Source organism: Vicugna pacos, chromosome 5 (genome assembly GCF_048564905.1).
Source record: "Vicugna pacos chromosome 5, VicPac4, whole genome shotgun sequence".
Classification (NCBI taxonomy): Eukaryota; Metazoa; Chordata; class Mammalia; order Artiodactyla; family Camelidae; genus Vicugna; species Vicugna pacos.
The window spans coordinates 28,506,036-28,578,124 of NC_132991.1; the positions used below are offsets into that span (position 1 = coordinate 28,506,036).

Sequence of the window (72,089 nt, forward strand, 5' to 3'; positions counted from 1 at the left end):
CTTAACCATGCTGTGATTCAGCTTCCTCCTTCCTAGAATATGTGTTACTTAATCTTACTTCTTTTTGGACACATTTGAAAATATAATGAAAAACCCCTCTTCGTCCTTGATAAATACACATGAAATTTACAAACAATTTCAATATAATAACTTCAAACTTAAAATGGGTTTTGTTTAGAACTCTTAGGACACGTGATCTTTAGACTCGCTCAGCTTGGAACTTTACGATTCCATGAACTTTCTCTTTCGTAATGCTGAGGGACTTGTATTTCCCTGACCGTTCCTCCAGCACCAGCTCTCCCAGAGCCTCCCGCGTGGGAGTTGTGGATATACTGAAACATGATGCCTGTTGCCCTACTGGCCATACTTTTATAGTCCCTGGCTTCTTTTAGGCAGGGGAACTCTTTAAGAACCAGGATAGATTTTAGTTTTCTCACAACCATCTAGGAGTGACTGACAAGCACCACCTTCTGGGGAAAATGTGTAGCAAATGTCAGAGTAGATCCCTGACACAGCTGGGTCCCTAAGGCCAAATACTCTCCCTGCCTTCAGCCTCAGTCTTACCTATTTCTTGAGCAATCTCATTTCCCCTTATTCTAACCAAGGATGAATCTATCTTTGGTTTTGGAGCCTTGAAAATGATTTAAGTCTGAAAATTAATTCTGTTGAGTGAAAGAGTCCCACTTTTCAATAGAAATCTCACAGTAGAAAAATTCAGATCATTTTAAAGACACTGGGCTATAATTTATATTAGAAGCTTTATGTTATGTGACTTAAATATGACTTGTCATTAAAATGTTGGTGAAGTAAAGTACTTACTCAGAATGAATGGGGAAAGTATTAAGAAAAGAACCCATGCTCTTGGTAGATATAACAGTGATGAATTAACTAAAATAATGTTCCATTCTAGCCCCATGCCAAATCAAGCATCAAAAGATTATTTGGTTTAAAAGATTTATTTTAAACATGCAAAATATATTTTTGGTAAATAGTTAAGCTTGCTTTTTCATGTGCGTGGTAACTTTTTATACATGCTTTGAACTTAATTGTAAAATGTAAAAATTTTTAAATAATAGTATTGCCAGAAAATTGAACTATTCATTAATATCTTTATTCTAACTCATAAAACTTAATTTTTAAATTATTTTTATAGAACCCCTTTTCATCTCAAAATTTTTTCTCTGTCCACTGGGGACAGATCAATGCTGATATGAAACCACCTGCCTTACAGGAATTGCTAAAGGGGTTCTATAAAGGTTTGTTCCACTACTAAGTTGAAAAACTCCTTAGCCTATTTACATTTTTGGGGGGGGTTGTTTTTAATCTAGAGAAGCAAGAATGATTATGTTTCCTGAGAAACGACCCTTTGCTTCACAAAAAAGTCAATTCTTTAAAACTCATTTGTGATGCAACTTAGAAGACTTCTGAGAGTTGAGTCAGCTAGTGGAATATTCCTTCCCAGAGCTGGGTTGGCTTTCCAGGGAGATAAATGGAGTACAATAAAGTTTACAGTGGAAGAGTTGCAGAAATGGAGTCTTGGAAATACAGACTCTTAACACATTATTGTATTTCTCCTGGCATTGTTAATGAAAAAGTAGGCACTGATTGTTAACCCTCACACAAAACTTCTATGTCCTGTACCTAAAAGTTCTCCATCTGCCAACTGCTTTGCTCCTCCCAAGGGGCTATTAGTCATTTCATAGAATTATATTTATTTTTTAACTTACTTTCCAGATGGACATATGCATCATTTCATTAAAGCCAAATGTGGTTTATGAAATTCGAGAGTAATAATTAATCATGCCAGTGAAAGCTGTTGAATGAGGCAGATTGAGGGCATTTTCAGAAACATCAATAATAAAAGTAGAAGCGGCTACCATTTGGGGGGTACTTACTTTATTCCAAGTACTTTTTAATGTATGAATGTATCTGAAATATAATCTTGCACAGTAAATATTATTATTCCCACTTTGTAAATCCATCTCAGGGAGAGATGATACACTGAGAGCTATGAGTGGTAGAATCTGAATCCAAGTCTGCCTGGTCCAGAGTTTGTGTACTTTCCTTTCTGCAACCCTGCCTCTTGGAGTTAAGGGTTCAAACCTGACCATCTTGCAGGCTTCCTAAATTGCATAGGTTCTCTACGACTGGTAACTGCAAAATAAAGAATTATTAAAATTCTACATAGTTCATCCATGGACAATATTTTGTCTTTAAATGACATGCTTGCTGGTAGACGACAAATACTCCTTAATCAGTACTATTTGTCAAACATCTCAGATTTTTTTTTTTTAGCTGAAAAACCAGAAACATAAACACATACCAAGATATAGCCCTTCATATCCTTAGGAGTCCATTTAGAACTGATTTTTTTTTAAGCACAAAGACAGAGAATCCTAAGTGCAGCTAAACTGACAGGGTATCAGGCAGAGACAGTGAAAAGAACAAAGTAGAAACTGATAAATAATCGAAGACACAGAACTGGTTCAAGATCATGAAAGCAATGATAAAGATACTCCAAACCATTTGAGAGAAAGGAAGAAGCCTCACATAGAGGGGAAAGAGACTCCAGCAGAAAGAAATCCCCAGCACACTTCTGTCATCATGCGTCTGGGAAAAGCGTTCATCATCACCTCAGGGCAAATGGTGGAGGTTATATTGTTTTAAAATAGGGACCCGGCCAAAGAGAAAGAAGTCTGTATCCTGCCAACAACCAGTGCCCAGAGAAGGAACAGATGTAAACACAGAAAACTGTTCAAATTTGCCAGTGGAGCCTAGCAGCCCATCAGCCAGCAGTCAAAGTCTAGAAAGTAACCAGAAATGCCTTCATATAAACAAAGAGAATTGGGAAAGAGATGGGAAACTAACATCCATATTTTGAAATCACTGAAAAAGGAGAGGATGTGCTACACTTTGACACAGACCAAAGACACTCATGTCAAAGGTGCAATGTGGGGAGTGAGGCTGAGAGGGGCCAGGTGCAGTGCCCCTTCTCTGAAGTATTTGAGGCTGGGACCAAACAGACCCGAAGGGGAGGGCTGGTGAAATTAATGGGCACCGATGCCAGAATTGTTCATACACTTCAGCACAAACAATGAGGAGATTTTACAGAAATACATCCCTGGGAATGGCTTGTAAAACCTCAGCGTGTCTGTTTCTGGGGTAAGAACCCAGAATGTTCACAAACTAGAAAACAAAATGCACTGTTGTTGCGAGATTCATGTTGTAACAGTGCAGGTTTTGGTTTCCAAGTTCACTGCTCAAAGACTGCCTTTTTCTTCCTGCTAAGGTATTTTGCTTTGGTTCTATCTACATAGATAGAACTGGAATCTTGTTGGAATTGCCAGGATTCCTACAGAGCCTTGGTTAACCGAGAAAAAGATTAACAAGTTTTTTTTTTAATTCACCATTTAAAATGCAACAGAAGAATTCTGTAATAAAGTTAAACGGCAGCATTAAAGAGCACTTGAAAAAGATATTATAAAAATATAACTAATAAAACAGGGCCTCTTGGTGACCTATCTCAGTATGTGTCATACACAAAGGAAACATCCAGAAAGGGATTGAAAAGCAATTTAAAATGAAGTCTTGTGAAGAGGCAGCAAGAGGTCTGCCATTCACAAGGCATAACAAAACTTCTTAAAATTTTTCTTTCCCAGGAGTTCATGTAGCAAAATTGATGCCCTAAGTAGATTTCTATACACACGGCCAGACTTTCTGTCCCCTAACTGAGCCAACGTTGGCTCCTCTCTCTCCAGCTCAACTCTGCCTCCTCCCACCATACATATCCTCTCTCATACGTGGACACCCAGGACCAAGAAGAGCAATTACTCTTTGTAATGAGACCATACATGTCTTCTAACGGAAATCAGTTTAGCCCTCTCAGCTGTGTCGGTTATACATTTGTCCTTCGTCCCAGATTAGAACAGCAGAAGGCCAAGAACCAACATGACCTCTTCCTTTGGGGGAAGGACAGTATGAATAGTCATTTATTAGCGATTTTTTTTGTCTTTTGTCATACAAAGATTTAAAAGAACCCAATGCTTACAAAGGTCTTGATACCTTTTCTTTCCAGTCCTCTTTAACTTCCCAATTACTACTTAACGTAGCCTTCATTGTTATTTACCCTGAATCTTTGAGTCAAACCTTTAGAAAACAGATATACTTGATCCACATAGATTCAATTTCCTGGCTTTTCTTATGATAGAAAATTATTATGTGCACTTTCCAAAAGCACTGTCTCATGGGAACTTTAGGTATAGTAAGGGATAATGGCAGAGCCTTTAATCAGAGTCCAGATTTTCTGGTTTTCAATTCAATGATGGTTCTATTTAGAGTTAGCTGAGAAGAGGTGTTTGTGATGTAGAGGGATGGATAATAAAATCAGGAACTCCTGAAAGGGGAGGCCTGAGGGAAAAAGATAAGTGTGTCTTGTCAGACTTGCTAGCCTCATCCCCTTTTCTGGTCCTTCCCTCCTCTGTTCTGTACCTAGGGAGGCTCCCTCCATAAGCTGAATTTCTCAGGCTCTCGTGCCTGCTGGTTAATGACAGATGAACGTTGTTGGTAGAAGGTTGGAGGACAGAAGGAAGACAGAACCACAGTATGCCTCCTTCTATAACACTTATTTCATTCGGGCAACAAGTTTTCTGGTGGTCAAATTTGGCCAGAACTAACAGGAAGCCATTTATCATTTTTATTTACCCAACTTTGGGTGAATATGTGCACATTTTGCTGAATTTGACTATGGAATGCTGTCCCCAATCCTACTGAGGGCGTTGACATAATCTATAATGCACACATCATATTGCTTTTTGAAACTTTGAAAAATTGTGAGTTCTGAAATTTATCTGCCCCAAGGAGTTTCAGAGAAGGGAGTACAAACAGGCAATTTGCAATATTTGTGTGATCTTTAATTCAAACAAAAGTTAGGTATGTAATTGGACATTAAATTTGACTTTTCCTGTTGTCTTGGCTTTTCAGAGAGAAAAATGCAATCCCGCCCAAAGAATATGCTAGACCACCCATGCAGGGCACACTTGGAGGTTATGATACTTATTCTGCCAAGATTAGCTCATCCTCCACTTCTATAGAAGATAAGACAAAGTTTTCACTTGTGGGCTAGAGAGATTGATAACATGATTTCTTTAAAGGGAGAGCTGTTCGTGTGCTGGACTTCATCCTTCTCCACTCATGGAGGACATGAGGGGCACTTCCCCCTCCCCTCAATCCAAATGAAGGGCTTCAGGAGAAACCCTGAGAGAACCTGACCTATGAATGCCTAGAAGATGTGAAGACTGAAATCTGACTCATCCCCAAAGAGTGTCAATGCACAGGGCTATACGTGGAGTTCGTCCTGTTCGATAGCAGAGAAAGGAATAGGTTTGAGTTAAGACAAGTCTATGCTTCCACAGTTTGGACGGGCAAAAATAATTGTGCTTGCAGCCCAGATGCCAACATTTAGAAGGGTGTCCTTGAGAGGGACTCTGCAGGGAGGGGTGAAGAGACCTACGGAGAGAGACGGACTACTCGAAGCTTGAGGGCTGCCAGCAGGTGGGAGGAGGAGTCATAAAAATACCTAGGTATTTTGGGGTATCTCTGGCTATCATTGCATCCAGACACCTCCAGTGAAATTTTGCAGTCACATAAAAATGATTGTACACATAAGTCTTTTCTGATTCTACACATTTTAACTAGCCTTAGAAAATAGGAGATAAAACATTGTAGTAGTCTTATCAAAAGAGAGGGCTGGATACACCTTTCTTTTGTACTGCATGTTTCTGAGCTTGTAGGAGTCCCAAACAAGGGAGAAATTTAAAATTGAATGAGAGTACAAAGCGACGTTGCCCTGGGTTAGGCATTTTAACACTGGAAGTAAGAAGAGACTACTTGTTTCAAGGCAGGCACGTGAATAAGTGACAGCAAGCAGCATCCGACAGGGCCCGTCTAGGCAGTGTTTGTGGAGGCTGCTTACAGCTCTGCACTGAGGACTGTGAGCTGTGACCAGCATGAGTGGGAAGATGCACACGGCCGTCTTGAGGGAGTCTGAGACAGGACCTCACACGGTAGGCACTCAGTAAATTCTCATTAAGTGAGGAGAATGAGAGCAATGGAGCAAATCTACATATTTCATGTTCTAAAGGATTCTTTGCACGTCTAACTGCAAGCTTCTGCTAGAGAGGAAGACTGCCTTCAATACATCAATTGGATGTCAGAATAACCACCACTACCAACAGTGTGACATGCCTGAAAGTAGAGCAGGCCCTGGCTAGCAAAGCCCATGCCTCCCTGGACCAGATTCTCCAGAGGAGTTATCATGGAAGAATGACTACTAACTCCCTGGCTGTGATTTACCTATACGACTGGCCTAGTGGTTAGACAGGGTCTTGAAGATGAGGCAGCCAGGTGGGTTCTTACACCTAAAGCAAAAGCAGGTGGGCTGAGGTACCCTAGGCCCTCTTCTTTTACGGCCCCCACCAGCTTGCTTTTGGGGGCCTGGAAGCATCTCTCAAGACTTTTCTCCGATTTACACATTGACAGACCAGATCCTTTGCATTGCTGAAAACACCTGAAGGGATGATTTCCCTCTCTCGAATCCACCCTGTACCCTGTCATGCGATTTATCTTCCTAAATACAGCATTATCTGTATTTCTTCTAGCTTAAAAAAAATATTCAGTAGCTGTTAATTGCTTTGCAAACAGAATCCCAATTCCTTAGTTATTCAGAAATCTCTACAAACAACATCAGTTCAACCTACTTTTCTGGTCTGAACTTCTGCTCCAGCCATCCTGCCCAGGTGTAGTCAAGCCACACTCCCTGCTATTTCTTATGCCTCTTCTTTCTTCCCTTGGATCACGATATTCCTGCTACCAGGACAAGTGTGCTGCCGCCTTCTGCCTGTTCTTCCAGCCATCATTTGAAGCCTGTCTCAAATACTGCCTCCTTTGTGAAGCTTTTCACACCCAACCCAGTGGCATCCACAAGTCAGAAGTCAGCTTTCCCTTGGTTGGTGTCATGTTTCTTATAGAATTTATTATATATTGTCTTTTATTTTAATAGGAAAATGGCCAAGCTCCCTACAAAATATTTGCTTCTTAAGGGCATAAACCATGTTTTATTTTTCTTTATACAGTTTATTGCACTTGATGAAACAGGGTTTGTACATAAGGCAGTAAATAAATAATTTAAGAGTGAATTAATGTTTAGGGTGACGAAAAGATTTTAGAATTAGATAGAGGTAGTGACTGCACAATATGTGAATGCACTAAATGACACAGTTGTTTCCTTTTAAATGTTTAATTTTATGCTACTTGAATTTCACCTCAATAAAATTTATGAAAGAATGAATGAATGAATGATTGAATTAATTCCTTTCTAGCATTTAGCTGCCAAATTGGAACCATTTCTCTCTGACTTCTTCCACTTTGCAGAAGAGAGAAACATGAGCGTGTAATTGTATTTTCTTATCAGCGGCATGAATATGCTCCAGAACTAACTTCTCCCAGTTTCTCTCTCTGCTAGTTGGATTATCTTTGCAGAGTGGTGGCTTCAGTGATGCCAGTAAATGAAAGGCATTTTTCTCTACATTCCCCCATTTCCACGCTGATTGGATCAAGCCTCATTAGCCTCCCGCCAGACTATTTGAGGGAGAAGTTCACCATCTAACACAAAAAACAGGAGAACAGATTTGAAGGTATCTGCATTTCTCCTTAGTTTGAAAGAAAGTTAATTCAAGAATTCATAGACAAGGTATTTTTTTTTAAAGCCAGTGCAAATTACTGTCAATTACAAATTCTCCTCGATAGAAATGCATTCTCAGAGTATGTTATCTTTTACCACAGAAGACGACATTTAAAAAATGACATTTAATATTTAATGTAGCTTGAACAAAAGATTTTCAGTGGCAGCATCATTTTACCTCCAGTGACACTCCAGGCACCATGAATGATCCCCTTTGAATGCTGATAAACCCATAGTTTCCACCTCTAGTTTCCCTTCTCCAATAACCTCTGCAAAATGTCACCAGATTTACCTTTCTCACACTCCCAAATCCAGAAACATTACTAGCTACTCATTACTGACCCACCAAAGCTCTAACTCCTTAGATCAGTGGTGGTTGACCTTGGCTGCACATTAGAATCTCCTGGTGAATTTTTAAGCGTGCTGATGCCTGGCTCATCTGTACTAGAGGCGCTAGGCAGTGAGGCCCAGGTACAGGTAGGTTTTTAAGGCTCCCCAGGTGATTCTAATGTACAATCAGCATTGAGAAACACCATCTTGAATGCTCTTTCACAAGCTCTGTACAGAAACCAGCAGGGGCAGAGATGTGGGCTGTATGGTAAGACACGGGTAAGAAAGAAAGAGAAGATGTTGTGCAACCAAAGGAGAGAAGTGAGCCGCTGAGATGTTGCTCGCAGATGCCCTGGTATGAGGAAGACAGAGTCTTTCCTCTGAGAACAAATAAAAAAGGATCCCCACAACCAGCCTGGGAGTGAGTTAGTCTTGATCTCTGGTTCTGGGAGAAATGTCAGCGATGCAGCCTTTCTGGGTTCCCAGTGTGCCCCCGCAGGCCACTGTTTCCATTCTGTGCCTCTATGTGCCAACCCTGCCCTTTCCTAGGGGACTGGATCCCTGAGAGCTACAATAGGAAAAGCCAGGCTTTACTGGCTGGTCGTCTTCCCCACTGCAGAAAGATAAACAGGGCGGGTGACAGTGTTTTCTCTACCGCAGTTACTCAGTAGGCTCTTTCCTCCCTGGGGCAGAATTTGATATAATTTGTGTCACACAAGCTACCTGCCAGGATTTGTCCCAGAGTGAAACTGAGAGCTTTGAAGGACAAAAATAATACTGCTGTGCTTGGGCAGAGGTATTCCGTGCCCCCTAACTCCTTCTAGGAGGTATTCATGTCTAGGTTTTGCTACAAGATCGAGAGTGGGCTATATCGAAGCACTTTATGACTGTGCTTTTGAAAATGTTTCCCTCTAGTCATCATTATGAGGTAATGTATTAGGTAATGTCTTGAAAAATGGCCAGAGGGCTAAAGTGTCAGCTTTACAGCTCACATACCTGAAAATAACAATGTTGGTTTATTATTTTTATACCACAATATCTTTGGAATGCCTCATAAACAGAGACTAATAGTGACAACTCTGTCTCTACTAAACACAACCCTAGCAACACATGATGCTAAGAAAAGCCAAGGCCAGTAACTGAGCACTTTCGAGAAGAATTTCTCTTCCTGTTATCCCATCCAGGGTACATTGCTGGCCTCTTTTGTCTCAGCCATCATGGCCAACTTCAGTTACCCACAATTTGCTAAAATCCATAAATAATTCTTCAGTCATACTTTTTTTTTTTAAAGAATTTCAACCTCTGTTCTCATCTTATCTCCTATTAGAATTTCCAGTAAGCAACAGAAATATGACTTGTTATACTTAGCCCTAAAGACAAAAAGACTGGCTTAAAATATGAGAGTGCTGGCAAAGAAATGACCAAATCATTTTGAAACTACATATATATTTTAAATTCTTTTCTTTCTTTTTATTGAAACTTTTATATATCTGATCCAATGTTAATTGCTTTCTTGTTTTTGAATTTAAAAAGTTATTAACAAATGAAAAGACAACATAATGTCTGCACAATCTGAATTTTAAAAGTATTAATTTGGATTGGTCCTACACAGAAATTACTGTAGTAAGCATTACCTTCATAAACAAAGTTTGGCCACTTCTCCCAAATAATGCCTTTCAGATTTTTAAAACCACACAATATTGATCAATAAAATATAAATTAAGCATATATTATGTACAAAGCAATAATCTACGTGTTCAAAAACATATAAAGTAGTATCTCTGGATTCTAGGAGATTTATATCTAATTGAGGAGATATATTTACTCTCCTATGAAATTTCAATGGACCCTCAATAAAACTGCAAAAGTTCTTATACTACACTAATCAAATTATTCATTCCATGAATGTCCATCTGCTAGAGGTTAGGGACTAGGTTATATTCTTTTTTTAATACCCAGTGCCTTATATAAGTAGCTAATTTGCATGAGGTAATATATGTTGAATCCATTCATAGAATGTGTGTAGATATCACACATATGTGCATATACATATATGGATATATATAATACATAGATACTGATACAGAATTATTTAATTAATTGATTATTTATGTGGAATTTGGTGTGTTTGTAAAATCAGAAGTGAATAACAGAAGTAGTATAGCATTTCCATCATGCCAATGGGGATAAAACAGGGCCCTGCCCAGTTTGTCCTGTGATGTTACAGTGCAAGTCATAAACTACAAAATATGTAAGAGGGAATTGGTTTGTTCTGTATTTCAGCTGAATCCCTGGCATAATAATGTTCTTTATTGCATTTTCCGGGACACACTTTCAAAGATTTTATCCATGAAGCAGATTTTGACATTGCTGCTTTTTACTGAGGTCCTGAAAAGACTGTAATGCAAAGAAAGGTAACTTCCATCCAAATATGTATCTCTGTTTTACACAGAAATGTACAATAAAACATGTAATATATATATATATCTTTTATTATCTGAATTATAAATTGTGAGGTCAAAAGACTGAAAAAGAGGTTTCAATTTATTTTTTCCAGCATGCTTAAAGGCAAATGTCCCTGAAAATTTGCACATCATGAGAATGGAATGTGCTCAGAAATCAGCTGAAAGTTTAAAAAGTGAGAGCTTTGCAGCTGTGTCTATGGGCTCGGGCTCAGTGACAGAGGACAGGTCCCCTTCTGGTCATCCTGAAAGTTCTGATGAGCTCCCTGGGGAGGCACAGACAATACTCCCCATCCTGACAAAGCCCCGCGTAGGCTTGGGGCCAAACGGATACAGGTGTACAGTAGTAATAAGATCTTACATTTGCACAGCACAATATAATCTGCTTCTCACTACAATCATTTGAATTAGGCAGAAAGATCATTTTCCCCAGATTATAGACAAGGAAACCAAAATTTGGCAAGAGTTAGTGGTATGAGACAACAGAAAAATCTATGTATATTGGTCTCTGCCCCTGTTCCCAGCACAGAGCTCCTCTAACCCTTGTAGTTTCCTAAGTGATAAGAGCACTGGAAACATCTTTTGTTTTAATGTTTGGTCTTTGACCTGGTTCCCAACACCAAGCTCTTAAATCTCTTGGAATTTCCTGGGTGATAGGATTGTCTTCTGTTCTAATGAGGTGACTCTGGGTAGGCTCCTGGATGACTCCCAGATGGGGGCTGGTCACCAAGCCATGATTAGAAGCTTGAAATCTGAAGTCCCATCCCTGATCCTCCTGTAGGGAGAAGGGCTGGAAATGGAGTTAATGATTGATTGTGCCTATGTGATGAAGCCTCCTTAAAACTCCCAGAAGTATGAGGTTTGGAGTTTGGGGGCTGGTAAACAAGTGGAGGTTGTGGGAGAGTGGTGCATCGGGAGAAGGCATGGAAGTTCTGTGCCCCTTTTCATATACTTTGCCCTATGCATCTCTTCCATCTGGATGTTCATCTGTATCCTTTATCATCCTTTTAGAATAAACTGGTAAACAGTAGATAACCTGTTTTTCTGAGTTCTATGAACCACTTTAGTAAATTAATTGAATCCATGGAAAGGGTCATGGGAACCTCAGATTTATAGCCAGTTGGTCAGAAGCACAGATAACAATCTGGACTTGCGATTGACAGCCTTGTAGGACTAAGCTCTTAACCTGTGGGATCTGATGCTCTTTCCAGGTAGACAGTGTCTGAATTAAGTTGTTGGACACCCAGCTGGGGTCACAGAATTGCTTAATGTGGGAAAACCTCTCACACATCTGGTGTCAGAGGTGTGATGAGGGTAGTAGTTGTGTGAGAGTAAGGGAGAAACACAGGAAGAGGACTGAGGTTTTCCTACTCAAGTGGCTTGCCAGGTCCCACAGCAGAAAGGGGTGAAACTGGAAACAGAACCTGTAGATTCTATCAAATCTCCTATAGAGGTAAGAGAATCTACATGTTTCCAGTTTTACTATTTCCTGACTAAGCGGCCTTCTACAACTTTCTCAAGGTCTCTGAACTTGAGCAGCCTTGTCAATAAAATAGAATAAAAATCTCTCACATTGGTGCTCTGAGGGTGAAATAATGTGTGAAAAAAGTTCCAACAGCAAAGTATTATTCAAAGTTCAAGCATACTTACTGTTTTACTCCTCTACAAACAGTAACTACAGATTTCCAGAAGCATCTAGTTTAGAGACACCTGATGACAGGATGCCTCAATTCTGGGTAAGATTATACAGATGTCAGAGGCTGGGTGGTGCTGGGATCAGCCACAGGTTGGGTCTACTCCAGAGCAGACTTAGGACAACCTTGGAGGTGTCACACACATCCAGTCCTGCCCTGCACCTTGATCCCTCATCCTAAAATTAATGTGGCTCCTTGAATGATTCTACTTACAGCAACACATCCAAGTGCTAGAACCAGAAGCCATGGTGGAACATGGATGAGCAAAGATGTTGGTCAACATGGATCTGAGTCTGAATCTCTGACCTACTGTTCACCAGTCCTTGGACAAGTTTATCAAGGTTTTAAAATCTCAGCTTCTCACCCTTAAAATGGGAATTTTAATAATGTTTTTGAGGGCTGGAGTAAGTTTTAGATGGCACAGCATATGTAGAAGTGCTTTATGTGGTATGTGATTGATACTGTGTCCAGTGAAGGGTAGATTCCATTCTCTTTTCCTCTGTTAGCATTTCCATGGTATTTCCATGAACAGAAATTTCTACCATAAGGCTATTTGTGAAGTTTTTCTTCAAATTGCTGATTGGTTTTGTTGTGGTTGTTAATTAAAATAGCTGAAGGTTTTTTTTTTTTTTTCTTGAATCTTGGTCTGGATCTGTGCCATGCTGAAGTCCAGAAAGTTGAATTTTTGGTTTAATTCCAACATTATTCTGCCAAGTTATTATTTTTTTTGTAGAAAACAAATTGTTTTAATAATGTATGAGGTTTATAATGCACGTGTCTCACAGTTTGCAAGAAACAGAGCAAAACACCCCTAAGTGATAAAATGTGTTTAATGTAGGTCAACTAATTATACTTCTCAACCTTGGAATATACGAAATTTGATGGTTGGCTCCAGTCAGTACCTTGGCTGTGATTTACTCTGAAGTCCTGAAGGTTGGAACTCATGATAATGGCACATGAGCTCTGGCATGACTAATTCACATGTAATTTTAGATAGGTCTTGAGTCAAAAAGTTCTCTCTGAAGTTTAATTACCACAGGTCATAAATGCACGGAGAGATTCACTCTGGTGCTCGAATTTCCCACTACTGCGGGGCTGGGCAGCACTCGCGCTCACTCACAGCCACCGGGGAACCTCATGGTGTCATGTAAGTGTCACTCTCAGCCCCTCTTCTCAAGAACAGCAGCATATGTTGTGAAAGAAAGGCTCATTTGTTTATGAAGGTGGCCTGTAGGTCAGTGGCCTGATGGGCAATTCCATAAATGGACAGGTTGTCACAATGAAATGTAAATAATAGTAAAATAAAATAAACCTCATCAGTGTGGTTCCAAGGAAATCAATGCCAGGCCAAGTTAAGACTGCCACATGAACAAGAAAAGTTTTATTTAAAAATACAGGAAACTACTATGACTTCAGGATAAGGAAGGAGTCTTAAGACAAAAATGCACAAACCATAAAGGAGAATATTGCCAACTTTTACTCCATTAAAGTTTAAAATGTCTGCATAACAAAAGGTACCAACAAACAAAGTCAGAAGACAAGCCACAGACTGGGATATGATGTCTGCATACAACTGCCAAAAGATGAGTACCTGGATTAAATAAAGTAGTGCTATAGATGAATAAGACAAATTAATAGCCTAGTAGAAAAATGAGGAAAAGATATGAATCACAGAAGAGGAAAAGTTTTTGCCCAATAAACGCATGAAAAGATGTTCAGTGTGACCAATAATTAGGGAAATGCAAATATAAACAGATTTGGTGAAATTTTAAAAGTTCAGCAAGTGCTGGGATGGATCTGGTGAAATGGAAAGTCTCATGTTACTGAAGGGGAGTGCCAATTGGTAGAGGTACTTTGGGGAAGAAATATTTGGCATTATCTCCTAAGGTTGATGATATGCCTCCTCCTTGGCACAGCAATTCTATTCAAGAACAGAGCTTCCTGGGGGGTAGGCATAGCTCAGTGGTAGAATGAATGCTTAGCAATGTACAAGGTCCTGGGTTTAATCCCCAGCACCCCTATTAAAAAAAACAAAACAAAAGAAAAAAGAACAGAGTTTCCTGCAGTTGGTGCCCAGTGTGCTCATCATGGGTCACACAGATGCTGAGATATTGATTCTGGAGGCTTGGAGACAGGTGGGAAGGAAAGGGCCTGCAGTGGCCTGAAGCCCCAGACTGGTTTTCTCTGGACACTCAACGAGGTGCCTCATCTGTTTCCTTAAGTGTGCCATACCTGTACTTTCATTTTCTATGCAAGGAAAAAAATGGAGCAACACTGCCCAGAAACATGTGCCTTCAATTTCACAAGGAGATATTCATAAGCGCTATAAATATGTGACTACAGCCTTGCTTATGCTATGTTAAAAAACATGGTTACAGCATTGTTTATGATCACAAAGACTTGGAAACCACTCGAATATCCCATTCAAAGCTTGCTAACTCAGAAACGCCTTTCCTGAAGAAACTTTCTAAAGTTGCATGTCCTCTTCTGTTACCCTCCATCCCTTTACTTTGCTTTTCATTCACTTCATAGATATTCTCAAAAGTGACATTCTGTTATACGTTTATTTGTTTCTTGTTTATCTCCACCACTAGATGTCAATTCCATGAGGCAGGAAACTATTTTATTCACTTCTATATCCTAAAAAAAAAGCATGAAGTATGAAGCCCAGGAGATACTCAAAATTTTTTTCAATATTGAATGAACATCCACTTTTCAGTTTAACTGCATATACTTATGAAACAGAATACTACACAACAATTAACATGTATGAATTAGGGTTCTATGTACCAACACAGAAATTTTCTTAAAAACATAACGTGCAAAAAAGCAGGTTGAAAATATGTATCATGATATAATTTTTATAAAAAGTGAAAACATGCCAAATATGCCTATGAATTAATAATGTATATTCTATATGTATAATAGTATAAAATGACACACCAAATTCAGGAATTACTGGAGTTACTACATGGAACACAGCAGGGAAAAAAGAAAAGAAAGTGATACACAAGGCTTCAACTGTCTGTAATGTTTTATTTCTTTTAAAAAATGACACAAGTATGGCAGATGTGTTAGTACTCAATGGATTTACTTATTGGATATACAGGGATTTTTTTTAAAAAATTGGGGGTAAGTAGATAATTAGGTTTATTTATTTTTACTTATTTATTTTAATGGAGGTACTGGGGATTGAACTCAGGACCTCATGCATGCTAAGCAGCAGCTCTACCACTGAGCTATATCCTCCCTTCAGATATACAGGTTTTTAAAATATATATATATATATATTTAGTATATTCTTGTATGTTTGAAAAACTCTATCATGTATATTTAATGAAAAAATACTACTCACTTGGTAAACAATTCACTTTGTGCTATAGTAAGGCAAACATTTGGAAGTGGCAAACTGGAGCTCCTGGGACGTTTGCCTCTTCTGCAGCATGGATCAAAGCCTTCTTCCCATCAAACTTTCCTAAGTTTTAGTTAAGGGGCAAACTGGGGAAGTGGGCTCTCCCTCTACCATTGGAGCAGCTCAGACAGTTTCCGCCTCCCCAAAGATGTCTTATAGGGCTTCTATAATGTGTGCTTTGTTCCACTTTCTGGCCCAGTCTCTGCATCCTGGAAGTCGAACAGAGTTTCCTCCTCTGACTGCTGGGATGTGCTGGGGCATGGCAGTAGCAAGGACTGTCATTCAAACGGGGCTGCAGCTGCTGTGATTCTGGCACTGGAGGATGTGCACTTCAGCATCACGTCCCACTCTCTGATGCTAAACAGCCCTTTTTGGTCTTTTAATAGATTTTGGGGGGAGGAGGAAGTGGAGGCTGAGGTTAGCTTGTTCACTGTGTGCCTGTCTCAGCCAGACTGGCATCTGGCACCAAGCCTACCGTTTAGTCAGATGGTATTGTTTTCTGTTACACACACGCACACACAGAGCATGAGCTCAAGCCATTCAAGCCATATGTCTCTGTGCCTGAAAGTGACATTGCACTGGCCAAAATTATATTTAACCACATTCTGAGGTATAAGCTCAAAATATATGTTCATTGGCATCTATAATGTCAAATGAGGTTCAGTTTTTTCAAGATGTCAGTAGGATGGAGAGAGAAGATGAGACTCCCTTCAGATGATGTCTACTACCTTTAGTGAAAAGAACTTGCAAATTGTGGTGAGAGGTTCAGTTCAACCAATTCTCATACAAAGAGGATTTGGAACCTTTCGGACTCTCGGTGGACCATTAATGCAAACTTCCCAAATCTCCCTGGCCCCAACGCCTAAATATAGCTAGGATGAGCATTAAACTCAGCCCTCTTCTTCCACCCTTACGTGACTGTTCTGGATGAAAAACTCCCCAGAACGCATTAAGATCTGCCCTCTCACTCTCTATAGAAACTCCAGAAATTTCAGAACTATTAGGGCAGGGTCTGACAACCTGGAACATAGCAACACCCATTTCTTTACAGACTGACCATCACCGTCTTCACACTACCACGACAAGGTTTAGAAGTGCTGAAACCACACAGCCAAAAAGCCTAAAACAGTCACTCTCTGACCTTTATTGAAAAGGTGTGCTGACCCCTTGGTAATAAAATCCCGTGGTCAAGAGGACTGATTAGGTTGCATGTTATGGTCAAGAAATAGCAGGTCAAAAAGATGTTTCCATTCAGTTTATACCAGATGAGCAGCAAAACTGGGGGCCAAGTATGCTCCTCATTTATTTATTTTTTAAATATTACAAAAATCAAAGAAGTACTCCCTCATAGCATAGTCCCTTTCTTGATTAGAAATTGTTCCCTGCTGTCCTATGATAACTTCCCTTAACATTTACAATGAAATAATGCAGGACTTTAGTTTCTCTGTAACTCAGCCTCTTTGCTCAAGCTGTGGTGGCTTCCCAGACTTGTCACCCCACACCTGATGGCTGGAGGCCAAGATGACCATGACACTGGCGTAGCCCAGTCTGGGCAGGCTGATGACACACAGCTAGTTAAATGCCCTTTCAAGGGCAACACTAACAAGCTTCCCCAAATAACAGGTCATTTATTCATCACCAGTTTGTGATTATCACTGTCTCTTTTGTCTTAGAAGAACACTCAGGCAGATTCTCACTGGACACAGAAGGCAAATAAATACACTTCTTTATGTGTCTATGCAGATCTATGAGTTCTAAAACCACTTGACTGATCCAAGCTATAAGAAAATGATTATTTCAAAGAACTCTCCATTCATGACTTACTGTAGCTAATGATGTTTTTTTCCAGACAGCTTGTAACTACTGATATTATATGCAACATGATGTATTTGGCAAAGTAACTAACCCAAGAAAAATCTGCTCTGGGTGATCTGCTTTGTGGTGACTGGACTGAGAGCAGGAGACTGGAAGTCATGTAACTCAGGGCAAGTCACTCAACCTCTTCAAATTTCAGTTTAGCTCTGGAAATGGGGAGTTTGGACTGAATACAAGACAGTCATCTTCCTAGTCTACAAAGCACTTTCACAAGTGTTATCCTATGTTGTCATCATATGGTTTTTAGGTAAGTCATGAATCTCCACCATACTGAGATGCCACTGAAGATTCTGGAACCGACTTGGCAGCCCTGCAATCATCTAGAAGTAGGTCAAAGTGCAATTCTTGTTTCCCATCTTGCTCAATGAAGGCGTTGTTCCAGCATTAGAATATTTTAAGGGTTTGCATTATCTTTGTTTTTCATTATTGACCTATGCCCTCTGCTAACTCATCCCCTTGGTGCATTCCTTCTAGGCAACTGGCCTCAGTTAGTTGCTGCCATTGGCCGAAGATTAGAGCAAAGCTAAGAAATCCTAGCAGACACAGTAAAAATACCTCCTGCCTTGGTGCCCCAGGCTTAGCTGAATGACAGCCCGATTCTGAGAATTACGAAATGGCCAGAAGGAGGCTCCTGCGGCGGCGTGCACGCATTGTAGGTGCTTTCCTCCCCTTCCACTCAGTTAAACTTGGGGGAAGCATTTCACTTGTCTGAGCTCCTCCCTTTCCCAGGCAGCTCTGTTAATCCTGGTGGAGTCTCAGTGGTACAAACCTCAGATATATATATTTTTTATATTTTTATATATGTAAAAATATAAATAATATATATATGCCCTTAGTGCATACTCCTTTGTCCCACTGAACTGCACTTACAAAACACAAATTCAAAGTAAAATCATTAAGAATTTCAAGATGGCAACTACAGAGCATTAGCCCCCAAGCATGGGATTCTTCTGAACCAGGAGCTCCATGCAACTGTATTGACTAAATGCCCATGAAGCTGGTCTTCATGTCTGCATGAATCTGCCTCAGCCATCCTGCAACCACAAAGGAAACATGGCCAAGTTTGAAAAGAAAGACAAAAGCACTTGGGTTCTTCTCACCATATGATCCAATGATCCCATTCCTGGGCATATATCTGGAGGGAACTCTAATTCAAAAAGATACGTGCATCCCAATGTTCATAGCAGCACTATATATTTATACAATAGCCAAGACATGGAAACAACCTAAATGTCCATTGACAGATGACTAGATAAAGAAGTTGTGGTATATTGTACAATGGAATACTACTCAGTGATTAAAAAGAATGAAATAATGCCATTTACAGCATTATTGCAGAGAAAGAAAAATATCATATGATATCACTCATATGTGGAATCTAAAAAAAAAGAAAAAAGAGGACACTAATGAACTCATCTATAAAACAGAAACAGATTCACAGACATAGTAAACAATTTTATGACCACTAAGGGAAAGGGGGTAGGAAGGGATTCATTTGGGAGTTTGCGATTTGCAAATGTTAACCACTGTACAGAAAAATATATTAAAAAACACAAATTTCTTCTGTTTAGCAAAGGGAACTGTATTCAATATCTTGTAATAACCTTTAATGAAAAAGAATATGAAAACAAATATATGTATGTATATGCATGACTGGGACATTGTGCTGTACACCAGAAACTGACAATTGTACTTCAATTAAAAAAAAAAAAAGCTCATGAGTCCTTGACATTATTAAGCTACTAAATTAATCAACCTTGGAAACTGCCTATATTCAAGAATTTTTGTTATAGGAGGTGATAAACCCTGTGTTTTAGAGGCCACTTTTACTTGGGTCTTTCATTAGTCACAATTGAAAGTACTCTAACTGATAGGAAAGATCACACATTGATGAATAAGGGACTAGAACGGGGTAGTTAAGCTAGAGGAGTTTTGTTCTGATATTCAAATCTAGAGACACTCCCCTAGAGAATGCTATTTCTGCTTTTCCCCAAGCACTCTGAGGATATGAGCGGGCCAGTGTGTTCTTTGGAACCGAGCACAATGATGCCCTCACTTACTTTCCACCCCCTCACACTCCTCCACTCTCAGAAGGCTTAACAAGTTCAAGCAGGACAGATATTGGAAACTATGATACAGAATAAACACAACACCCACATTGATTTTAGGTACACAAGAATTGAGATGATGGAACAAGGTCACTGTGAGCTTCAGAGATAGTTTGAGGCAAAATAATAAAATAGATGAAGCTTGTTTGGGACTCGCCTGCTCTGTAACAGAATTTTCCATCCTTCAGAGACCCTCCCCAATGTAAATATCTTGAGTTCTAGGTCATTCCTGCTTAAGGTGCTAACTAATAAATTTAAGGTTATGTTTCACATAAAGGTTTGATTGACTAGCCCCTCAAGTTCCTTCAAACTTTGAGATTTTATGATTCTTCACTGGCTGCTCTGTGTCTCTCCTACATAGAGATCCTGGGACTGTAAACCTTTGGGGATCTCAAGAAATTCCAAGTCCATAAAACTGTTCCTTGAACTATGGGTTAAAAGAATAAATGACATCCTCTGGAAAAAATAGCTTCAAGGAAAAGGCAGTATGAGAGAAGTAACTGAAGGATGTACATGTGATAACACATCTGGAGGGAAAGCCATTCCATCTAGGAGACTGGCAGGCACGCAGGCACAGATGTGCTTCCTTCTGCCTGAGGAAGTGGGATGTAACGCTTAGAAACTTCTTCACTCCTTCTCAGGAATGGTCAGCACTGTCCAGGCCTCTCAGACATTTCTAGAGACAAGAGCAGGGGTCTATAAATTATGGGTCACTTTTTCACTCTTACAAGTTGTACTGGATAGAATAGCATCTCCCCACATTTATGTCCTCCTGGAATATCAGAATGTGACCTTATTTAGACATAAGTGTAGTAAGTTAAGATGAGGTCATTCTGGATTCAGGTAGGCCCTAAATCCAGTGAATGGTGTCCTTATGGGAAGGACTGTGAAGACCCACAGGGAAGATGGTGTTATGAAGATGGAGGCAGAGAGTGGAGGTATGCTGCCACAAGCTGAAGAACACCAGGAGCAACCAGAAGCTGTAACCGACAGGGAAGAAGTCTTCCTCAGAGGATTCAAAGGGAGCATCGCCTTGCCAACACCTTGACTGTGGACTTACATAGCCTCCAGAACTGCAAAAGGATAAACTTCTGTTGTGTTGACCCCCCTGAGTCTGTGGAAATTTATTATGGCAGCTCTAGGAAACTAATACACAGGCCCCTCCTGGGCGCCACTGACTACATGGAATGATAAGGCTTAAGAGCTGACCACTGACTGGGCCTTCCAACTTCCGAAGGGGAAATGGACAAGGTACTTCCTCAACAGAACACCTGCTCGCCTCTGTGCATGGGGGAGCAGGCCTTACCTTTCCATCTAGAATAAGCCCATGAGGTGAGAGATATCAAACAGGATGCTGTCTCAAAGGTCAGCATTCCTGGCTGCGGCGTGCCTATGCATATGCCTCTGGAGCCGCCCACTCCTACCTTTCCATCACAACCGCTGCCAAACAACGTTGGACCACAAGGTCTTCTTGTTCAAACCAGTGAGTTTTCTCAGTGACATCAGACAGGAAGGCTGAAAACTGTTGGAAGTCCCCTCCATGTTGGATTAGCGACACATGGGTGAACCGAGCCCATACATTATTCAGAGGGGAAAAATGTGGGCTCTGACTGAACTTTGAAGGAATCAGCAGCCATTCAGAAGGAGAGTGCCCTATTGTTCTACTTTCCAGAATACAAAGGGCAAGCGGCATTCCTCACAGCATAGCTAATGGAATGCACACAGACGGCAGACATCTCTGATGAGCTCTGAAGTCCTGTGCAAAAGAGCCCTGATCAGAGGAAGGATGGTCACACTTTTTCTATTTTTTCTGTAACATTACAACTCAGTGATACTCAGGTCAGTAGTTTCCGGATAAAACGGTGTCATCTGTGAAGAGTGTACTTGTCAACAGAGGCAAGGTCCCCTCAGGAGGGCCACCAGGCAGATTAGGTTGACATTCATGCCATTGTCTGGCAGATCCTTCCCTGAAACATGGTAGCCTTTCCTGCATGGTGGAGGAAGAAGAGAAATGGTTGGGAAATTCATTAAAAAAAAAATTCCACACCATTTGTTTCTTCGAGACCAGAAAAGCATTTTCTAAAAAGAGAGAAGGAAACTCTGACCAAAAGGATCAAGTGAAGGCTAACAGGGCCTTTTGTCCAGAACATTCGCAAGGGTTCTGAATAGATTCCTGGTGTAGGCTCTTTGGTCAGTAATGAAAATTTAAGTATTCTGGAAAAAAAGAAAAGTGTTCTGGAAAGGACATAGAACAAACCCTGAAATTGCAAATATTTATTTGCACCTTATGCTACCACTGAGGATTTCCATAAACACTTAAAAAATATATTATCTTGTTTACATTTTCCTTGGCAAAAATTTCTTAATCTGTGGATTAAACTGATCTGCCATTATTAAGTTGGTTTGACTTTCAAAGGTAGGAAAGTGTTTTATTAAGGAAAAAAAAACAAATACACTGATAGTACAAATTTGATTTTTAAAATTCTGTTTTCTTGTAACATGTATTTCTGCTGTTTCAAATTAAGAAGTACAACTCAACTCACATAATACTCACAAAAAGACACTAAAATTATTTATAAACTTATCTAACAATATCTATAATGCTTAATTAAGCTTGTTATGTAAAGTACATTTTAGGAATTAGACTGTATTTGGGGAAGATACATGAATCATTCCAGGTCACCAGATTTGCCTTAAAAAAAATCTTCAGCATTTTTAGGCATCAAACTTGTTTATCATTCAATCATTCATCACTCTTTAAAATTTGTCATTCATTCAACAGATACTACTGAGTTCCTACCATGTTCAAGTACTGTGTGGATAACTAGGGACAAGGTAAGATTGGACTAGATGCAGACTTACACATAAATATTTGAATTAGGAAGTGCTCTTGTATCTATTATTTCAGTTTCTCTACCTTGACTGTAACTTTTTCAGAAGAATTCTGATATCTCAGGTTTTCAGTCAATTTATATCATTGACCTCTGAGCAGCAGATCACTTCGATTCTTGAGTCAACTTATATATGGGAATGCCTTTCTCTTGTGGGCATTACTTTTTTAAAAGTGACTTGGGAAAAGTTCATTTCAAATAGTCAAGCTGCAGTTATAAAAGGAAATATGAATTATGCACTCAAGCACAGGCTTGAGATTTAGCAGCCTTCGTAAGCTGTAGTTTTATTTCCATACATAGATTTTTTTTTAATCACTGGCACATCCTACTCAAAAACTATACATTGGGGACTATATAATTATTTGAAACATTACCACGGTATTTAGATATATACATATATATAAGTAAACAGATTGAGCTAAAAAGAAACATACTTGTGGGAAGACACAAATGTTCAGCTATCTTACACTGCCTTGAGATTTTCTTATTAAAAATCTGTAAATTATTGTGACACATTTAGGACACATCTAAATTTTGAAAAACTTAGGGAAGCTTCAATTTAGTAGCTTGGGTCTGTCTTGACTGAATATCATTGTGCCTGCAATATCTAACAAATAGTCAGGTATCCATCATGGTAATGAAGGGAAATATTTAACAAAAAGAATGGTCAATGCAGCGATTACATATCAGCAGTCTTCCATCTCACAACTCATTCTCTTTTAAGAAAGCAAAGATAAAATTAAATCCAATCATTTCAACAACAGATATATATGGAACACCACTACCTGTTTTTACCTATGCAATACCTCCCGGATTAAGATAAGGCATCTGTCTGTAGTGGTCTGTATTTAATATGGGAGAAGAGTCATGCAGTAACACATGAAAGAATTCCTTCAAGTTCATTATTGTCACCCCAGCCCAAGACACAGTCATCTCATCCCTAGATTTCTAGGTGTCCTTTTGGTTCCTCCTTTTGCTCTCCTACAACCCTGAGTCACAAAAGTCAGTAATCATCCACTGCACTTAAGATAAAATCTATGCTGTTTCACTTAGTGAAGGAGAGAGAGGAGAGAAGGAGGAGGATGAGAAGAAGGAAGATAAATCATCATGTTATAATTCTTACCTTCATAGTTTTCAAATTTCTACACAGTCTGGCCCTACCTCTCTGTCTTACCTCAACTCTGATCACTTCTCACCTTGTCTAGGGTACAGACTATCTTCTCCCACCAGAATTAAGCCCCATGAGAATATGTGTCTTTTCTTGTCTGGCTCTTTGTATCTGTGTCATCCAGAAAAATGTCAAAGAATGTAAGAGGCATATAATAAATGTTTCTTGAAAACAATGAATGGCTATAAGAGTATGATATACTTCTATATTGTGATATGTTAAATTTGCAAACTGAGGGCAGGCATTGAAGGGCAGGATAGTCTTTCATAAGGTAAATAACAAGTTCAAATACATAGCAAATTCAAAAAGAAAATAATTTTTTAAAATGAGGTGGACGGTAGGTATAAAATAGACCTCCTAGAAAGTTAAGACTTGAGATGCGCTTAGAATAAAAATTTGAATTTCAATAGGTGAACATGAGGGATGAAGTACAGCACTTTCGGTTAGTAAGAGACCAAATGTGGTGGATGGAGCTAAAGAAGGAAAATAAGGGGGGAAAGTGACAGATCCAGGCATTCAGACTAAGGAAGGATAGAAACCAAATTGCAGTTAAGAATGGCCAATCAAAGGACTTGAGGTTAGAATTGATTAAGTAGAAAAACAAGATTAAATACTTCTAAGGAGATAGCCATTATAACAAAAGGGGTATTTTAGGAAGATTCTTTTTGTAGCACATGTAAGGTGAAGTAAAGAAGGTAAATAAATTTACATAAGAAGTCTGGGCTGGGAGGAGATAGCTCAGTGGTAGAGTGTGTGCTTAGAATGCACGAGATCCTGGGTTCAACCCCCAGTACCTCCATTAAATATAAATAAATAAATAGACCTAATTACCTAACCCACCCAAAAAAATTTAAAAAAGAAGTCTGGGTGGCCAATTTGGGATTAAAGTGATAAAATAAGGGCCATATGAGATAGTGGGGGAGAAAAAGACAAACCAAAGAGGACAAAAGAACTGATGGTGAGAATCTGAGTGAGTAAGAAGAGAGAAAGGTACCCAAAGCTAAGAAGACACTATGTGTACTAGATAATGTCTTCCTTCTATCCAACAGGAAAATGCAGAAATGCAAAGCCACATTGCTTAAAGGTCACCATTCTACCCCTAAACATTAATGGCTTCCTGTGCGACTCGGTTTTTCCAAATCCTTCTCTGTATTTGGACAAAGTTGAAGTATGTCACCCTAGAGCCTTGTATTAGAATATGGATCTTTCAAAGTCTTTCAGTGAGTTACCCATCCATATTTATAGGTTTTCTTATTACATCAATCAACAGATAAAGTATTTCAACAGGAATTCATAGGCTGTGTGTGATTAAGCATTCATTAAGATGTCTTTCAAGCAAATTTCCTCTGCCCACTCCATTTGCTGAAGAGGATCTGGCTGATAACACCTAATTGGATACTGAGGTGGACATCTAACTCTAACTGGTCCAATCAGAATCTTGCCCTGTGACTTTACACCAACAGACAGTAAGGAGAAAGGAACAAATACATGTTCATTCCAGAACTCTAGAGAAGAAGCCTATGAATTTGGAATAGCTTTGTCTCCAATCCTTTCTAATGCTTCATTGTTCGAATTTTCTGATGTCTCAGAATCTATCCAATACATTTCTTTTGCATTTTCTTATCTTAAAAAAAAATCTTCTGGTTTCTATTTCATACAACTCAAACAAACTTAATCCACACCTACAGTAAAATGCTTTTAGAACTGTATTAAATGTAGATGCAGATGTTTCTAGTGGAAATGGTAAATGAGAGCAAGACAGATGTAACTTGGGAGCATGGAACGAAAGCTTGCACATTAATAAAACTCTTCACAAAACTAATCTAAGAGAGAAAAGCAACACTTGACTCATAAACACAGAATCGGAGTTCTGTTTGTCTCTCTCCTCCCAGAGGACTGATATTTTTGGTAGGAGTTGTTTTTTTTTAATGTATGTGGGTTTTTGTTTTCTTTTAAACATTTCTTCATCTTATTACCTCCTTCCTCAAAGGGAAACTTATATACTTGGAGGCTGTAGAACAGATCAGCTGTGGTCCTACTTAACTAGGCAGACGGGTGGCATGCCATGAGAGGGAGCTGAGAAACTGGAGAGGGCAAGATGGCATAGGTCCTTACAAACCAGGTTAAGTTGCCAGAAGTGATATGTGAGTTGAGACAGAACAATTTAACCAAGGGTGTTGCTGAGTCCCCTGGTCACTGGGATTCTAACAGCATGAATATTTAGAAGGGTTACGACACCCACTCTCCTAGAGGTTGAAAGCATATTAAAACAGCAGAGTCTATTTTTGTAAGTAGCACCTGAAAAGGTTTCTACACACCCAGAATAGTATTTCAGTTCATTAACTAAAAAACTTTAGTGTTATGGTTGATTGGTTTTGTGTTCTAGTTTACTTCAGACCATTTTGATATGCTCATGGAAGTAGGCTGAAGAAGCGTTTTAATTTTATTTAAAAAACTAAAAATCAACAAGAGAGGGTTAGGAGTATTCATTCATTTGTTCATTCATTCAAAAATATTTATTATGCTGCCAAGTATCCCACCAGAAAGTGATTACGTAGGTTGCTTGTTTGCTTTAAGGATGCAGTTCCTGTTTTCATGAATCCTGGGGAGGCAAACATTAAGCAAAGAACCATACAAGATATGATTACAAATTGTGCCAAGTCAACTGAAGAAGTACATGATATGTACTTTTTGTCATATGAGACACTGATAGGGGTTTGATTTAATTAGTAAAGATGATCAGGGGAATCCTCTCTGAGGAAGACTTCGAGTCTAGAAGACTGTGCCTTAAGCCAAGAAAAGGGGAGGAGCAGGATGGATTTGGAGGCAGGGAAAGGGGATTCCAGAAAAAGTGGAAAGCATGTTCAAAGCTCTCATGGAAGGAGAGAACTTAGTGCCTTTGAACAAATGAAAGGATTCAGGGTAGCTGGTGCACAGTGAGGCAGGGGTGGCATGCTATTAGAAGGGACTACAAAATTGAGGAGAACAAGACAACATAGGTCTTTACAGGCCAGGCTAGGGATTTGGGTCTCTGCTTGAATGCAGTAGGAAGCCACTGTAGGAAGTGGTGGTGATATGAATATCATTTAAATGTGAAGACTACTCAGACTGCTGTATTGAGAACAAGTTCTTCAGTGGGTCAACATTAGAAGCAGGAAGAACAGTTTGAAGGTCACGGCAGTAAAGCCAGGGGAAAGATGAGAACTATCTATGGAGCATGGTGATCGATCGCAAAATGATAGCCGAGTTTTAGGGTTAATCTAACTAGATCTGCTAGAGTTGCCTACTGCTTGACTTGGGAAGCTACGACCTTTAAAAAGGCGTAAGGATAGTTCTATGGCATTCTTTCAGTCACTACTTAATCTGATATGGTTTTGTTTAAATATTTTACTTAGTCTTAATTTTAAAATGTTTTCTATAAAACGTTTAAAAATACAATCATGAATAGAAAAAGAAAAAAGAAAGCTACATAATTTAGATACACACACACACACATATGTATTTACCTAAAATGTGAAAAATCACATTTTATGGACTGTTTTGTCACTTGTGTTTTACATTTACCAACATGTCATAAACATGTCTCCTTGTCAAGATCTGCAGAAATGCATTCTTTGAATGGCTATTGGTCTTCTTGCTTACGAAGGCGCCATAATTTTTCAGTAATTTTTTTTATTAATAAGCATTTAGATTGTTTCCAATTTTTCATTATTACAAATAATGCTGCATTTTCATTATTATAAATAATGCTGCAAGGAATATCTTTATGCATTTCTGCAAACATTTAAACACACTTTTAGGAAAGTTTCTATAAAATTAATTACTAGGAATAGAATTGCTAAGTCAAAGGATTTATACATTATATAAATTTATAACTACTGGGAAATTGCCCTCCAAACTATTTATCTTGATTTCTATTCCTGCTGGTTTTACTATACCTTCAAAATACTGTGGACTTTTCACAATCTCATGAAGTAAAAATTTTAACTCATTATTGATTTAGTTTACATTTTTTTGACCACAGAATGGTGGAACATTTTTTTCTATGTTGATAAACTACTTCTGTTTCTTTGTCTGGACTTCCTATTGTATCCTACTCCCCCTTTTTATCATATTTTTTGTCTTTTTTATTATTTTGTGGGAAATATTCATACGTTTAGGGTATTAGCCCTTTGACTATGATATCTGATGCACATAGTTTTTGATGCTATTTTGTTTTTTCATGGGCTTTTGTCTCTTATGGGCTACTTTTGTAGTACAGAATTTTTCATTTCAGATTTAGGGAGTCAAATTTTGCCCCCTTTATAAATCATTTAACTTTGAGATTTCATAACAAAATCACTACCAACCACTTATAATTAAATATTTCAAAACAAGGAGAAACATGCATAATCCATTGATAGTCCTAAAAGCAATTAGCTTAACACTTCTGAAAAAGAGTTACACTGAGTCTGGTCATTTCAATTCTCCTTAATTCTTAAAATATCATGAGCATGAAACTAGTTCTCTTACTTACATAATTTTTTGTTTATACATACCTTTCGACTGAATTCTATCCAGGACCTAACCAAAAAGTTCAGGTTCATTTACCTGAAATTCCAAAGAGAACCTAACCTGCTCTTGATTCATGAGAATAACTGCTTCTCCTTATACAGGATGTTATGTATTCTGGGCTAGAGAAATGCCTGATGACTCCTACAGTCTGATGATAAATGTCACTTGTGACTTTTGTCTCCAGTCTACAGTTCCTAAACTGGTTAATATCAGGATCTCTCTCCATATATTTAGGCTAGAGGCAACTGAACACATACTATTAAATCTGTGACAAATAAGGAAGTAATTTACTTTGATGTTAATCCAAAATGAACAAAATAATTTCTACCACCTTTCTCTTGATGTGCCATAGTGAATGCATTAAAAACACGATCAGGCTTTTTGCTGTAACTGCACTGTAGGAGTTCTTCAAAACATGATCCCTTGTGTTCCTGATTTCATGTTCCTCAATGTACAATGTTTCTAGACAACATAGTGTATCTTTTATTACTGCCCTCCCTTTGATGAGTGCAAAGAGTGGCAAATATATTTAAAAGATTTTAGGAGATTGTTTGATCAATGTAATCGGGTCCTAAATATTTTTGAAAGCAAGTAATGCCATCAACTAGGCTCATTAAAGGAAATATATGTGTGTATATGTATATGTGTGTATGTGTATAAATATATACATATATATTTAAAGATAGAGTGATGAGGTAGAAACTTGTAAACTCTTGAATCAATAGGAAAAAGCATTTCCATGATCCTACTAGCAAGGAAGACAAAAATGCCAACCTCTTCCTCTTTGATGATTCCATTCAATTTGCCTCTCCAACCATGTGTCACAGAAGACTCTTAGAGCAATACTCCTAGTACACACACATAGACACACACAGACATCCGAAGCCTCCTGATGAAGTAAGTTTGAAAAATATGAGACTGCAACTAAAAACAGAGAGATGTTTTACCAAAGGAATTTTCAGGGCCCTTAAGATGTTGATGCCCTTTGTTAATTAATCTCTAAGACTCTAAGAGGAGATATTGCTTTTTGCTTTCTGAAAACAGAATCTATTTTTCAAAGAATATAAGAAACACCTGTGAACACTGCATGGATTTTAAGAATGACAATTTCAGACGTGCTTCCCTAGGGCATCCAATTGCCTTAAATACACTGACTTCATATTTCTCCTGCAAGACTGGGAAAAAAATTAGCTTCTCTAGCATCTTTTTTGAGATTCATAAGAGACCAGCCATGCTACTACTGTCTTCTCCATGTCATCCTTTAATTTCTCCTTCTTTTTCCTTCTCTCCATAAGAACATGCTGGGATGAATGCCTTCACAGTACCAGTCCAATTGTGTATGCATAAATTTCACTGCCCATTTTATTGTATGTACTAGTGGTTTTTATTTTCATTTTATGTTTCTTATAAAACCATTAATATCTCTAGGTTACTCAAACGTGTTCTCTGTTTTTGGTGTAGTCATTCTCTATCCTCCACCACTGGGACACACACACAATCTAGAACAGTTGTCTGCCCAGAGTCGATTCCAGAAAACGTAGTTGTCTGACTTTATTTGGGTGAATGCACAGTTGCTGTGTGGGATGGAGGAGGATGAGTCTGCATGTGTTTGTCGGTGGTAACGGCCTCCGAAGGCAACACCTGAAGCAGAACAGAATCAGTATTCAGCAGAGTCATTTCTTTGGCAGCTGAAATGAACTTGCAGGAATCCTGCTGTCACTGGTACATTCCTGGATGCCTGCAACTGTAAATTCACCTGCCCACCTGCACAACTTAAGGGAAATAATTCCCTCAGCTTTAGAATACATCCCCCTCGCAGTGGGTCGGATAACAAGCCTTGAAGGGACACGTTATGAGTAATGAGAGATAGAGAGAACTGAATCCAAATGATATTTACAGGAACCTTCAGTGGGCAGCGGGTGTAACGATAGGATTCAGGCTTATGTGTTGCTTTTGATTTTTTTTTTTTTGCCACCTCCTATCTCCTTCCTTTGTCTCATCACCAACAGACAATAAATTCCTTTTTACTTGAGTAGCTACAGAATGGCATGCTTTGACTCAGCAAATACTCTGGTTCCTGGGTCCTGCCACAATAGTTGAACAGCTAATTTGGATTCACAAGTATTCTGAGTTTTACTGTAAGTCTTTGGAAATAGGCGCAAAGATATTCAAGGTCTTACAATGACAGGGGCATCATTAGAAAAACCAACTCTCCACGCAAAGTATGCTACATACAGAAAACAAGCTGAAACTTTTCTGACTACACCATGTACTGGAGGAATGCTAATTTGGAAACAAAAATCTTATTTCTGTTTAGTTACTTTGTGTCACTCACACAGAAGTGAACTATGAATGAAACTTCTTTCCATGCAATTTAGTTGATGTTTCTTTGGTTTGATAATCATATAAAATGGGAATTTATTTTCAATTAAGTGGTTGTTATGTGACAATAATAAGCCTATCTTTGCCTTTTAATTTTCAACTGAAGTGTTCTCATTATAGAAGGAGGCCCTTGTTCAGAATGAGGGATTATTGTCCCTTCCTGAGATTCTCTTGGTTTTCATCGGAAATGTGTTCCTACAAACACTGACCCAGCTCAACCCCACTTAGTTTCTCAGAGAGGATGAGCTCATATCCTGGTGGGGCGGCGCTCTGCTCTGTACAGTCCCAATAATCTGACCATTGCTTGTGTATGAAATGAAGCTCAGAATTTTAGATGGTATGGCTAGCTAACAGAGGAGGGTACTGTCTGTGCGGGGAACACTGCATGATTCATATTTTCTTTGAAAAATTGAAGTCATATTTCTTTGATGTGTCAACAGTGAGGACTGAAAGCAGATTGCAGAGTCTTTGTACTAAACTGGAAGGAGAAAGGGAGAGAGAGGAGCAAGAGTTCAGGAAAGCAAATGAGAGACTTCTCTGAGATCAAGCAGGAGGAACAACACTCCCAGAAAATATACCTAAACCAAGTGCACAGTCCTTGGAATGTAACAGTACAACCTAACGAAGTGAGAGAAGAGATAGTAAGAGGAAAACGTAAACCAAAATGATTCTTCTTGGATATTTAGGAAAATAAACGAACTATGGGCAATGAAAGCATCTGAATATTTGTATGAGGCAAGAAAACAAGGACACACATTGAGTGAGAGGACAGGCAGGCAGAGGAAGACACAGTTCCTGAAATGATTTGGCTCCATGACTGGAGTGCTATATTGAGGCTCTCTCGTCTTCCCTCTCCTTCTTCTGTCGTCATCTTTCCGTGATCCCATCAGCATCACTTCAAAGAAGCGAACCTCAGTTTATCCCTATGCCAAACATGTATCACCCCTGCTAAAATAAGAGGTGAGGAAACCAGCTCTATGTACAAAAAAGTTCCTCTAACTTCATTAAAGATAGACAATCCAACTCTAGGGCCCTTGAAGGGAAGTGGGTGGTAGGTGGCAAGTGGCTGTCCTTCTCCTAAGGATGTGAGAAGTTTGGGGAGGAGGTTAGAAGAAGGAAGGAAGGTGACATCCTCTTCCTCTTTAGGCAAGCAGCTCTCTAAATTCTCTCCATCTCACTGATTCCTATGGTTTAAGGTTCCAGCAATGTCACCTAGTAATTCCTTTGGGAGCAGACCTACAGCACTTTCCTCCCCTAATGACCTCATTTCCCCATCAGGCTTCTGTAGGCTTCAGTGGACATGTCACTGAATGGTCTGGGTTCCCTGGTCAGCGATTTGCAGTCAAGCCAAGGCTGCGACAGGCTGTCAGAAGGAAACCAGCTCCACCCACTCTTGCATCCATGAGCACTCCTTGAGAAGAAAAGAAACTCACTCCTCTGCGACGACACAGAATTCCCAGCATTTCATGAAGAGCTTATAAGACAGTCCAAGGCAGCTGCTGACCCACTTCTAGAAAACACATACTTTCTCTAACAAGGCTCTCCCAACTCTCAAAAAAATGGCACAGCATGGGCAATCAGAATCTCACCAGGGAGATAACAGAACCAGGAAAATGGATCAGGCGGAACGCAGAACTTGGAACTAAGCTGGTGAACTTGAAGGCACTATATATAAAACTAGTTTTTCCAAGTTGCATCAAATACAGTTTCCCTGCTGAGGTCTCCGTTATTCAAAAAAAAAAAAAAAAAGAATGGTGCTGAGAATGACTGGACGCCCCAGGATATCAATAGCATAGGGTTGTTCTTACTGAAATCTGAAAATTCTCTTAATAAATGGAGTTAGAAAGAATATCTAGCAAGGCTCCCTCCACTGCTTTTCAGGAAGCATTATAAAATGGCGGGGGTGGGAGCCATCCCAAATTACAGAATATCATGCTGACAGTCCTAGCATCATTGGCTTGCACAGACCTCATTGAACGTGACAGGCTGGAAATCTAGGTGGTATAATGAGGCTCAGACGCAGTATTTTCAAGGGTGCTAGCAGCAATTTCATGGCTCTTTTCCCCTAAGGCAAGTAAGCTTTCCAAATTCATCTGTCTATTTTCATATATTTTCTCTTTTCTTCATTGTTCTTCCCCCTATATGTAATGTACTGACATTCAGTGGGTTGTGCCAGATTTCAAATATATACATCCCTCCAGGAAATAAAAGATACTCAGACTTCTTGACCATTTGAATTAAAAGTGAACATCTTCCTAGAAAATATATGATCAAAATAGTTGTTTTCTAAAGATAATCTCATGTAAGATTTATGGCTTGCTTTATTTAGGAATTATATTTTGTTTGAAATCATCAATGTTATTTTGTATCAACACTAAAATTATTTTAATGAAAATAATCATCAAAGTTCACATAAGACAAGTACATATGATATTTCTTATTTTAGAAATGGGCAATACAGAACAAGATTGAAGCTGTAAATCTTAAGGCCGGTGTGGACTGAACTGGGATTATGTAATTGAGATGTCCCAGTTTCCTGCAGAGGCTGACCTCAATTACACACAGGATGAAGTATCAGAGTTTACAATTGCCCTGATGCACAATTAAGAAAAATGTTATAGCTTAAACGTAGAAAAGTTGTATTTGCATATATGCAAAAGGAACAGATAAGTCATGAAGTTTATGGTTTTATGTTGTAGACAATCTCTCTAACATTATTTAACCATACAGTGTTGTTGTTCAACGAACTAGTTTTACTTGTAAAATGACATAACACGAAACTATTTTTTCCAAGTAAAGCCTTTTGCTATCGAAACATCCATGATGGGTCCACCAGAGCTGTTTTCTCTGTGGAATGGTTGGTAGTTGAAAGAGATCCATGATCCATCTGACATTTTAGGTACCCCCATACATCATGGGGAGAAAAGCAGGACTTAGTACAAAGGGCAAGAAAGTTTGAGTTAGTGGATCTGAGTGGGCGATCCGTTTCGTGCCCTATTCAGCTTCTCCAGTTCTCAGATGGGAATCACAGCCCCTTTCCTGTAGGGTGCCGGCTGTGAGACTCTTTTTGAGAGACCGTCTCTGCTTTTTTCACTCTCTTTCTCCTCTCTTCTTCCTCCTTCTCCTTGCAGTCACTCTTGACCTCTCACTTGCTCTTTCATTCACCCTGGGACCGATATTTCTGAGAGCAGTGAGGGTTCATCGTGAGAAACAGTCAGTCACTACCTCTTGGCCCAGGAAAGGGGGCATGCAGTGAGTGCATGTGGGTAGGCGGGACAGGAGAGCAAACACAGAGCAGCAGGGGCTGTTCCTGCGGAGTCATCCTGCTGACATGACCCCAGATCCTCTATGCCTAACTCAGCCTCCCCGCACGATGAGCCTGACTACTTCATTCACCTGCGGTTCTGACGGACCTGGTGGACCACCTCAGGCACTCTCTGTGCTATGTATTACTGAGGACTTCCTAGAAAAGGTCGAATGCAGAGAATGATGTTTTATAGGAATATTGTACTTTGTCGTTTCCTCATGTGGGAGAAAGAGAGGAAGCAGGCTCTCTGATGTCTGTTCTAACAAGGGCACTAATTCCATCAGGAGGGCTCCACTCTCATGACCCAATTACTACCCAAAGGCCCCAGCTCCAAATGCAATCACATTGGCGCAATGAGGCTTAGAGTTTTAACATATGAATTTGGTGATGGGGGAAACAAACATTCAGTTCAGAGCAGAAGGCTACTGTGCAATAAATATGTGAAAGGGCTTTATAAACTCTAAAGTACTATATTAGCTGAATGTTGAAATTATAAGGCATGAATAAATTCAGCCATGTAATACTAATAATAAAAGGAGCCTTTTATTAGGCTTTGCTGAGTGCTCACTTCATGCAAGTCATTATATACAACATCTCATTTAGCCTCCAGTCATGTCTGTAACTCCATTATTATTACTATTATTATTACTAACAGAGAAAACCTGCTTACCACTCCCTCAACCCCCCAAAAAAGAAGATTGCTCATTCTCAGATTTTGTTCTTTGGAAAGGACACTAAAGTAAACAAATTTCTGACATGTTTGATGAAGCAGAAACACAAAACAAAACAGAGAAAATACAAAAATATTAGTAGTGAAAAGATGGTAAAAATCACAGAACGGCAGAGATAGTAAGAAACTTGAACTAACTGCTGCTCACTCCATTAATGGAAATAAACCTGAACACTTCAGACTAGAGACAAATGACCAAATTCATGTAGTAGAGAAAGTAGAAAAGAAATATAAAATGAAAGAGTCCACGTTTCTAACAGTTATTACCTCTGTGGCGTGCACGTGGCTGAGGGGGTCGAAGGAGACCTAGTGCCTTTCGCTCTGTGGTCATTAGCACTAGTTTACTCTAATCAGAGGCATATATTCAGACACCAGTTTTAATTTTTAAAACACATATAAAGAGTTTGTGCAGCACTGTCATGTAAAATTTGAATTTTTGCTTTCTTCGAGGACAGCTATTCAAATTCTGAGAAAACACCATAAGGGAAATGAGGAATAGAAAAATAACTGCAATGCAGTTCACAATATCTGAAAACAAAATTTAAATCCCCTTTACTCAAGTGCCCCAGGAAAATTTTTACATTGTTTCCATCATCTGAATTGAGTTATGTCTGTCTGAAATTAGTTCACATGTAAAAGCATTCTTTAGTGAATAGATAAATTCGTCATGATCTGCTGGCAGCTCTGAAAAAAATCTGTCTGTCCTGGGAATAATTATTTAGTGTTTATATGTTCTTTTTTTTCACATTTTCAAGTTGTACTTTATGATGACTTTATAAGATAAAAACCAGTTAATTGCATATCTACAAAGTGCTTCAAGAGAGGTCCTGATATTTTACGTGTTTTCCATTAGCATCCACTGTACTTGTCACGAGCACAAATGAGTAGAATTGCTTTGGGTAGGGTTTTGAGGCTTGTCTGGGGCAGGGGAAGATGCTCTCTTAGTCAGAGTTCAAGCACCCTTTTTGAAGAGAGATTTTCCACCTTCATGATCTGTGATAACCCAGACAATTAATTCGCCTATGCGAACGAAACAGCATCAGTGTTCACTGCAGATCAAAGCATAAGCAAACACTGATAGTTGAGTAATAAGAGGAAATATCTATTAAATGCTTCAACCATGTGCCAAACACTTTATATGTATTTTCTTACTCAGCTTTCAGAATAACCTACTAGAGAGGATCTAATCTACCTGTTATTTTTTTTCTTTTTTCTTCCTTTTTTTAATGGATGAATAAACCAAGGGATAAAAACCTTAAACAACTTTTGCTCAAGGTCACATAGCTCAAGCTCAAGTTGGAATCTGAACCCTCCAGGCAGTCAAACTCCAAAACTTCTACTTACAATTCCCTCATGGTCACTACACATCAGAATAACATTATTTCCGTTACCTAACAAAGGGATCATTCTCCCCACCCTGCACTGGTGTACATGTATGTCTCAGTGTTCTGAAGTAATTACATTGCAAAATTACCACAAGTTGCAATTAGCTTTGAAGACAATGAATGATGTACAACCTTCAGAAGAAACTGGTACCAGGTGATCTCAATCAAGGTTCATGAGTTGTGACAGTCAACACAAGGCCATATGTGAGACATTAGCTTACTGGAATGTACATCTCAGCTTCCTGGCACCCAGCCATCTGATATGTTTCCCATTTTGCTCACCTCGTTGCAGATGGGCCTGTTTCATTGAGCGGGATGCCTGAGTGTGTGATCAGCAACATGAAAACAGAACCTGGCAGCTGTCTAGATCACAGAAGTTCTCATGTGACCCATGCACGTGGCCACAGACACACAGAACACAATGGCAGAAACATCAAGACAATGCAAACTGCTTCAAAGAAATCTTCCAATTAATAGTATCACCACTAAAGTACCAGTGAGTTGGGGGCCAATTGAGATGCAGGTTAGATGGTGATGGAATGACGCACGTTAAAAAAAAAAAAAGTTGGCCAGGGTCCGGCACCTTTTAAGCGCATTTATTGATAGTGCTTATTTTAATACTGACACTTCTGGTAGAAGTACTGTTGTAAGATGGCAAGTAAAAAATACAACACAAATGTGAACAGAATGGAATCAGCATGAAAATAAGCCTCATGTTTTAAGTCTTTTGGAAAACTGATTGAAGGAGATGAGTTTTAAGTTATGAGCTTTTACCTTTCAGAGAATGCAGACAATCCCAGAGACAACATTTCATCTTTTATATGTATGAATGTACTTTTGAGATGTGTGTGAGTATACATTGTGGGTGGTTGTATATGAAAAAATGCTCTATGGGAGGAGAGGAATAAATCTGTCAACCAACTCAGGGAAGCTATGGCAGAAATATTACAAAACTACAGGTAATCTGATCATTCTCTGAAATAAGTAAGAGTACATTTCACACTAATACACACAAGCTCACTCCCTACGATGTAGATCTTATTTATAATTTCCACTTGAACACAATCCAAAGGAGTTGACTTGTTGACGTTAAAAACATAACTGAATTATGAATCCGTTTGGCTTCTAACTAGAGTCTATGGCATCATGATGAAAATGGCAGTGCTACTAAAGTGAAAGCTTGCACTGGAGGATGATATTGCTGTCATCCAAATGTGTGTGGATGGCTGAGAAGACTTTCCACACTACAAATACATTTGGATCAAATTTGAAACTCTACCTATTACACTGTACACCCTTGCTTCCGACTGAGTCACCACTCTCTCGTTGTGTCTCCCACCTGATCTCACCCAGAACTGAACTCCACAATTCCATGAGGTCTGACCCAGACCCACTGGAGAAGCACAAGACTATTGCTATTTCCAAGGCCAAGAAACTCCCCAAAGTCAGGCAGCCTCACACTCCTATTGGCCCCCTGCCTCTGCTATCAGCGCCCTTCAATCCATCTTCTATGCTTGCTGCCAAACTGATAGTTCCAATATGAAAAATCTAACCATGAAAACTTGGCTTAAAGCCCTTAAAATGCTTCCCTAGTATCTACAGAATAAACTGTAAACGCCTTTACTTGGCATACAAAGAAGTTCAAGATCTGGCCATTGCCGAAATGTCAAGTCTCATCTGTCACTTCCTGCCTTGCTCTTTGCAAGCCAGCAATATTGAACCACTTAGAGTTCTCTGAACACGCTGAGCTCTGGGCTGGCTCCCCGCCTTTACACATGCTCTCCCTGGAACAGTCCTCCCTGCTTGTGTGCCTGACAAACTCGTTCATTCTCCAAGCCTCAGTTCAAATGCTACCTCTTCTGAGAAGGCTTCTTTGACTGCCCCGTGAAGCTGGCTATGCCACTTCCTTGGTGATCTCACTCGGGTTTGTGAACACATATTTGACGGAATCATCCTCTTGTCTGATGGCACATTTCTCACCTCTATTTAAGTTACAGGAGGGCAGGAGCCCCATCTTTCCATTTCTCATCGCCAGCATCTTGGATAGAGCTTGACATAAAGTGAGACTTGATACGTCTCAGTGAATGAATGAATGAATGAATGAATGAATGAATGAATGAATGAATGAATATGACAGAGATATTCTCCTTAAGTGAACCAGAGAGCAGTTCAGACGTTAAGGACTTGATGTGGGTACACAAGGCAATCCCTCCAGTGATCTAATTGGACCAGTCCTCTGTGCTCTGCTCAGCAACCTAACTAACCAGAAAGAGCATTTTGTAAAAGACTGACAGACTCATTCTAACTACTTAGCAATCACTTTTTTGCAGTGAAGATTTTGAGGGGTATGGTCCAGTCAGTCTATCCAGAGCTACCTGATAAAGTCACCTACAACCGAGTGCCAAAGTCAACTGATAAACACCCATTCTCTGAGTTATCACAGCTCCGCATTGCCTTGGCAATGAAAGAGAGGCAATAGAGCAAAGTAGTTAAGAGTACACCCTCAGGCGCCTTAGACTGAATATGCCTCGGGATGAATCTGTAAATTAGGAACACTAATAATACCAGCTTCAGAGGGTTGTTGTGAAGACTAAGTAAGGTGTATATATGTAATAATTGCTTACAATAATATTTGTCACATGGTAAGCTCTAAATAGGTGTAGCTATTGTTATCCTTTTTTTAAACCTACTCTATTCCTCCTGACCTTCAAACAAATTGCACAGTAGCAGCCCTGCTCCATAGTGTCACGGAGGTTTTAAGCAAGTTCAATCTCCCCACACACAGAAAGTAGCAAAGGTCAGCCACAGATGCCCCAAACTACATGCAACAGTTGCATGGGATCCTGCCTCTTGTTCTCAACAAGCTGTTACTCTGAGCTGAGCTCTGTCTGGCCTCAGTGTGTTGGTTCTTCAGCCAGAGCTGGTTTTGGTCACTGGCCCTTTGGGATTGTGTTTGTGTTGTGTCTCCTTAAAAATCTAATTAAAACTGGCTCACAGCCTCTGCTGAGGCTGGCCCTCTGGCTCTCCAGACTTGTGTTACCTCAAGTAGAATTCTCAACAGTGGTTCCGCAGAACTCAGGCAGGACAGCGCCACAATTGCCACCAACATCTCTGTCCACCAAAAATGGGAAGGAGTCGAGGGAAAGGGGAGAATTCTGACCAAGCTGGCAGTAACTGACTCACAAAGAACAGTGAAGAATGGCTTGCAGGGCCTCCTGCAGATTCCCCAGTGTAACAGTAATCACAACCAACCTTCGAGTTGACATTTACTTGACAAAATAAAAAAACCTCCCAAGAAGCCCTACAGATGGACAAGTTCTTTAAAAATGGAATACACATTAGATAAAAATGGCTTGTTTTGTTGTGTTATAGCCCCTGGGTTAGATTTTTTTTTTTGGCTTTTCCTCACTATGAGAGTGCTAAAAAGGTTGAGCACATGGGTCTGGGACCAAGTTCCAAAATGGCAAAAAGTTCTAAGGTGGTACAAACCCTTGGTAGCCCAGGCCTTCAGCCAGAGAGCCAAAGGAACTCCTGTGTCTTAGTCTAGCTCACCAAGGGTCAGAGCTCAACAATGAGCGTGTACATTGGACTGATCAACAGCCACTGTCAGAACCTTCCTCATGAGCCTGCAGCAGTGCTGGTCTCATCAAGAATTTGAGGGTTCTGAATCTCAGCCAACACAGTTTTTAGACATTGCTATTGTTTGGAAGTTTGGAGTTTCATCCATTTGGCCCACGGACAGTTTGCTCAGAAAGCCATCTCATTTCCTGAGATGATAAAACCTCATGATTGGAAACTACCTTAAAGGTACACTACTGGATACAGATCCAATGCTCTGTTGGCTGCTGCTGCTAACTTCTTGCATTGTCCGTCAAGGATACATTATTTAACATTATTCTTCAGGATTTTCACAGAGACTTTCCCTGGCCTGACGTGTCAATGGGTAGGTGTTCAGTGTGGGCCTGTATAAAATATAGCCAGGAAGGAAGACCGAGTATGTTACAAATCTATAAATCCAATTATGACCCAGACTGTGCATATCAATATCATATTTAATACTTTACACTTATTTTTAGAATTCTGTGTCTGAGCCCCTAAAACCATTTTCCTGCTTAACATGTATTCTTTTGTCGGTGCCTTGAAAAATATGACCTAAGCATGTTTAATTCTGATTTTAATCACAACCTTCTAATATTTTGCCAAGGGACCAGCCTTCTGGATACTGAAAGAGAGTTTTGTCCATAATTCATACCATCCTGTTCTATCATACTTAGGTTCAAATAATTTTCAAGCACTGGGATCCCTCCTGGCTGAGTCTAGAATCCACCCATAAAATTTAGATACCTGGAAAAATTGAGTAGAAGTGAGAAATATAACCCAGAAATACTAACCATCTTGATGGCTGCATTTTATTATATCTCATACAAATTGGCTCAATATGTAACATCCATTCCAAAATGACTCATGTAAATGTGATAAGGACAGGTGGTAATCTAATTAGAATTTAGAAATGAATTGGCTAGATATTGGATTGCATCTCATAATGGACAAGGGAGATACAGAATAAAGATTTAGCTAAACTTTAACTAAAAATGACCAGGCTTCAGAGGATGGCAATCATCCAATGATCTCATTCAGTTCAAGGTTAAATTAAAAGTAGTCGGCCAGTAATGTTTTTGGTTTCTTCAGGGAATGTTTTCTTTAATAGGAGTCTTAACTGAAGTGACATTCCTAAGGATACTCCCATTGCTAACTTTTTAAAAACAAATTTGTCAAAACCAAGTCTTTGAATTTTGAAAATTAATATGATTTTATAAAAAAGATGACTGCTTACACAGATTCTCTGTAAGGAGCTATCTCCTAGACTGGTTGCTTGCATGGAACAAGTTAAGACTTCAGAAATAATGCAGCCATTTTACCATTAAATAAAGCTATACTAACAAAGGTACTAAAACTGTCTATTCATAAAAGGCATACTTCTATACACCTTCTCTTTACATAAAATCAAAATACAAAAAGTCATGGATGAATTATCCGTCAACTAAGTTGGAGTTAGAACAATTTTATTTTTCTAAATTGTGGTAGTCCTAAGACTTAAAGTCCCTTCCATAAGAGATAGACCATGATGAAACTGAAGACAAAATATTTGAGGCAATCTGATTTGATCAAGATTATGCAAAGGAAACTAAATTCCCTTGAGGGCCTGACTTAAAACAAGGCTAAACACAGAGATCCCAAGTACCTAATGGACTTCATCTGTTTTCCTAAATACAACTCAAATAAACACATCCCAAGCTGAACCATCATTTTCCTCCATCATATTTTGTATAACTCTGCTCTTCTTCTGACTCAGTTATAAAGCTGTTATCAATTCAAATATATATGGCCATTTATCATACAATAAAAGTGAATTTCCAGTCAATAAGAAAATATATGTTATTCAATAAATGGTGTCAGAAAATAATACACCATTTGGAGAAAAAAGGAAACAAAATTGGCTATCAGTATCAACCCCATTCTTTAAGTTACTTTAAAATCTAAAAAGGATTAAAAAAGAAACATGGAATGCTTCTATTACTATAGAATGGAAACAGTCTTTATATTAAAGACACTCAACTCAAACTATATTAAATTTTTTGTGGTCAACAGAATGATGCACAACTGAAAAATTATATCCAGTACACTTGAAATAGATTTTTTTCATCTTTAAGTCTTTAATAAAGTCTTGACCTATAATCCATTAAGAAAACAGGCAAATAGCATGAACAAAAAGAGGTTACACACACACACCACACACCCCACAAAAATAGATTGTAAATATATAAAGCATGCTTAAATGCCCTTATAATTACATGAATATAAATTTTAAAAGGATACTCTTTTTACATAAGAATCTACTTAAATCAGTCTGCTTACAGAGTTTTGAGAAGTCAGGACGACCATATTTCACAAGTTGCACAACTCCAGGAACCACCATTCACATAGTATTGGATGTTGTATGTTACAGAAACCATGCAGAAAACAGGCCATCTCAAACACTCACAGTTCATGACATTGGAAATGAATATACATTAATGTTTTATATGCTCTAACTTTAGAACTAGCATTTCATCTTTAGGAAATTGTCTTACTCATAGCCACAGAGAACAGCCTTGCAAGCTAACACACTGCACAAATTCAGAGGGTTCAATTCCCACAGTCTACAGTGTGAACGATACCTCCTGACTTGGATAGCTTCTCACACATTTGTGAAAAGACATAGTGTGCAGGGATGTTCATTACTTCAAAATTTGGAATAACCAAAACACTAGGGGAAAAATGTTATCCAATAAGGAATTTGCTTAAAGTACTCTTAGTACATACATAGAATGGAACAAGAGGCAGCTGTTAAAAGAAAGAAGACTAGCTCTCTACAGGTGCTGATCTGGGGAGATCTCTAAGGTATATTTTTAATTTTAAAAAGGCAAAATTCAAAGCACTGCAAATACATACTTTGATTTGTACTTTTTGGTGTGTGTGTTTAAAGATACATAAACTTAAAAACCAGAGAACTTTTTCAGAAAAAAGTAATTTACTAATAATGGCTGTCATTAAGGAACTGAGACTGAAGGGGGGATGGTAGTTATTTATCGATGTATACATTTTTATGTTCTTTGAAAATATTTTAAGTATACGTTATTACCTTTTAACAAAATAAACAACGTCATAAAAAACAGGTTCTGTTTTATCATTCAAATTGAAAACAGCTATATATTAAGGGATCCTAAGGAAAAATATCACAGAAGAGGTGAGGTACCTTCTACAATTACCTCATTGAAGCTGATTTTCTTCCAGAGAACATTAAGGCACCACTCCCAACAGCAGAGGCACAGATCAGTAATGAAGGTCCAGAGTAAACCTCATTAAAGTCCAGTGACTGGGCTTATATTAAGTGAAAGCAATAGGGGAAAAAAGACATTGCTTTAATGTGATATTTCTTAATCAAGCATTTCCATAATGTTCAGTCTCCCATAGTTCCAAAATCACAAATCACTTGAATATATATATATATATATATATATATATATATATATATACTCATTCTTCTCTGATTATAAGCTTTGATTTACTACATATTCTTTAAAAACTCAGCATGACTATAATGTATGCCCAAAATTTAAAATTGCTAGATTACAAGAATGGAAGACTAATGGCAAACAGAGTATTAGCAGGCACGTGGGTATACGGGTATGGGTATTTATCTGTGTGTTGGGAGAAGAAGAAGATGAACAGCAGGAAGACCTTTGCTAAGGAGAGTAACTTCAATGACTGCTTCTCTGCTGAAGAGGGGAGTAAGTTTTATTTGAACAAAGGAAACTGAAGAGGATTTCAAACTGTGCTAAATATCTGTATGCAGAAAAGTTGGCTGCAGGGTTTCTTAGAGAAGTCAAAGGAAATACTAACTGAATCACCATAGCAACAGTCTGCCTAATTCTGCCTCTGCCTCTTCACTCTTACACTAGCCCTCAACATTCAAATCTTTGTATGTCCTTTATATAAACAATCATGTGCTTCATCATAAAATAATAATCATACTTTTCTTTCTCTCCTATTCTACTGGTATCTATGTAGAGTATTTTTCAAATTTAAAATCAAAGCCTCTCCTCTAAACAACAGCTAACTGATCAGGTGAACTGAATCTACCTCTGGTGGCACAATCTCACATAAAACTCTTTCCCCTAAAGAGTAATGATTTTGTAGGTTTTGGTAGGCTAAAAATATGCCTTCCTCCCGCAAGACATACCCACTCCCTAATCCCTAACCTGTGAATATTACTTTATATGAAAAAAAAATTTGACTATTACTTTGCATGGCAAAAGATGTGATTAAGTCAAGAATACTGAAAGGTGGACCTTGTCTGGATTATATCCAATAGGGCCCTAAATGCCATCACCAATGTCCTAATAAGGAACAACAGCATCCTACAGTTACACAGAAAGCAGAATTTGCAAGCTAAAGACTTGGGTATTTAAGCAAAATGTTGAAGATGTGGCCTAGTTCCTTCTTGCTGCTTATAGTAAAATGAGAGAATTAAGAGATAAGGAAAGAACTGTTAAACAAAAAGAAACCAGCACCTGATGATTTTCAGCCCATCCAAATTGCAAATGATGCCAAAATTAGGCAATTCACTGTTAGGAAAGCACATTCTGGAGAGAAGTCTAAAGATAAGCCGGACTACCTTTAGCTGAAGAGATTAGATGTGTGACTCATGGGCCCACTCAATCATCTCAAGGAAGCCAGGAACTGAGATAGGATTATTCAGGAAAGATCTATGAAGGGCCCTTTTGTTTAATGATGTGAGTACCCATGACACACAGGAGACCCACAGATTTTTTTGAGAATGTTATAACAGAAGGAATACTGCCAGCTTGGATTGAAAGAGACAGAGATAAAACAACATGAAAGAAATATGTTGGACTCCCTAAATTCTACAAGCAGGAAACAAACTGATAAATCTACTCAGCAGCAAAAATGTGCTACTCTTAAAGAAAAAGTAAGAATGACTTTGAAGGTGGAACCATGGGTGCAAAGGGCTACAGAACTGAGTTACAGAGGATTTTTCTCAGGCCTAAAACCTGATGAAATTTGTCCTGCAGGACTCTGAACTTGCTTGGAACTGGTGACCCCTTTATTCCTTCCATTTCCTCCCTTTTGGAATGAGCATGTCTGTAACTGTTACAGTACACCTGTCCCCAAATTGAATCTTGGAAGCAGGTAACTTATTTTCTAGTCTCACACATACACAGATGGAGATAAATTTCACCCCAGAATGAATCACACCCAACTGTCACACATACTTGATTTAAAGTATTTACAGGATGAAAGCTGGGGCTACTTAGATGAGATTTTGGACTTGAGTGGATACTAAAATGAGTTGAGACTTTTGAAGATGTTGGAATGGGCTGGCTGTATTTTGCATGTGGGACAGATGTGGATCTTTGGAAGCCAGAAAGAAAATTGTAAAAATTGTGGCAAGTTGAAAAAAAATGACACTCCAAAGATATATTCACTTCCTGATCTCTGAACATATGAACATTACCTTATACAGCAAGAAAGTGAAATTATATTTTATGGCAAAAATGTGATGAAGTTAAGGGCTTTTAGAGGAGGAGCTTACCTTGGATTATCGAGGGGGCCCTAAATGCCATTACAAGTGTCCTTATAAGAGAAAGTCGGAAAGATATCAGTCACAGACACATAGGAAAGGATGTGCTATGATCAGAGACACAGAGATTGGACTGATACAGCTACAAGTAAAAGAATGACAACAGCCAGCAGAAGGTGGCAGAGACTAAGAATCAGTTCTACCCTGGAGCCTCAATAGGGAATATGCTCCTGCTAATACCTTAATTTTGGACTTCTGGTCCCTAGAACCATGAGAGAATAAATTCCTATTGCTTTCAGCCACCAGTTTGTGGAAATTTCTTACCCTAGGAAACTAACAGAGTAAATAACAAAGAGTGTGGATTTAATTACTTTTATTATTAGAATGTAGAAAGCACTTAAAAAGAAATCCATGTTCAAAGCACTGTTCTTCACTCTAACAAACTGTCTTTCCTAATATTTTGGCAAGTAGAAACTGTTGAGAAGATTACAACCTGGTGTTGGTCATGGAGAGGAAAATAATTGCCTACAGGCTACAATCACTGAATATCAAATTTTTCTTTTCCTTTTGCTCCCAGGCAATGATACCAAGGGAAGATCACAGAAACACCTTTACTAAGTTAAAAATTTATTACCTTGCTTCTGGATTTTAGACAGAACAAAGACAGAGAGTTCAGCTATAGACAAAACACTTTCATGACTTCCAGTCATTTGATCTTGGCAAAGGCAATTTCCTTTTATGAATCTCTATTTCCTCATATTAAAATGGGGGTGGTGAATTAATCCCATGCAAGGTTTACATTAGGACAAAAGTGACAGGCACTCAAAAATATCATTAGCCCTATTATCAACTGGATAAGAAACTTATAATTAATCCCTTTTTGCTTTGACTTCTCGGAGGCTCAGAAATGAATTTAATGTTTGTTACAGTAACTCATTAACCTGAGTGATTAGCATATGGCGGTTTATTTTTCTATTAATATTTTAAATTTCTGTTAACTTTAACAACGTTATTGTGTATTTTCTTATCATTAAGCTTCTTTCTGGAAACAGATTAGATAGCTATAGTTAATAAATAATAAATTATGATCTGTTCATATTGTCTGTTAAGATGCTTGTTTATATTTCCTATCCTGAGTTTGTTTGCTTTGCTGGGGAGTAGGGGCATTCAGAGCATTTAGCAGAGAGAAATGCCTACTCCCTTTAAACAATCATCCAGGGCAGTTACTCCCACCTTGAGAAAGAACATCTTCCTCTAGTGTGAACATGTTTAGAAAGTTTCCAGGCCACGCCCACTCTCTATACATGGAAGAAAAAGCTTTACCAGGAAAAACTGAAGAGCTGCTTGTGGGCATGTAAAGCTTAGAATAAGTAACAGAAATGTGTGCGAGAGATTAAATCAAGTGTGTATTCTAAATATCAATTACCAGAGTAAAAATTGACATTAAAATCTCAAAAATTATATAAAACAGCCAGGTGAGGGAATCATATCTATACATTCTAAATAAGATTTAAACTAGTTTACCTAAGTGTGTTGACAATACCCCCCAAACTAACATTTATTTAAATTGACTATATGTTGTATTTCATGCATATACGTTCAGGTTAGCTCAAGGAAATTTCTCTCAAGTAACGCTTGTTTTAGGTAAGCTTGCAGTATCCGCTGGTCACCGTGGTGAAGAATCAGTATGACCACAACTTTGACTGCAACACTCAACGTAACAACAGAACTTTTAAATCCAGTTTTCTAAGAATTGCAATTTGCTCTCTCTCCAGTGACAGTCACACTCTGTAGACTCCACAAATGCAGAGATTTTGTCTGTTTTATTCACAGTGATAGACACCTCGTAGGTGATGCTCAATCTCTTCTGAATGAATGAATCATACTGTGATAGCTGTCTATATTAGTCAGCTCAGACTGCCATAACAAAATACTACAGAATGTGTGACTTAAATATCAGAATTTTATTTTCTCACAGTTCTGGAGATTAGAAATCCAAGATTAAGGTGACAGGGTTGGTCTCTGGTGAGGTCTCTCTTCCTGGCTTATAGACAACTGCCTTCTCACTATGCCCTTATGTGACCTTTCTTCTGTGATTACATGGAAAGGGAGAGATTTCTGGTGTCTTATCCTGTTCTGATAAGGACATCAATTCTATCAGATTAGGATCTCACCTTTATAACTTCATTTAACCTTAATTCTCTAAAGGCCCTGTAATGCGGGGGTAGGCAGAGTTAGGACTTCAGCATGAATTTGAGGGGCACCCAATTCAGTCCTTAACACTGTCCATGAGGAGAGGCTAGTGCTTGGAAAAAGTTAAAGCCTTAAGAGGAGTTGCCCTGCAGTGCCAACCCTGTTAATAACTGACACACGCAGCCTCTCATTTAATATGCCACCAAGCTTCTATTCCCACTCGCAGGTCTCCGCCGTCACCGGAACCAACCCTCATCCCTTCTAGTTCTTAGTACTTTCATTGACTTGTTTGCATTAGTGTTATCTGTACACAGGGAAGAAATGTTTAAGGGTACAAGCCGATTAGTACTAAACTCTGAATCTTACATCTCACTCACTGCTGTATTCCCAACTTCACCCAGTGGCGGGCACAGGTGAGTTCTCATTAAGGATTTAATAAGTGAATGATCTTGTAAAGCAGAACCAGGTCCTTTACCTTTCGTGCTTCTCAAATTTGGGCAGGTGGCAAGCACCTTGGGCATATGCCCCATGTGCCTTGGCTTACAAGAAGAGGGACAAGCACGTGCACCTCTCTGAAGCACAAATCTGACGTTATTGTAAGTCATTTAAAACACGTCATGATGTTAAAACCAACTTTGGTCTATTGCAGAAAAAGAAAGCGAAGTTCACATAAACATGAAAGGTGACACCTTTTCCTCAGGCACCATTCTCCCTCACTTTCCCCAAGTGCGTTGTCCCACTTCTTCTAGGTGCTACCAGATACCAGGCAGAAAATGCAGAAGGCACTTAAATTTATTCACAGATTCATACAGAGAAATGTATATCCGGGTTCAAGAATGATAACTACTATGAGGTCATACAGAGATTGTTTTCACTGCTTTCTCTTAAAAGCAAAACAAACATTTAGACCATGTACAGCAACAGTATAAATGCAGTCTTACAGAGACAATAAAGTGCAAAATGCAAAGGCTTTTAATTTGTAAGAGGAAATTGGGTAAAAACCTGCTTAATGTTTCATAAAATTATTTGCAGATGGTAGGACCTCCTAAGGTTTCCTGGATCAGCTGTCCTGATCCTGTACTGATGTTTTAAATATATATACCTCTGTGTAGACTCAGGAATAATATCTCAATTCTTTGCTTTAAATTCTGTTCCAACGGTTAAGTATTCCCGCTAATGATAACAGATCTATTCCCGCATTGGTCCTCTGGTACCCTTTGAACATTTCTCCTTTGTTACGCCACTTTACTGCATAAAGGCAAATTCCTAACTAAAAGCGATTCCTCTGACATAGCCTAGATAAAGCACAGTCATATCCTACTTGTCTCTCTTTTCTGGACGAGAGAGTTTGGCTCATTTTAGAAATTCATCGTGAAACTCTTTCTTTGTTTTCAAAAGCACCCAGACTGACTGTGATTTCTAGCTGTCATTCACAGTTCACCTTCATCATTTGCCACAGTGATTTTAGACAAGGTTCTACTAGATCAGAAGGGCCTTGTCTTGTTCACGGCAGCAACATGATTATCATACTTATGCATTAACCCTCAAGTGTTTTGAGGATACACTTTGGTTGCGTTACTTGCATTTATTTGCCTCTGCCTTTTGTCTCACTCCAGAAAGAGACTTTAGGCAGCTGCTTCCTTTCTAACTATTCTTGATTTCTGTGCATTTTATATTTTAGATTTGTCTCCAAAATAGACTCACACCTTCACATCTGCTTCAAAATCTTTCCAATCTGTCCTCAGTGTTTACTGATGTTTACTCAGAATTTGACTTCCAGTTGTCCCTGGTATTCATAAAAATCAAGGGACTGTCAGCACTTGAAGTTTACTGAACTCCCACTCTCGAGAAGAGCTTGATAGATAGACTCTGTCTCAAAATGAATCTATGAAGAAATCAAACAGCTTAAATCCAGTACATGTATACTTCTCCAAACCACCTCTTGGTAGCTCTCTACACACACAGCAGCATTGAGTGGGAACTATGCCTGTGCCACTCAAAATTCTATCAGGGAAATAAGCTGAGGTGATTTGTGACTTCTTGAAGCTGAGTGGCTTTGCTGAAATGCAGAATATAATTGAGAAACATGACTTTATCAGTCATGGCAAGCAGTGTCTTACACAGGTTACAAAAAGGAGAAAAAAGAAAAGCAAAGAAATTTTCATCTGTGACAAAAAATAGATGATTTATGATACAAGGAATGCTCTTTAGAAATAATGGCTGACACAGAAAGCAGATGTCAAATACTGAAAGAGATCTGTTTCCATGTATAATCCAATGAGGTATTAATTTACATGAGCATAATGTGAGCAAAATTTGTAAGCCACCAGGGATAAACCCAAGTGACTTTTTGATACATTTAACATAGCTACATGAATCAGTCAAAACTGCAATTTTCCTTCAGAAATTTCCAATAGCAAGCTGGGTAAAAGACCTTCTAATGGCCCTAGATTAATTTTAAAAATCAGGGTTGTATTAGCACATCTGAAGAGAATTCACTAACTCTAAGAAAACATAACCGGCAGCCAGACTTGTTAACTTCTGTATGAGTTCATGGCATCAAAGATGTGTATTTATACAATGGAATACTACTCAGTGATAAAAAAGGATAAAATAATGCCATTTTCTGCAACATGGATGTCATTCTAAATGAAGCCAGGAAGAGAAAGAAAAATACCATATGATATCACTCATATATGGAATCTAAAAAAAAAAAAAAAGAAGAAAAGAAAAGAAAAAGAAAAAAGAGGGCACTAATGAAATTCATCTATAAAACAGAAACAGACTCGCAGACACAGTAAACAATCTTATGGTTACCAGGGAAAGGGTGGGAGAAGGGATAAATTTGGGAGTTTGAGATTTGCAAATGTTAGTCACTATATATAAAAATAGATTTAAAAAATTTCTGCATAGCACAGGGAACTACATTCAGTATCTTATAATAACATTTAATGAAAAAGAATATGAAAATGAAAAAAATTGTAAAAAATAAAGACTGCTATAATTCAGTGACATATAATAAACGATCACCGGAATTTAAAAAAAGATGTATTTCTAAATTTTGTTTCTTGAATTCATTCTCAAAAGGTATGACTTAGGAAATTGAGACTATGTCAGTGCACATAGCCAGTTTATTGTCACAAAATACATTACCATTTTGATTTTTAAAACTAAACTCCTACAAATTAGCAATCCAAGAGAAAAAGAAACTGGACAAAGGATTTGAAAGAACAAGTTAAAAGAAAACCCAAAGCATACAAAAAGATGCTAAATTTCACTAACAATGCAACTTAAACCAACACTGAAATATCATTTTACATTCATCAGCTTTGTTAAATAATTTTTTTTTTAAGTATTGGCTAGGTTATAGCAAAACAACCCTCTTACAATAGTAGTAGGAGTGTAAATAGGTAAACCTCATCAGAAAGAATTTGGCAAAATCTAGTGATGGCAGAAAAGACATAAATCCTCTGACCCAGCAGCAATTACCCGCCTGAGTTTAAGGGATGCATCAAAAATAAGGTCAAAATACTCAATGCCGAAATATTTGCACTAGTAAAAAATTGGAAAAATACATATATTCTTTATGTACATATTCTTTATACGTATATTTACAATAAAATGCCACACAGCAGCCAAAATGAATGAACTGAATATTAACATGATTGAACCTCAGAAGTTGAATGAAAAAAGGCGAAGTACAGAACAATATGTAAATATAATGCCATTTACATACATTTTAACATAGAAGAAGAAATACATTTGATTAGTGAATCTATCTAATGCAAAGTCATCCTTAAAAGTAATAAACACCAAATACGGGATGACAATCGCCTTGGGTGGGTGTAGGGACGAGCACGTGCTAGAGGAGCGGTGCACAGAAGGCTTTAACGGTTTTCTTTTTTGGTATTTTACTTTATTTGTGGGTTTTGTTTTGGTTTGTTTTGTTTTAGAGGTTTTTTTTTTTTTTTGAAGAAGGAAGCAATTAGGTTTACTTATTTTTTAGTTATTTTAATGGAGGTACTGGGGATTGAACCCAGGACCTCATACGTGCTAAGCATTTATTCTAACCACTGGGCTATACCCTCCCCTCTTTAACTGGCTTTTTAAATGGATTATTTCTCAAGCAGAGTGACTGGGTACACTGGAGTTCATCCTATAATTCTCAGTACTTTTTTGGTGTACAGATACAAAATAAATCATAAAAATCTGTTAACTCCAGCCTTTGATTACACTTGTCTTAGGATTAGTTTAATAAAGCCCAGTAAAAACGTCACATCGGTTTCCATATTTCCATTAAGATGCCAATTCTGTCACCATATGTGACTTGATGCCAGTTGATGTTTTGCTTTTTCTTTTCCTACAGATGAATGCCTGAATGGAGATTAATCCAAATGAAAAAAAATAAAAGGAACAATTGAGAAGAGCAAAGTCTTTTGCAGGATGAGCATCCTTCAGCAAATCTCTCTATGCTAGTTTAGACGTGCAGACAAACACATACCCATCTTGACCACCAACCCCTTCTCTCTGTACAATGAGAAACTTCCTCTGGCTCAGGGCAGAGTCAATGTCTCAGTGATGCCTCCGTATCATCTTCTTTCTCCTTCTGCATATTTCTTGTATGTTCTGTGCTTGTGAAGATCACACAGGCTACTGCATTTACTAAACCTCTTTCTGAATGTTTCATAGTTTTCTAGCCTAAATGAAAGTCAATCTGTGCCCCCATTGCTTGTTCCTCACTTGTATTTCCATTTTAGTGCAGATACAAAGGCATGAACACAAAAGATATCCAGCACAAGAAAGCTGCAAAGGCAGGTGTCACAGAGGCTAGGAAAATAATTTAAATAAATGATGCAGGTCAGAGGCAAAGAAAAAAAAAAGCCCCTTCTTTTAAACACAGATACTAGTCAGGTCCAGGCCTTTTTTGGAAAGTGAAAATGCAGGTAATGTATTACAGATCCTCCAATTGTTCAAAAGATACCAAAAAATCTAGATCTGTAGGTTAAATCTCTTGAATTTTAAAAGTTGGCGACTAATTTAAGATATGCTTTTAACCCTGTTTGGGCTAGACCAAACAGACCTGCCGCCATAATTGGCCCCTGGGCTGCCAGTTGGAGACTTCTGCCCTATACACAATGGGAACTGCCAGTGAAGGGAAAGCAACCTATCCTTGGGATGAAAAAAAAAAAGCAAAAAAATCCCTTAACAACCAAAATGGTTTGTTTTCCTAAAACAGTAGGCAGAACTCAGCAGCTCCTTAGAAGTACACATGTAGAAGAGCACCTACAGACGCCATTTGAAAGACAGCTCCAGGAGGCTACCAGATCCTTTGCTTCAGGACGTGTCTTGGGCTTCATCCTTGCCACTCACTGCAAGTGCACAGAGATAGGATGACCCGGGACCTGAGGGCCACAGAGGTGGTTCCAAGTAAGTGGCTGCCCTAGGTGACCCATCCACCTCTGTCAGTAAATCAGTGTTTATTTTGTTGTGGTTGTTTTCATTTTTCATTTAAAAATATTCTTATTTTTAAAATACTCCTGAGTCTCTGGAAATATTTGTCGCAATCCCTAAAACAACTTCTTCGGAAACAATGTAAATGTCTAAAGGTAGGAAAGTAGTTAAGTAAATTGTTACATACATCAAATGGAATATTTTACTGGTATTAAATCGAAGTTATAAAATCCATATTCAAGGTGGAAAGTATTAAGAGTGTTAAGAGAAGAGAAACAGGATATTTATATTATGATTACAACTATGTAAACTGTATAAAACATCGGCTCATTATTACCACAATTGTTTTAAGGTAGTGGGATTAATGGTCACTTTTTTCCCCTCTTCTAAATTTTCCATCATGTAGTTATTTTATTTACATAATTAAAATTATTTTTAAACCAGTGTTTAACATTAAACCCCTTTTTTCAGAACTCTGTCTGTAAGCAGAGGGATTATCACTTCCCTTCCCCCTGGCCGCTCCCTTCCCTGGGAACCTAGAGGTGTTACAGTATATCTCTCTCCAGATAGAAGGCAGAAGAGCCTCCAATTATCAGCTTCCTGCATTCTCACATCAAGAGTCGTCAGAAATTTATCAAGTAAGTCTTCATGACCCTGGAAGAAATTCCATAAAGCTATGGTTTAAGGTCTCTATTTTCCCATAAACTTACTCTGGAGGTTTATAATCCATATTCACATCAAACGCCACATGGTTCCTGTAGTGGCGGAGGGTAAACTGGCTTGCTTGAATACCTTTGTGAGTTTCCTTGTGTTCTGTTTGTAGGTGAAAGAAGCAAAATTGGTGGCATTTGTTAACTGTGATGTTCCTGAGACAGCTTAATCCCAGCGAACGTGAGAGCCAAAGGAAGCTCAAGAAGGTAAGCTCCTAATTTACAGTCTTTGTTTCACCTGCTTCAAACATTAAAATGCCCTCTTTTTCTCAATAGAGGAAGGATTCTCTAAAACAAAAGCCAAATAATCTGCCAGCATTCTGTTTCTCACAGCAGTGGTTTAAAGAAATATTCGTTTGTATAGGGATGGCAAGGTTAGATGTATAAATTGTCTTGAAATATATGTGTTTCCACATGGTATTTGAATTGATTGGATGAAATCTAGGATGTATTCTGAGCACTGGTTCCAGATTAAGTTACCATTCATGGCAAATACTTGTGGGTGGAGAGGAGCTGACTCTTATTGAGTATCTGCAGTGTCCTAAGAGGTTTACAAATGTGACTTCCTTTAATATGTGGAACAGTTCCACTTGGTAGGACCATTTCCTTAATTCCACAAAGGAGGAAATAAGATCAGGGAAGCCAAATAACTGGCCCAAAGACAAACAGCAAATATATATGGCATACGCAAGATTCGATCCCAGGTCTATCTGATTTTAAAACCCGTATGTGTTCCATTCTGTTAGGCTTTCTTGACTGCAATTTATTGAAAACCTGTTCTAAATTAAGAAAGCAAGCCTTTTGTTCAGAGCTCCATGTAGGATCCATATCTGAACCCCTTTTCACTTATGTCGTGTCAATATTTTGGAAAGTATAGCACGCTGCGTTGTTTTTCCTTAAGGGATTTGGTGAATAGCCAATAAGAACTGGATGCCTACTTCATCCACTGCTTTAAGCAAAAGTTTCCAAAATAAATGTTTTCCAAGTGCTCCTGGTGTAGGGGAGGAAACACTTCCTTCTTTCCCCTTAGGTTCTGGGACGGGCCTCAGAATTAAACTGACATAAAGCAGATGAACAGAAAAGAGGCATACACATTTATTTAATATTTTGATGTGTATACAGGAGTCCTCAAAAGGAAAATGAAGACCTGAAGAAACCATTATGCCCAAAAGCGTAAATACCTTTTTTACACACATGATGATAAACTGTGGAGATGTGACAAAGGCACTTGGGTTGGGGGCAGTAAATTGTGAGACATTGACTAGGAAATGGATGAAGGAAGCTAATAAAACATACAGATTATTTTCGTAGGTTTGCTGTTAGAGGTCCATTTCAGTGTCTACTCCTCGCCTTTGGTCATAAAAATGTTCTTTTCCTTCTGGTACAGAGAGGACATCTTTCTCGTGAGAAATCTTATGACTAACCTGCTGTTAGGTAGAAAAGGGGAGGTCAGAGAGCTCCATCTGCAACTATTGTTTCTTACGTATCTTCAGCTCAAAAAAATCAATATGCCAAAGGGGCATAGTTTGAGGTGGGCATATTCTGACCCCCTTCACTGGCTGTTTTCTTTTGCTTCCTTGAGTTGTACTAGCAGAACACAATGGTTCGACCATTTGTGTTTGATTGCAAACCACGTAAGATGATAGTCAATTCAGGGTTTCAGAAGAGTATTTTAAAAGCCAAGCAAATAAAGAATGCTAGTCTCTCAGCTTTGCCTGGTCTTTGTCTTTTCCTTTTTCTTAGTTTTTGTCTTTTATAAGAAGTTAATATGGTAATACCTCTGGCAAAACAAAATCCGTTCAACTGGAATCTAGGCTTAAAATCGTTATGAAACACGGATGTGGTCATATTTCCCAGAGCTTGGTTCTGGTTGGAATGCTCTACCCTCCTCCAGAGAGGTCTCAGAAAAAGGCATATTTGGCCAAACAAAAATTTCCCCCAAGTTATCTTCAGTGGTTATACACTACAGCAGTTTAAAAAAAAATCCAAAAAAATTGCTGGAACAGTATTGAAATGATATCTATGTAGTTACAGATATAGGTGTAGATAGAGGTAGAAATACAAATACTGATACAGATGTAGAGTTAGAAAGAGACATGATACCACACACACAAACATACACACACACACACACAATCACACACACAAATGAGCCCAATAATTTCGAACTCATGTCTTGCTTGCAAAGACAACAGTGCTGGCATAGCTAAAGTAGCCAAGGCATGCACTTGCTTTAAGACTATAAAGGGTGATTCTATAAGGGTCTATAAATGACCTCTGGATCACATGCAGGATGAAATGGCCTGGCATAAGGATCTTAGAACCTCATTCAGATACTGAGTCCATCAAACATTACCCATATGCCAATTGCTTTGTTGACAAATACAGTGATAAAAGTGTACAGGGAAGTATTTGACAATTATTTTTCATTCAACACTTCAGAAATGTATCTTTATGTTCCCACAATTGGCAGATTGCAAGTGCTGGTCATTCCCAGCACCTTGCTAGATAAACATGTAATAGCAGGCATTTAACTCTGAAACAAATTTATAGAAGTAGCTATGGAAGCTGGTCACCAGTTAAGAGGAATGAAAAGTGATTTGTTGACCATATCTAGGACCTGACTTCATCCAGCACAGGATGAAAACACACTCCACCCAGCCCCAGTACCTTGCAGATGCATTGTACAATTGTTGTTTTTCTCATTATGTAGATTAACAGATTTGCCAATGTTAAACACTGTAAAGCAGTTGTTATTTTCCAAATTATATGAAGACTTGAGAGCTCTGTGATCATCCTTTATGCATCTCAGAGTCCTGTCTGCAGCTTTCAGACTGGACTCCTGAGATATTACCGAAAGGTACACACAGTTCAGATTATTACACCATGAACTTTCTCTCACTCTCCTCCCCAATAGCATCACCACACAGAAAGATCTACACTTTGTAGAAAAGAGTGAAAGACATTATTTCAGAAGCACCCATTCATACACACAGTCCCCAAGCAGTCACTAACCCAGTTGAAGCCTGTCCTAGAGGTAGAGGAGATGCATTTTAAATCAAGCTTGAGATTCATTTTTGACCTAGACTAAATGTTGATAACCATCTAAGATATTAAGGGAAAAGGGCACAGATGAAAGCAGTGATTGGAAAAAAAATGACGTTTCGTATCTCTACCTCACTGAGTAGAACTGTGCATATTTTCTTTCTCTTCCTCCTTTCCTCCCTTCCTTCCTTTCCTCCCACCACCCCCTCCACCTTATCTTCTGATATATGTGTCCATAAACATTCAGCTTCAAGCTTTTGTGTGTGTGTGTGAAATCTACTGCCATTGCTAGGACCTGAAGTCTGTTAGAGGAACCAGGAGGTAGATTATCTCAGATTGGTTCCCCAGAAGCAAACCTGAGCGGGTGGTTCCAGTTGAAGTGATTTATTAACAAAGTGCTTCCAGGGGAAGCCAATCTGGGAGCAGAAAAAGGAGTGAAGAAAGCAGGACAAGAATGAGGAGGAAGTCAAGCAAGGAAGTGATCTCAGGCAAAGTCTCCCAGAGGCTACCTTCATCCTGATCCTGCAGAAAACTCTGGACTGTGAATTCTGCCTCTGCTAGTCCCCAGCCAAGTCAAAGGGGGCTGCCATACTCCCACACCTGGGAGTCATTAGTTAGCCTCCATCCTTAGGGGATACCCACAACTTCTGGCTCTCCATCCTCTGGGAGGCAGTGGGAAGTTACCTAATGGGGAAATAAAATTGTGAAAATGAGATCCAAGAAGATCTGGACAGAGAATGAGCATTATCTGCTACACACATCCACAGGATGTTAGAGGGGAAGAGTTCTTGGAGGACTCAGGACCATGGCATACCTTGATTTGCTGTAAGTTGTGCCACACATGCACATACACATGATGTTACCAATAATAAAGAACAATAATTTAGCAATTTTTTCCAAGTGGTTTGTTCAGAATGCAAAATCCCCACACTCTTCCTTTTGGGGAGAGAAAGAGTTGGAGGTCTGACTACAACTCAGGATGGCAAGTACCCCAGGAATGCCTTATTTCTGCTGCAATTCACCCTAAGATACCATTACGATGGTTCTGGTGTCAGTTGCGGCAATTAAAGGTGATTTAGAGCTTATGGGTTGTGGTTTTGTAATTACTTTGGATTGAAAAAAAAATCTGTGAATAAATTTGAGTTTATTTCTAAATAGGCCTATAGAAAGTTGTAGTTCTTGCTAAAAAAATATGCCCAAATCATTCCTATAGTAGAATCCAGCACACAGCCTGGTACAGATGTAAGGCAGTGTATACTATTAGTTAGAAGTGTGTAGTTAAATTGTCTGGGGTTAAATCCTGGTTTTGCTAGTAACAAATTATTTTTCAATGGATAATTTGGTTAATTTTTTATACCTAAGTACCCTCAGGAATAAGAATTAAAGAGTTAAACAGGAATAAGACTGGAACCTGCTTTATCAAGCTTCTGGAGATTAAAGGAGATAATATGTGTAGAGTGCTTAGACTTGGTGGAAGCATAAAGTAAGTGCTCCAGAGATGTTCATTTTTATTAAGAACATGGTTTCAGGAGTTGGGAAGACCTCTGCCAAATTCCCTTTGTCCTTGGGCAGATGAGTTCTTCTCATTAAAGTGCAGATAATATTAGGATGACCGAATTTCTGTGGGGATTAAATGCAATAATAAATGAAATACCTACCAAACCTGAAGTGCATAATAGGTGTCAATTCCCTGTCCTTTTATTGGATACACAAATCCTCTCCACACATGAAAGAGAAGTGGGTGTACAACCTCAGCACGAATGCCTTCAGCATCACTCTTTCATTCAATCTCTTCTGCGTAAGTACAAATGGAAGCCGAGTTTAATTTTATGACTTTGAGAAGATGACAGCAGAGACCACTCCATCTCCACAAAGTTCCAGTGCTGGAATGTGCTCCCTTAAATTAAAGTGAAATTTCCATTCATCTAACTTCAACTTTCTTTGCTTCTGGAGCAATATGAACTTGAATTATTCTAGAGTTAATTCACTTGGCCAACAGAACTGAAAACGTTTCCTTAAATTAAAGACATACTATCAGAGACTAAATGCTCGGGGGTTCAGAGGCACATTCGGTGGACTATTTCCTGTGCCTTGACTGTAGCAAGGCTTCAATGCAAAAGCAGCTGAAGTATTCACAGAGTGGTCCAAACTGTTATGTTCCCCTCAAAACCAGTCTCTTGAGTCTGCTCTATAGCTTCTGGCCTAGACCTCATTTGTTGGTGTGCAAAACAAAGTCTGGATTTCATTAACTGTATTGTGTTGAGGTTGGAGTTGGACAATCACACAGTTCTTTTTAAAAAATTGTTTAACTTGGGAGGAAGGTTGCTGCTTTGAGTATGGAGCATGAAGTAAGGCTTTTTTTTTTCTCAATTGCATTAAGGGCTTAGAACAAAACATTACACAGGAAGCAAGTTCAGGGTCTCTGTTTGAATTGAACCAGCAGCTCCATGAAGAGGATGCTCTATGTGTTAATGGCTTTGAGCAACGGTGTGACAGGCAGGAAAGTGAAGATATGCCTCCTGTTTCATCCCTGTCTTCCAGAAGACCCATGTTCATTGCAGTGTTATTCACAATACCACACTGGCCACAAGGTAATTCTTAGAGGAGGTTTTAGCTTATACCAGTATGTAAAAGAAAGTCTATAATTTTTTTAATGTCTCTTCAGGCCTTCTACTCATTTTTTGTTGTTGTTGTTTTTTAACTGAAGTATACTCAGTTACAGTGTGTCAATCTCTGGTGTACAGCATAATGCCCCAGTCATGCATTTATATACATATATTCATTGTCATATACTTTTTCATTAAAGGTTATTACAAGATATTGAATATAGTTCCCTGTGCTAAACAGAAGAAATTTGTTTTTATCTATTTTCATGTATAGTGGTGAACCTTTGCAAATCTCAAACTCCCAAATTTATCCCTTCCCAACCTTTTCCCCCAGTAACCATTAAATTGTTTACTATGTCTATGAATTTGTTTCTGTTTTGTAGATGAGTTCATTAGTGTCTTCCTTTTAATTTAGATTCCACATATGAGTGATAATCATACAGTATTTTTCTTTCTCTTTCTAGCTTACTTCACTTAGAATGACAATCTCCAGGTCCATTCATGTTGCTGCAAATGGCATTATTTTATTCTTTTTTATCACTGAGTAGTATTCCATTGTATAAATATACCACAACTTCTTTATCCAGTCATCTGTTGATGGACATTTAGGTTGTTTCCATGTCTCGGCTATTGTGTATAGTGCTGCTATGAACATTGGGGTGCATGTATCTTTCTGAATTAGAGCTCCCTCTGGATATATGTCCAGGAATGGGATTGCTGGATCATAGGGTAAGTCTATTTTTAATTTTTTTAGGAATCCACATACTGTTTTCCATAATGGCTGCACCAAACTACATTCGCATCAAAAGTGTAGGAGCGTTTCCTTTTCTCCACACCGTCTCCAGCATTTATGTTTATGGAGAAAGTCTATAATTCTAATGTCTTAAAAAAGTGGAGCCTTGTGGTCATCCAATTACTGGCTGGTTTAAAATCTCCCTTCCTCTTTCCCACAATAAGTTCTTAGTAAACAATAAGGTCTAATTCTAAATTCTTAGTTTATGACCTCAGGAATGGGTTTAGTATTTCTCAGAGAGCTGGGAGTAAAGTGAGTTCTCCTTGCCTTTTCTGAGGAAATGGAGTACAAGCAGAACTGGGGATCAGTAAGAAAGAAACCAGGAGTGGCTATTTGGAAGGCATCCAATAATACTTGCTACAGGTATCTTATTATGGACTATTAAGTACATAAAGTGAGTTGGTTCCTTTAAGACACATGGCTATACCCTTCCACCTTGTGCACCACCTTGAATTCAAACTGAATACTTGGGTACCAGAGCTGCCATCTTAAACTTGTAGGGTTCAAGTAGCAAGATAAACTCCAAGAAGAACTGCTGACCAGACTACCACTAAAAATTACTAGCGTGTACTTATACTGTCATTTATTCCTTCAAGGTTTAAATAACGTCAGCCTTAATTGTGAAAATATCAAATACAGTGTAGCTATAAATAAGAAAGACTTTAGGGATGATCACAACTCAAGTATTTGTAGCTTAAAATATGTATTTAAAAAAGAAGAAAAAAGTGACCCAGGCACAGGCCATTTTTTCCCCTGGTTCAAGCCAACTGTCTTGAAATTTACTGGCTTGCTTCACAAATCTAAAAGATTTGAGTCTTAAAAACATAAAAGCCCAGATGGTTTTACTGGCTCAGACATTTTTTTATGATTGTATTTTGTCAGAGCAGTCACCTAAGAGCATGACTAACACTGATTTGAGTTCATCCCTTCCAAATGTGTCCAAAATGATTGAATCAAAGAGAGAATAAGTTAATGTTTCATTATGAAATGTGAAATGATCCACATAGTTCAATAAAATCTCAGGGCCAGAAATAACTTACATGGCAGCAGATTGCAGACATTAGCTTAACTTGATCCAAGAAATTATTGGGTGAAACATGGTTTAGAGATGATCCAGACATTCACTAGCTTCCAAATACTTGTACTTAAGAGAAATGGAGAGTCTATATATGTTAGCCATTTCCCCAAGTCCACCTGGCCATCTAAAGCAGATAGTCTAAAAAACCAAAGGGGAATGTTCATGATAGCAGGAAATTAGAATTTTTGTGGGTTTTACACTTTGTTCAGAGACATCTGCTTATAGTCATCCTTATGGTCTCACTATTTTCATAGTTTCAGAACAACTATTTTCAATTTTGCGGCCAAAGCATGTTTTCTTCCTTCCTGTCAATCTGTATTTTTTAAAGAGTTGGGCAAAGTGCTAATATGAAATAGATCTCACCAAGAAAGGCAATCATAGTCAAAATTGGAAAACAAGAATCATTTGCTTTCTTCAGAGTCCCCAGAAAATCCATTCTGTTTCTTTTCTCTATGACTTTTTCACTTTCTGTTAGCCAGTTTTGCCCTCCTGGCAAAATCTCTTCTGGATTCCTCAGGAAGGGGAGAAACAACAGATATGCACACATGTAATACACACATAGTATATACATTCAATTCCATCAGTCACGTGTACCCTAGTCTTAATGGACATTTTCACTTGAAACTTTTTTTAATAATTATAAATTTAAAAGTTTTGTATTCTTTGTAAAATAAATGCAATCCAAATATGTCTGGACCTCACCACTTTTTGGATATAGGGCAAGTTACATTTAACATTGTCATACAAATTCCCACATGCCTTGTCCCCATCTGCTAATTGGGACCTTAAATCTCCTGCAAAATCTTCCGTTTTGGGATATTTGCCATCTTATAGGGAGACAGGTATAAAATATATAAAAACAATTGTAATAAAAGGACTATAAATGTGTGGAAAATTTTAGAAGAGCAGTTTGTGGCACAAAGGAAGAAACAATTATTTCTGGCTAACTGGGCTGCAGAGACTTAAAAGACAGAAGTTTAATAAACAAAAAGAAGGGGAAACAGCAGCCCATTTTGAGTGAATGAGATTGGACTGTGTGAATAAAGGAGCAGAGGTGGGGAGATGCTGCATGCAGGGCACACCGAGTTCTCTCACCTGGGGTCTAGGGTCACTGAAGGAACTCCAATGAGAGAACCCCAGCTTTCCTCTGTGGCAATCACATTCACTATACTCTGTGCCAAGCCCCCAGCTCAATGGTTCAGATCCATAATCTTTAAAAGGGAAAAACTGTTTTTCATGTGTGCTTATTTATATTGGAAAGAATGTAATCACCACAAACTGCCCAGAATAGGCTCCCAGTGATTTTTGAGGATGTTTGTGTTTTCATGTACTCTTGATAGAAAGGTACCCCTTGAAAATGAGAGTAGGATATAATTAATGCACTGCAGAATGTTTTGTAAATGATGGGTGTTCAATAAATATTCAGAGAAGAAAGAAATTGCCATAAAAAGAAAAGATTTTGCTTAATTTAACCATGGCCTGCAAAACTCGTTCTCAAGCTGTGCTCTGCTGGGGGTCTGGAGCCACAGAAGTGTCACCTAGGAAAAGCCTCCCCACCTCCCATACCCACCCTCAACCTCCTTCAACTAGAAACCTTCACTTTCATGTATTTTACATATAAGGGCTCTGAACAAGATTTTCTATAAGGGAAATAAGTGATTCCATGACTCAAAACAGATTCCATAACTTACAACAGAATTTTGTCCCTGAAAAGTGCCAAAGATCACTTTTAAAAGTCTGAAGAAATTGTGATCCCAGGAGATCATTAACTTGATGACAAAAGCTTTCAAGTAATATTTTCAGGAAAGAGAGAAAAAAGAAATATGGGGAGCAATAAGAATGATATATAAAGATAATTGTATAGGAGATTGGAAATAACAGAAAATAAGAAGCACTCATGTTCTGTAATTTTCATAAGCTATCCTCTGAGTAAATGTTTTAAACAGTTAAAACTAAATTCTAGATACTAACAATTAAATACCATCTTATGTAACACTGTCACTGTGGTAGGCATTCACGGGTAGAAATGCAGAACGGGAGCGAATCATTTTTAGATAGAAACACATCTGCTAATGAAGGAGTAATTAATAGTGCTATACATCAAATGCTGTTCCCCAGAAAATCTCTGAACATAAGAGTAGAGATCCATTTACAGAGCATCTTATAAAAAGTGTACTCTAGACAGCTGGCCAGATAGAAACCTTGATCAATGCTCTTTTTGGGGTGGTTGGAAGGGAAGTAACAATACATTTGTACAACTAGGAGGAAGAAGTCTGGGAAGATAATAAATTCTACAATGGAAGATGTTCAGTAAAGGTAAAAACCAGATGTAAATAATAACCATATTAAGATTAGCTTGGCCTATTGGGGGAAAATTTGGAACAAAACGTATAACCACAATGTAAGTTGGGGTCATAAATAAAAATGAATGTAAAATGGAAGAACTATCTTGGTGAAGCCTTAGCCAATTAGGGGATTGGCTAAGTACCATTTATTTTGGGAATCTGAAAGATAAATTTTGAACAAAGCTGCTGTAGTTACCATATTTTAACCAATAATCATGATGATTTATAATACTGATAAGAGAGTTAATGCAAGCATTTGCAAATTAACTTGTTATTAATAATGAAATATGATTATGTTTTATCAGAGAATTTTACTAGGAACAGGCTTAGGCTGTTCACCTTTCCAGCATTACAATAAGCCACATAATAATTCTACTATTCTCGTGGCCTGAGAAGGTGAGAGATGCTCATCTTCTTTCCCTACTGAGATGTAACAAATAAAGGCGAGTCAATGCCACTCCTGCAGGAGACTTGTCCTTAAGGATCTTTAGGCAACACTGATCATGAGGGTTGATAAAAAAAAAGGAATGATGAAATCAATCCCACCTATAATTATGAATCTAATGTTGCATATTGGGATGTTACAGACATCAGCAGCCTGAAACCTTTGGCTACTGCTGTGAAAGACATCCACATCATTATGCTTGAGGACTGAAATCATATCCCTAAGAAGTTTTGCCAAGATAGAGGAACAGAATATAGAGTTCTTTCACATGATACAGAAGAAAGGGGTCTTAATACAAGATGGATTAACTTTAGGCAGAGCCATCCTTACCCATCACCCTTTCTATTTAACAGAAGAAATTCACTCACAGAACCATTTGTTACGGAGGAAGTCATGCTGAAATGGTTCACCTGGCCAGTATTTTCAGCCATAGGAATAACGTAAGCCTTCCCCTTAAGGCCCTTTAGTCAGAATTATAGATACTGCTTTAAACATATGAGGCATTTCAGCCAAATAGAGATTCTGGAACAAAAGTTCAGAGGCAAACTGAAAACTTTCCTGCTGGAGGAAATAGTTTTGTAAGCTGATATCAGAAGTCACAAAGCCCCGTCATTTTTTAAGGCCAAAATTTACCAACACCTGGAAACACCGTAGAATTTTTTAGAAGGTTACTTCTCCTCAAATGACCTAAAAATGAGATGTGCATTCATAATTCCTACTGTGCTGACTGGCAGGACTTATCGAAGCTCTCTTCTTTGACTTGAGAGAAAAGGATGTGTATCTTATAAAGTCTACCCGAAGATGTTTGAAATTCCACTGCTCCTTGAAACAAGCCTATTACCCTGTAGCAAAACTAGTAATGGGAGTTCTGATTCCTTTTTTTTTTTTTTTGGTAGGGGGCTATTTCAGACATTTGTTAGTAGGAGTTTCCAGCATTTGTAGGCAGAGAAATGAAAACTCAAAATTGATTGTCAAAGGATGATTTTCATGGACCCATGTAAGTTCGTTCCACAATGTTTACCTCTTATCCAAGCCAGAAAATAGCTGCCTTCTCATTAAAAGTTAAAGTTGAGCATGATTAAGGTCTACATTTTTACTTTTACACAATTTATATTACTATAATTTTTAAAGTAATGAATATTTTTCACATTAAACTTGAGAATAAGAGAGGCTTTTTTTAAAATATGTTTTATATTATGTTTCCATGAAAGAAATAAATATCCAGTGCAATAAAAAGATGGTATGAAGAAGTGTGTGTTTCCAGGGAAAAAAACAAAAAAGCTTCCCTCAGATTTTCAAAGGGACTCATGACCCAAAAAAGGTCAAGACTACTAATAAAAAGTTAGTTCACAATCATGTCCCTGGTTCTATTCTATTCAACTTTGTAATCACAATTAGGTTGACCCATATACAACTGCCCAGGTGTGACCATTTTTGACCTATAAAAACAGCAGTTTTACAAAGCTCAGCCTAGTATCTTAGATGAATTGGTGGGAAACATGAAAAACCAAGCGAGAATAATATATTGGACCCAGAATCATATTTGAAAGAAATCTGGGCACGCTGAGATATGGGATAGAAATTTATTACAACGGAAGAGAACAAAGATAAATGTAAAATCCTATACTGAGTTAGATAAACAAAATTTGTCAAGTGTAGGATGGCAGAGGTATTTCACCACGCAAGTAAAAGACACTGCAAGGACTTAGATGATGGCAAGCTGGTATGCGACAAAGACATGGCAGGGCTACTAATGAACGCTAAGGCAACCTTAGCATCAGGAGAATCGCAGATTATTTCACTGCGTACTCCCCTTATGCAAGACTTTGCCTTAGGTGTCTTTGGATTTACTTTCTTATTGAATTCTCACGACAGCACTCGGAAATAAGTGTTAATGGCTTTGTTTTACAGGTGAGAAGCTGAGCCTCAGAAAAGCTACATAACTTGTCCGTAGCTAGTAAGTGTCAGTGCTGGAAAATATAATAATCATAATCATCAATAATAATTATCGGAAAAATTTACTGAGCTCTTCCTACAAACTGGGAGCTATGACAAAGGACAGTACTAGATGATTTCATTTAATACTAATGTTAATACTGATAACAACCCTACTAGGCATTATTCCCATTTTACACATGAGAAAATTGAGGGTCAGAGATTGTATCTAGCTTGATAAAGGTCTTCAAATTCCAGCACCAGACACAAAAACAGGAGCATAGAGAGAGTGTTTAATCAGCTCCCATAACTGAGAAAGGTAAAATCCCTTATTTTATGTATATGTCCCAATGATTTTGCTCCTTTGATCAAATTATGACTGAGATATGGGATAAATGCATATCTATGCATATGCATAAATCTACCCATGTTTAGGTTTATATAAAACTCTGGAAGACTTTACACCCAAGTGCTTATGGCGGTTATATCTGGGAAATAGAATTTGCAGTGACTTCTGACTTTTATTTGCTCATATAAATACTCTGAATTCTTAACAGTGAACATGTTACTTGACACCTAAATAATTTTTAATGCTTTTCATTAATGAGTCCATTTATTAGGGAAAAAATAGTGTAACTGAACCTATGAATTTGAATTTTATAGTGGTATCACAAGTATATGCAAGTTCCCTAATACTCAGACAAGTCCACACATACATGAGAAAGTATGGTAAAAAGCTAAAGTATGTCTTTAAAAAGCAAATTAATGGAGCCAGAACAGCCATCTGCTGTGCAAACATACCAGCCCAATTGTACCATTTCTCTCTGCAAGCACACGGGGGAAAATTCGCGCTGCCACCATGATGCTTCAGGGAGCAGGAGGCGGGGACTAAGAGGGCCTGATGCTGCTCTGCAGGCCTGATCACCATGGAGGCTGGCGTGTGGCCTGTGGGGTAGTTACCTGGAGAGGCTGGAAGCGAAGAAGGGTGACAGGTAAGTTGCAGTGACACATTCAAGATGATGAGCCCAAGGTCAGTGCTGAGAAGCAAACGGTAAAGGAAGAAATAGGAACGAGAGAGAATCAGGTAAGATGCTCAGAGAGAAGAAGTAGGAAGTTCAGTGCAGGCAAGAAATAGGGCTGAAATAGCAGATGAGGGTAACTGAGCAAGTTACGGGGTGAGACAGGAGAAATGGGGAGAAGGGGAGAAGTGGCAAAGGGCAGGAAACAGTGTTCCACCTCTGGTCACACACCTCTTTCTGTCTTAAATGAAAACCCTCCTCCACTCTGTGCTTCTTTCTCTCATCTTTTCCTTTCATCGCTCACCTTCCTCACCCCATTAGTTCCCTTCCCTCTGCCATTTTCTCTCTTGCTGTGTTGTATCAAATTAAAATCCCTTTTATCCTGTGAAGCCTAAAAATGATGTTAAGTAGGGAAAGAGAACAGATACAGAAGAGAAAAAGGAGGAGGATGGAGGTAATGAGGTTATGGATGTGTATCACACGTCTCCAGTGAATTTAAAAACTGCAAATGAAACTAAAGAAAGCTTATGCATAGAACAGAGAAACTCAGGGAGCAGTTGGGGAACTCATGAACACCAATTTAAACCATTGCTCTTTGTCTGTCTAGGATTCTGTTGCAGACCTGAGAAGATTGTAGTCTTTATTTGGGCTGAGAATTGGACATGTTGACAAACACTGTCTTTAGTGAAAACAGAAGTGTAATTTAGGTTTGAATTTTTTGGCAAAAAATATTAGAATGTGTAAATGTGTACATGTATGTATATGGGATTTTTAAAAATAAGATTATTATTTAAGGTAGGGAGTCAACAAACTACAGCCCAAAGGTCAAATCCAGGATGCTCTGTTTTTGTAAAGCCAGGGAACTAAGAATAGTTTTATATTTTTAAATGGTTGCAAGAAAAATCAGAAGTGTATTTTGTGGCACAGGAAAATGATGTAAAATTCAAATTTCAGAGTTCAAAAACAAAGTTTTACTGGAAGAGAGTCACACCATTCACTTACTTATTGTCTCTGGTTGCTTCCACTCTGCAGTGGCAGAGTTGTGTAGTGGTAACATATTTGCTAACTGGCCTATTACAGAAAAAAATGTGCTGACCCCTGACTTAGGGCATTGTTTATTGAAAGGGAAAAGTACATTTTCCTGTGTTGACTCTCATGGTTTGAGAGAATAAGGTACTTCCAAAGGGTCAGGATGTCACTCTTTCAGTGACCACCCCCACCTCACCTCACCTGAGACTCCCTACTTCATCTTCTCCAATATGGTGCTATTCCAGAAAAAGAAATCTACAGGTGTGTTAGTCTGTTTACTTCTTAAACGTTTTAAAATTTTATTCCCCATAAACAACAGCACCCAGATTATCATTCTGGTGTTATCGTCCCTGTTTGATAAAATTAATTTGGTAAACAAATGATTGAATAATGAATGATTTTAAATGCCATGTGCATTCCATTTTTGTTTTGCATGTTTACTCAAATTTCTGGAGGCAAGAAACCAAAGAAAAAACCATCTTCATTAGATAAACACCCTAAACAGTAATAAAATTAAGTCTTAATTATTCAGCCCATGATTTAGATTTTCTTGAATGACGAAGGTCCTTTCTGAACATTAAGTAAAACATTATGCTAAATGAAAATATAGAGCAGCCCTCACAAGGACCATGGGGTCTCCATGCTCAGCGTAGTGGAAGGCATTGCCAGGTAAATCAGCTACCGTTTCATCACAGAAAGATTTTGTAGAATTTGCAAAAACAGAAGATAAATAACTTTGAAAAAATATAATTTAACTGTGTGGTTTTCATATAGTTTACAAGTGTAAGAAAGAGATTTCAGAAATCATAGAAATGATGGACACTTAAGATGACAGTCTTTTCAAAAGGCTAACTGAACACTAAAACTCACTTTATGAGTCACACAGGAAAGCTTCTTAACTCAACACGTTAAGTCCAACCAGAGAAATATGTAACTAATGTTTCTTTTTTTTAAATGGTAAAGATTCAGCACTACAACTTTAGCATTAAATACTTTCACAGCTGCTGCTATAAAATTTCCCTTTTATTCAAATTTATCGGGTTTTGTGTAGATGAGATAATTGCTTTTACAATCAAAATCAAAGCATGATGTTGATAGTGAAAAATGAAAGCCAAAGATAATTTTTCTCCCATTGCATTTGTTTTCTAAATTAACTGCTTCAAGGCATCCATCCATTAGAACATTTAGAAAAGTGAAACAGCAGATCTATTAAGCAATATCAAAATAATTAGAATTATAAACATCATAAGTGAAGCTAAAGTGGAAGGTTCAGACAGTGTTTCACCCACATGGCTTCAACCTGTAATCCTGCTAGAAGCTGAGTCACCCCATTAACCATCAACCTTCCAATTAGAGCTTTGGGGGTAACCTTTTGTAACTGGTACAATATTTAAAAGTAACCGGTAATTATATAATTTATAAAAGGCATCACTCAGTTATGACAAAGCTACTCAGGGGAGACAGGGAATACGTGTAATTTAATACAGCAGGCTGATTGGATAAATGGTTTGGCCACATCACGGCTATTATCATTTGCAGAACAGTAAGTAACGGTTAAGTTCAGTCTAAAGCTCATTACTTACTGTGTGCTTACATCTCACACTACTGGTTCAGGTCTTTCTTTTTAAGAGAACTAGTTGATAATGTCAGATGCAATACAAAAGTGACTTCCCTAGACCCTTACTCAGAATCAGTGTGAAACAAGTTTGTGTTTCAAAACATTAAGAAGAAGATTGCTTCCAAAATGGGTTGGCGCCATGAATTAAGAGCAGATGGAAGTGGACAGAAAGGATGCTGCTGTAATTTGAGGGCCCGCTGATGGCCTCCTCACTCAGTTGCTGACTGTACACAGGGGGTTTGGTGGAGATGATGTCCTTCCTATTTTACGTAGAAAGCCACATCCAGCTTCCCTGTTACTATTAGTCCAGCTACTGTCTTTACAAACCTTAGAATTGTGGTGTGTGGATTATGTGGATATTTTCAAATTTGGCACATGCTGTGACTTCTGTACTTAAAAATGCATGTCTAGGGGGAGGGCATAGCCTAGTGGTAGAGTGCATGCCTAGCATGTGCAAGGTCCTGGGTTCAATCCCCAGCACCTCCACTAAAAAAATAAATAAAAACCTTATTATCTTCTCCCCTCAAAATTAAAAAAAAAAAACGCATGTCTAAGTTTCATCACAAATTGGTGTTATTTACAATTGTTGTAATAATCAGGAGAAGTCCACAATAAAATAATTCCTAAAACTTAAATTGAGGAATAATTATTTCTTATCCTTTTGCAAACTGACTTTTAGGCCTACCTGCTTTATAAATTAAGTATATGAAGTATTAGTGTAAAATATTATTACAAGGTATTATTTTCATTGGCTTTATTATGATTTAGGTATGGTAAGCCTAACAGATCAAGAGATGATCACCATTGAAAAGACAGCTTGCTGATCACAGCTCGCAAGTGGAGGGAGCCCATAACACCATGGAGGGGCCATGTGGGGAAACACCAGAGTCAGTCAGAAGGCAGAGGGGGAGGGGCAAAATGGGACCAAGAGCCTTTTCTGTGGCTTCCACAGTAAGCAATGGGTGAGGCAGGGTAAGCAGGTTTAGGACTGGCTAGTTTGAATAATTTCAGTGGGCTCTGGGGCTTAGGGGCTGTTCCTAGTTGTTCCTAGTTGATTAGGGCAGCTGGATAGTGATCCAGAGTATAAGAGCCAAAACTAAAGGAAGTGGCTGGGGATGTGGGCTCTGGACTGGTTTAGTTGCATTTGAAAAGCATGCTCACTGGCGAGTTGTTTACTCTATGTAAGAATTAGCTAACTCTGGGAAAAGCAGTCCTTCCAGGGTCAGCAAGGGCCCTAATGTTAAAGCATGAGAACACAGAAAATAAAAGACAGGGTTAATACAAGCATTTGGCCATCTGAATTGCATGGTGTTAAATGTATTTCTTTTTATTATGAAAGAAAGGCTTTGATTCCTATTACTATCAATAAGACTGAGAGAATTCCGTGCAAACATTTTCTTATCACTTTTCTCCTCTGCAAACTCTGTCTCTTCCATCAATTTTATCCCACGCCTTCTGACTCTGAGACTCTACCATCATCTCTACCTTAATTGTGAATATTGGTCTTCATCCTACTGCTTTAATACCAATTTTAAAGCAATTCTTCATGAATAATTCTCTTTTTTCATGTATATTTTGAATTTTCTTATTTTTCATCTCTGTAGTCCCAAACCCTCTACTTACAATACATTTAGATCTTCTCTATTCTAAAATCTTCCCCTCTATGGGTTTGACCCATCAAGCAATTACCACAGCATTCTCTTTTCTTCACTGTCAAAATTCTTGAAAATTAGTCTGCATCTATGGCCTCCGACTTATGGTTTCACTCCTTTAACCCCTCACAGTCTGGTTTCTGCTCCCCACAGATATCTCTTTTATTATGATCAAATTTAGTGAGATTTTTCTAAGCCTTCCTATCTCCTTATTTGTCTGAAGAATTTGAGGCTATTGTCCTCTTGCTTAAATTGTCCATTTCTCCTAAATATGTGGCATCAAATAATCTAGCTCAAACTGTTAGGTCACTTCCAGGCTCCTCCCATGGCTTCTCTAAAGCTGTCTACTCTCCTTACAGAAAGATCACTTCCTCAAGTCAAGAGTCACACTGCTAGAATAGTGCATATTACCATGCTTGAACTGACCAATGAATAAGAAGCCAGAGGTCATTCTGAGTGACATTCCATCACCTCTGAAGACACCATAACCATGAACGGAAGAAAGAAATGAGTTGGAGTCTAGGATTTGGGTTTTCACCAGTAAAGCCCCTGCCAATAACACCCCTTTTGGGGCTGCAATTCAGATGGCAGAGCAGCAGTGATAATGCAGCAATGATGGGAGAGAGGGTTTGCTCAGAACAGCCCACATGGTGTGCTGAAGACATAGCTGGCTCCTTATCCCCCTTGATATAACTGGTGTCCTGTTGTAACAAGAGCCTCTTAGGTGCAAAAAAGTAAATCACTACTTGCTTAAGTGACAGGTACTTGGGACTTTTTTGTCTTTGGCAAATTTATACAGAAGAAGAATCAACCCACATGACCCAGAAGGAAGGAAATGGGAATGCTCTGACCTGGCCCTCGTCCTTTGGCAGCTCAGAATGTAGTGATGGTTAATTTATGCACTTGACTTGCCACAGAGTGCCTATATTAAACTATTTCTGGATGTGTCTACAAGGGTGTTTCTGGGTGAGTTTAGCACTTGTATCAGG

At 38.5% G+C, this 72,089-nt stretch overlaps 1 long non-coding RNA gene and 1 other non-coding gene across 2 annotated transcripts; one reads left to right on the forward strand and one right to left on the reverse strand.

Annotated features, from left to right (window-relative positions):
* The first annotated feature begins 24,404 nt into the window (after positions 1–24,404).
* On the forward strand, positions 24,405–24,477 carry TRNAS-AGA (transfer RNA serine (anticodon AGA)). The gene has a single exon. It is a non-coding gene; the product is annotated as a tRNA-Ser (tRNA).
* Positions 24,478–29,758: 5,281 nt separating this feature from the next.
* On the reverse strand, positions 29,759–32,136 carry LOC140696593 (uncharacterized). The gene is made up of 2 exons (XR_012073088.1): positions 32,048–32,136; positions 29,759–29,873 (listed from the first exon to the last, which is right to left on the reverse strand). It is a non-coding gene; the product is annotated as an uncharacterized lncRNA (long non-coding RNA).
* Positions 32,137–72,089: the final 39,953 nt, after the last annotated feature.